We start from the raw sequence: 69967 nt of genomic DNA on the forward strand, positions 1-69967 counted from the left end.
TGACACTTCTCTGCCATAACAAATAGCTTCATCTCTCCCTCATGTTATGTACTTGATTTTATTTTTTGCATACAGTAGTTGTACTAACAAACACTTAATATTCTTATGAGCATGCACACAAAGACAGTCATACTTACATGGAACATGCATGTTGACAATATGCATAATCAACAATATGCATAATCATGTTTATTAATATATATATATATCATACAATTACACAGAAATTTATGAATACACTGCACCAAGTATGTTAGTCTCTGCTGACATATCAGGCAAATAGCTTTGATAAATTAGAATAAGTTACCACGAAATTTCCACATAAAACTGTTTGCTGGCTGGCTCAGCAAATCACTTTGGCTGCTGTAGACTTTGGAAAAATGAAAGACCCACTGGATTCAACAGGAGAAGGCGACTTCTCCACAGTATCTTGCCCTACAGTACCAGGGTTGGGGTCATCCCACTGAGTACGATTGTATTGACAAGTTGACCTAATGGAGATACAGCATGCTGGAGAAGAGACGGGGGGTACATCTTCTCAACAAATGTAAGAATACCTATACTGTAACAACTCCCTCACTCTTATTAAACAAAAACAACAAATTAAATCACTTGGACAAATATATCATAATTATGGAACACATTAGCATGAATTACTAGAGGAGCAGAGTAACCCGAGGAACAATGAATATAACTCAAAAGCAATTTGAGCACATATGACAGTGAATACATAAACAAGAAAATAGGAAAATAAATATCATAAGTCATTTGTGTTTGGGATCACTAATTGCTCACACAAATTGAGGTGTAAAATTATATACCCTGGTAATTTCTCTAATTATCACTGATGTTGAGCTCACTATGAACAGGATCTCAAATATTCATATTTGTCAAATAATTGAAAATAGGTAGTAATTGAAAGTAGGTTCCTTGACATGAATAGTTTCTGCATCTCCTACATGCAAGACCTTGGTAAATAGGCTGCTCCATTCACAGGAAGGTGTATTTTTCCTTTTTTTTCAGAGGATACAGTATGATTTCCATACTTTGTGCATTTCCACACTGAGCGAAGTTGTCCCTCTTTGCAAGATAAGTTTGGAATGCCCCTGATTAAAGGAGTCATTTGTGACAAAAAAAAATTGAGGCAATTTATCAAATGCATGATTATGTACTCAATATTACAACAGGCAAATTTACCATTGCATCCAAATTTTATACATGCACTTCCTCTGAAAACAAAGTGTCGAGCTGTTTTGTCCGTCTGTGCATACTCATTGGGTTTCACTAAATGAATCTATATACATTGTATGGATTAGTTGATGCTATGTTGGGCAGTCTTTCAGATAAGCTCTCTTGTTGTAAGGAACAACCTCATTGTACAGGAACGCGTAAATCTGTATTTGTTAGAAAACCAGTCTAATAAATGTCGATACATTCCCAAAATCAGAAGAAAAGCAAACGGTTCTAAATCATTCAATGGCATTTTCCTGCATCACACAAGGAGCTGATATACAAAAATGCTGTCAGAAAGCGAATGAAATAACAAAGGAAGACGTCAAAATGCGAGTTCCTCTAAAGAAAAAAAAATCATGAATACCGTGAGCAGTCTTAACACACCTACTCATATGCACATTCACAAACTGAACACATACCTCACACCACATACATGTAGAGTTGCATACAATCCATCGTGTCAACTTTGTTATAAATAATGGCACACTGAATACTATCCACCACAGTAGAATTCATCAAAATGTTCATGACACAGTTTGGAAGAGCATTTCATGGACATACAGTGTAGAAGCATTATGAGTGGCACAGAGTGAAAGCAAAATGAAGCATAGCACATTAATCTTGGCTGGACAATTATTTTAATGAAATATTTATTTTTATCAATACATCCCACAGGTTTATGTTTCCTCCCCGACCAAATATATCTCAAAAATTATGCACTAATGTAAAAATTCCCTTAAATAAAAAAAAGAAGAAAATGTTTGGTTTGAGGATTAACAAATTATCTGATTAGACCTTACTTCTGCAACTACTGACAAAAAAAAAAAATCTTTCCTTCCATTCCATGAGCCATCCTATCCTCAAGCTTGATAGAATGAGATCAGAAGTAGGGATTACTGTTATAAGCATTGCAGCCCTAGAATCGACTCTGACCTCAAACAAATCAAATCCTGACATCACCCCCACGGATTGTTGTGTTAAAGTTTGTGCAGAGACAAAGGTCACTGAAATTCTTCCCAAAATAGCCCAAGTTAGTCCTTACATCTACGAATGTATCCAGAACAGTTGACCCTGTAACCTTCTCCATAACCTTCTCACGTAGTAACCTAGTAAATCTGCCCTGTCAAGAAATGTATTTGAAGCAAGTGTTATGGCACTCACTGCTTAGTTCCTTGTAATCTCACTTGCACAGCTAGAACATAAACCCACTGCTTCAACTCATTCCGACTTACATATTAAGACCAATTTTTGTGGGTATTTATTGCATCATTCTCACATCATCTCTACAGATGGATTATGATGGATTTCCAATACAATCAAAGATATCCTGATAATCAGACACGGCAGCAGCAGTGTGTGAGGGAAATTTGATGGATGGCTTCATGACATAGCATAAATATAAAATGCCTTTCATAACTTAAGTAGCAGTGGTATGAATACTACTGTGAATACTAAATACACTTTTCACAATCAGGTTTACAACATGTGTAAAGATATAGATAGTCATTTCAATCAAAGGTCATATGTATTTAGTCTTCAATAAGTTAAGAAACTCTGTAATACATGTACTGGCAAAACTCACATCAACAATAAAACTCAAGAAAACTGCAGCACCAAGAGTGCAAAATTAGCAAATTACATTTATATTTCTGCTCTATTAGGAGACATGTACCTAGTCAACATGAAAGCATATATATAGTGTTACAAAAGAATTTGATCGTGGCTCTTCAAAATACTATTAAAAAAAAGAAGGCTTTCAGGAAATGTTAAACAAAGTTTCCATCGAAATCAAGGTGACAAAATTATGAAAAGCTGATATCAGGGGAAAAAACATGAAATATTAATTACAGAATTACAGAATGACAATAGTGGACAAGAAAATAAAAAATCCCCCAAATAAATGATTACAAGTCTTTCATTCTTACAGTAGAAAAGGAAGACAGTTTTCAATTGATTTAACAAATTACAGTGTAAATCCACAATCAGGTGAATTACATTAGTGTAAATACTGAAATCATGTAACCAAGGCTTATATTATAAGAAAATAGCGTATGTATTATCAATCATGTATACAAAAGGTCTCATCTGCATCTATTTCATATCCCCTCCTAACTGGGTTTCCTTTTAATGGAGACTCGGTTTGAGGAGGATTTTTTTTTCTTTTTTAACTGTCCATGCTGTTCCTGACATATCAACAAGACCAAGTCTTGGATGAGATATTCTTAACCCGTTGAGGATGGTCTGATTTTGCTACAACATGCATTTCCCATAGACGCTTGCCCGAGTATACTCGGGACCCGTCCTCAACTGGGTTAAAGGGGCAGTCTCCTCACCGCACATGCATGTGGATTCAGTGAATGCACAAAGATGAGTAAATAAAGATACTCAGTGAAAGTTTGAGGAAATCTTAATGGTTAATTCAAGTTATGGTATCGAGTCTTGGTTCAGTCCCATATCTAAGTGCCATCATTTCTGATGGGGACTCTTTAACAATTTGTGAGTCCCGAATAGTACAACAATACAAAAAAAAAAGAAGAACAAGATTTTCCCAATATGTTGTTTCTTATGACAAATGTGCATTCCCTAGACCCGCTCTTGTGAGGTACATTGTCATTTATCATCACACTGTAAACCACTTATCCTTCCAGCAAACATCCTTGTACAGGCTGTAAAATGCATTCATGTGATTGTAATCATAATTGTAAACATGATGGAGCTTATCCAGTTACTCTAGATGTGGACTATGAAGATTTACACAGGATTCCAACTGATGTTAGAGTAGATGAAATGACAATACAACTGATATGCCACTACTGCAAATCAAGAAGCACACTTAATGTATGCACTGGCATTATTGAAGCTGCATAATTGGTGTACAATAGAGTCATCTAATTTTGTTCTTATAGAGCACCATGATAGATAAGTACCTGGTAGGCAACACAGAAAGTTATGAAAAAAAAAATGTACATGGAGAGCATGTTACTGCTACAATTAACATTCCTACTTTAGCTACACATGTATATGATTTGAATGTACAGCTCGATAAAAATCAAAGTATGGCACTTTTTCCTATTAGTTTGCAATAAGAGACATCAGTCTCCACTCAAACACAAGAGACTTAACACAAGACTAGAAGTAAAAATGCATGATTAAGGCTTTGCCCCTCAGGAGATATGATACGTTTGCATTTATCAATCACAACCTTTCATTTTGACAATTGGAATAATTTCTCCTCGCTTGCACGGAGCAGCTAAGAGGCAGGTCATTCTTGTGTTCAAACGTACATCTGAACAGAGCAACGATAGGGAGTCCTTCAACCCACAAGCGCAAAGATGAGAATAGAGTAAATAAGCAATGCAATTGATGTACTGTACAAAGAAATATTTATAAATAAATAATAACATGATACAAGCCTTCATCTTTATCCAAGTCACTGCGAAGCTCTGCCGTAATCTGAACGCAATAGCACCTTGTTTAAGAAAATATGATCTTACATCTGTCATCTTCGTAACACAAGCAAAATGTGTTAATGAACCTAAACTCCCTCTGCATATAAATATTTTGATAATGATGGACATGTAGACTTCTCATTTTGCCAGATATTTGTCTTCATAGAACAAAACATACAAAACAATACAAAACATTGTCTGTAACAAATTACATGCATTTGCATGGTCTGTGAATTTTGTTATGAGATATATCATCGCTGGGGTGACAAGACCTCGTATCTGCAATTTTGGTGAAAATGACTTTTTTTGATTAATGGTCAAATAATGGGTTAAGCGATGTCCTGGCCAAATCCAAACTGTCTTACTCCAAAAATGGAGCCACCACGGCATGTCAAAGGAAAGGCTATCCCATTCGCTATAGTGCTTTGGCCACCATGTGTTTTGGCTCTCCTGAACATTTGACATTTTGTAGATACGAGGTCTTGTCGCCTCAGCGACAATATGTGATATGACTAGAGATACAATTCAGCTCCTTACCTGCACTCTTGAATTATTTCACTTATCTGACCAGTTAAACTATCTGACCGACCAGCTATCTGACCAGTTAAACTTGTGTTTGTTCGGTTGGTTGGTTTTTTTCTTTTCTTTTCTTTCTTTCTTTCTTTCTTTCTTTCTTTCTTTCTTTCTTTCTTTCTTTCTTTCTTTCTTTCTTTCTTTCTTTCTTTCTTTCTTTCTTTCTTTCTTTCTTTCTTTCTTTCTTTCTTTTTATGGGGGGGGGGGTGTCTGTTTTATGGATGACTTGCCCAATAGTAGTTGAGGCTGAAGCATTTCATTGCTTTAATAGATAAAACATTGCAACACCTAAACCCGACTTTTGTGACTAGTGGGTGTCAGAGCACACTGCCTCTAGCAACCCTGACTGAATAATGTGACATATTTCATGCACTGCCTCACAATGAGTGCTCATGCAATATTTAATGTTGACCTTTCACCTTCACCTTACAAGACATAAAATGAGTGAATTTCCTAGCCGCATATAGTTGAATCCATTGTACGAAAGGTGTCTATCCGCAGATCTAACACCTGCAAGCTACATGAATATCTGAACAATTTTCCTGTCATCCAGAATAATGTCAGAATTTGTCACAACTGATAAACACTGCCATCACAGATCACTGTTTCAAACAGTCAATAGTTTAGCTAGACTTGTTTGGCTGTGAAATACGTCTCTACTCTAAAACCACTTTGTAAAATGCCTCATTCAGACAATTCTCCCGATATGCCATTCTCTTGAACAAACAGAAACAAAACAGAAATACAGAGAACAGAGAAAAGAGTCCTGTGGTTTGTCCAACACATTTACTGCACCATGCCATCTAATCATCATCATCATCATCGTGAAATCTATAAATATATAGTATAAAAAATATGGATAGTCCAATACAACAAGCCATATGTGTACTTCAATTCTCTGTACACTGTTCCTTTCAATCAGTCTATGTGCACTATAATCTCTCCTCATTTGTCCTTTGCTCCTCCATTTCTTTAGCTGCTATTTCTTTGTGTCCCACTGCTCTTGGCTAATCATGCTCCTCCACTTTCACTCTTTTCAAAATATGTGTCCGCATTAGCACTGTCTTTTTTCCCCACTCTCTCTCTCTGCTATGTCTCTCTACACTGATATGTACACAATTTGAACATTGGGCAGAAGGCATCAACAAAACAGGGTGTAGTGTACGATGTTTAACATGAGATGATGAAAGCAATGAAAGAATACCATCGCGGAAGGTGAAGGGGGCTATGCTGAGTCCTTTGCAACCCAGAAGTGGTCCTTCATAACGATGTCTCGTTGTGAGGCGGTCTCGACGCATGGTTTTCTTCCTCTAGCAGAGCTATTCTTTGCTTCAGCATCCGCACCTGAAACAGCAAAACCAGTGTACACAGAGAGAGCCTGAATCATTGCCGTCGAGTGTAATTATACAAATGATGCACAGGATAGAGTGCGTTAGTGGAGGCGTATAGCGCACTCGAAGGAATTTACAATTGTGAAACATGCACGAGGCGAAGCCGAGTGCATGTTGCACTACATTGTAAATACCCGAGAGTGAGCTACGCCTCCACTAACGCCACGAAATAATCCTGTGCATCATTTGTTTTATAAAATGGGTCGAAAATTCGAAAACTAACAGCATTTTTCAGCATTTTTCACGTAACCTTGTGGGTCAAGACGTCCGAAGATGTTCGTCCCAAACATTTACGCACGTCGCACTCGGAAATCCCGCACATACAGTATAAGTATGATGGGGGGTTGGGTTTCCGGACACCTAAGTTCCCGCATGAAAACTTACTTATTTTACATAGAATATGCACCCTTTACCTTAAAGACTTGATATAGACTCCTCATATAGGCCTACTAGACAACATACTCTGAAAACGGCGTGAGAATTAACCTGCTAAATCGTTGGATTTGCCCTTCAAAGTGACTCCATGTACGCGTCCGGTCCCACAACGCTTGGTCTACTGTACTGTACAAAGTGTACGTATGAATAGAGTATACGTACGCCATACATGTTATGCACAAGGGAAAAAAGACCGGCCAGCCGGCAGCCCGAACTAGAAGTTGTTTACAGGATTGACAGCGCGTACTGTATGCATGCAATTCAAAGGAGCCGCCGCGCGCACAGACGATCAGCAAGAGGATTTAACACGCAGTGCGATGGGACTAGAATAACCAAAGCACACGTGACTCATTTCAGCACTTCCTATTGGCTACATTCTTGAACCCATTTTATAATCCACAATATCTTCAAGTGGACTTCAGTAAATAGGGCTATACCAGTCTCACAGAATGGCAAGTATTATATCAAAGTTGGACCTCATATACAAAGTTATGGAATCTTAAAATATTACATGATTTCACACAATGGAGACATAAGCATTCTCTTTTTTTTCTGAGCAGCAGCAAACCATTCGATTAGCTTATTTGGAACTCTCTTCGGCAGGGCCATCTGAATTAGCTATTGTTTGCTTTTGCACAATATATACAAAAACTAGATATATCGCTACGGCGACTGATATGCCTCCGCCATAATGCATGGTTCTCCTAATAGGTCTATAGTACAATGTCTTGACAATGTGTGATGACAGTTTCAAACAATTGGCAAAATATTAAAATGACAGGTTTGACACAAATGTGCTGAATGTTCACTTTCCTAGAACTAGGTTCAATTGGATGAATGATTAAAATGTCAGAGTGCAGGTATTTGGGGAACTGATGATTTTTACTTGACTTTTGACCCTTTTATAAGTTTATGCATTGAGTAAGTTTTCAAGGTATTGAGAAAAAGTATAATTTCAGTATCAAATGGGAAAATAGCATTATCTAAACCTGGCCTTTGACCTTTGACCTCACAGTTCCAAAGAGAATCACTGTTAGGTTGAACATGCATAAATATGTAAGTTTCATGATGATACCTATAAGTGAGTTACTTTTGAGATATGGAGGAAAAAGTGCAATTCAGCACTTTCACTTGACCTTTGACCTTTTGGCAAGAAACTTCCCACAGAATATATATTGGGTAATACATGTATACATCAAATTAAAAAAAAACAAAAAACCTTCATTCATTGCATAAATATAAGGAAAGTAGTGATATTTTGAGGAGTTGACCTTGACCTTTGACCCATGACCCCCAACTTCCCTAGATAATCACTGCCCATCGGTACAAGCATATATACTAAGTTCCATGAAGATACCTTGAACCATTTGCGAGATATGGAGAAAAACATGAAATTTCAAATTTTTTTTCACAAAATAACCTGTGACCTTTGACCTTTGACCTTTGACCCTGTGACCCTAAAATCCACACAAAGTATTATCCCCCAAGGATATACCCTCATACCAAGTTTGATGTAAAACCACCACACGGTTCTTGAGATATCGACAAAAACAAAACGGGACGGACGGACGTACGGACGTACGGACGTACGGACGGACGGACGGACGGACGGACGACCCGAAAACATAATGCCTCCGGCCACTTCGTTGCGGAGGCATAAAAAGAAGAAATCGCATATTATACAAATCAGAGGCATTGCATCTGATTTTATAACTTCACAAATTTCTCATTGAACTATACAAAAATCTTTACTACTACATTTAAAAAAAAAACCATAAAATCAGAAAGAAAGACTTGAATTCTTTACATGAAAATTTTCTAAGGTTGTACTATCCCTGCAATGACGTCTGCATTCCTGTGCACAAACCATTGGGAGAGTAACGAGTTGATGACATCCTCTTTCAGCTGATTTACATAGGTGATTGCCACCAATATCATTATTTAGGGAAAACAAATAAAACTTTTAAAAACCCAGAATTTTGCTTCTTTATGTCTGCTTTTTTTCATGGAACTCTCTTCATCCTGTTCGCAAAATTATTCTCTGTTTATAAACATCAACATCAATGAAAAGGGTATGGAAAAGCATTTTTCTCTTCTTCCTTATATTCTCTCTTTATTTCTAACCATTCTCATGAACGCCACATAATTGCTTTGAATTTCAAAAACACTGGAAATATGAACAGCAAAAAATGTTTGACTTTTTTGCTGGTAAGTATATGTACACAAAGCAAAATTGGACTAAAGCCAACAAGCAAATCTAAGTATCTAATCATACTTGACCTCATTAACACACTTCCATGAATGCTCACAGTCGTAAATACTCCGATAAAAAACAAAAATTGAATTTCTTTCCAGCAAACCAGTTAACCCGTTCCATACTCAATTCCGGATTTCCTATACACTTAATACATAGACCACCAGGTTCCCGTACGGAACAGGTTAAAAGTAGACACAGATCTAAACTATGTTCTTTATTTACCTGTGTGTCGTGTCTTTCTACCATCGCCATCATCTGTGCTTCCAACTTCTTCAGTCTGCTCTGGTGCTTTTTCTTGGCCTTCTCATAAGCTGTCACCAATGCACTGCAGAGAAATGGCAATACCATGACAACACAAACAAAACTTAAAGAACATGTTTACCTTTGGGAAAAGTGATTTAAAAAATGTTCAAGATATCACATTTGATGCATATGTGTAGGTCTGTTGTATCACAAGACTTCCTACCATATAAACTTTTCGCAATAAAGCCTAAAATATAAGGAGATATCAGTATTTTTTTTCATCAAACCATAACTGTAGATGGTTTAGTCTGGAAACGTTTCTACCATACACGTAACTTTTGTTCACATTTTGTGTATTTAACAATACTTAACATTGATTATATGATTTCAAATTCTTACAGTGGCTGTTTCTACCCCAAACTCACATTTTAGAACTATTTTAAAGCATCATCTGCAAATGGTAAACTAGACCTTTAATACATTTGTTTGTTTGTTTGTGCTGAAGCTCCAAATAAGAAAGAATGCAATTTCATCTGTTTCATAAAGGACAATGTGTAAAAGGGACTAGCTTGGAGTTTTGCATCATTCTTCTATCATGTAAAATGTCTCCCTTGATACTTGTGAATAATTGACAAGAACTAAGAGAAAGAAACAAAGTGAAGCACTTTGTTCCAAATTCATCATACACTATACCACTGTCATGCATTAGCTTGAGCTCAGTTTATAGTGCCACTGCCCAGTAAGGAGTAGATGATGGGTTCACATCAATGGAAGATCCTTCTTTTTCACCTAGTATAATTTCATACAGATTGCAAAAAGATCTTACTTACAGAGAGATAAAGCAAAACACAAAAAACACAAACACAAACAAAGCAAAAGAAAAAAAGAATGTACTCATTATTACCTACTCTCTCTCTCCCAAATATTTCTTTCTTTCAAAGCAAAATTTGAAAGGCATGTAAAATGAGCGGGTACATAATTCTGTAAATCTTGTAATCCTGTAAATTCTGCAAATTGTGTCTATGCAATCATAGATGACTACACTGGTTTGAAGCATTGCTGGAGTATGCTACACATAAAACAGCTGTAAAGGAGGTTGGGTCTTCTGTCCCTTCATCATTGGCATGTTCTGTCTACCTCTTGAAGTTACTTTTGTGTCACACAAGTGCAGTACTTAGCAGATATCAAGCTCTTGATTCTTTGAAGAAGTTTACCCGTTGAGGACAGGCTGATTTTGCTACAACACGCATTTCCCATAGACACATGCCCGAGTATACTCCGGACTCGTCTTCAACGGGTTAAAGAGAATTGCCAAGCTAGGAAGACTTTTCTCTATCTGTTATCACTTTGAAAACTCATGCCAATGAGATATATTTAGCATGGCTATGATTTCTGTGAAAACCACAAAATGATTTATAGTTCATATGGAATTCATCAAGTATTCAATCTCCGTGCATGACTTTAATCTGTTTGAGCATTTTAATAATACATGTATGTGTACATTCAATTCGTACTGCTAATATATTACGACAACTGTACCAACAAATGTACAGCAAAGGATGCACACAGGCATGTGTTTGTAGGTATAGACTAGCTATACTATGCTGCACACTCCCACGGTGGCTATGACTAGGTGCATACAGGGGCCAATGATATTTCACTTTACATTTCATCAATTGCATCAAGCGATGTGTCAGTACAGAAAATCAATATACAGAATTATGGCTTAACTATGAAATGCCAGTCTTAGGTCATTGACAGATAACACAAATTTTTCAGATTTTTTTTTTTTTTTTTTTTTTTTTTTTTTTGGGGGGGGGAATATTACATAGTGTATATTTTGTTGGAATCGAACATAACTTTCCCTACCTTAAAGAAAGAACACAAATGAACGTACACATTGTTGTACCCAATGCATATGCAGTGCTTCAAAACATTGCAATATGATTATTTTTTCTTCTCCTTGCCACTATTTTCCATCTTTTTCTAACAGTGAAGAAGGAATACACTTTGGAGCTCACACCCTGAGGTAAGATGAGGATTGTTATCTCAGATTACAAACAAGCAGCTGTGAAGCATGTTGACCAACCTGTTTGCTCTCTTGAGGTCGGCCACGAACTCAGCTGACTGCTGGTGCCGCATCTCCGAGTTCTTCTGTAGCTTCTCCAGGGTCATCACCAGCTCCTGGATGCGGGCTTTCAGCCGCTTCTCCCGCCGCAGCATCTCGGCTGCATTGACAGGGAAGGCTGGGTCCTCCAGCATGCTCAGCTCTGCCAGGGTGATGGCGGGTGTGGTCACAGGGCCGCCGCCCCCGCTGCTGCTGGTAGAGCCCTGGCGAGATTGGTGGTCAGCATCATGCTGAGGGGTGGGATGTAGATATGAGGCAGGGTGACACAGGTTTAAATCCCAGTTCTTTTTTTTCACTTGGTGTTCATAATAAGACAGAATGAGCATACAAGCTATTCACAGAGAGTAACATCCAAAAAGAAAAACCCCTGTTAGGAGTGAGTTTGGCGGCACTGACACCAAATTGACCAAGTCATTCGAGAATAAAGTGAGATAAATCATGATCTTGATAGGTAATTCCACATAAATACCTTCCACAGAGGTTTCCCCAAACCCCTCTACATATCTCATCTTCAGACAAAACACAAATCTTCGTCATGTGCATGCAGTACATTTCTGGGCAATCTGCACTATTAGAGTGACATCACCAATGACAAATGTTGCGTTACGACATCTCATAATGCTACAGGGAAAATGGTTAAAGTTTATCATATTGACAGTGTCTGAATAATCACAATCACATCAAATCTTTGGTCACGACATAATATTCATTATATATTCATTTAAGACAACATAAAATGATTTTCCCATTATTCTTTAAAGGTCCTGTTTACCTTTGGGAGCAGTGATTTTAAAAAATGTTCAAGATGTCACATTTCATGCATATGTGTAGGTCTGTTGTACCACAAAACATCCTACCATATAAAATTTTTGCAATAAAGCCTAAAATATAAGGAGATATCAGTATCTTTTGCAATAAACCGTAACTGTAGACGGTTTAGTCTGGAAACATTTTTGTTATAACTATTGTTCACATTTTGTATATTTAACAATACTTAACATTGATTTTACTGATTCAAATTTTTACAGTGGTTGTTTCTATCCCTAACTCACACTTTAGAACTATTTTGAAGCATTAATGCTGGGTTTTTGTTTCATCTGCAAATGGTAAATTATGCCTTTAACCAGAGAATAAATTTGCCAAGGGAATGTAAACACAATCTCCTTTGAGGGCTACTATGATGAAAGGAGGCCACTCAAGCCATAGAATCAAAAGTTGCTGTGACAGAGAGTCCTGGATGAAGTGTATCATACCTTCCCATTCTTCACCATGTTTTCCTTCCTGTTCTTGCTAGGAGATGACGACTGCTCCTCCCACGAGGAGCCAATGGAGTCCTTCACCTCCGACTTGAGGTGGTCAATCTGCACCCGGTAGGCCTGCTCCTGCGCCTCTCGAGAGCTCAGCTTCAGCTCAAGGGTCTTCTTCTCCTTCTCCAGCAGGTAGTACTGGGCCTTCAGCTCTGCTTTCTCCTCCTGCAGCACAGATGTGGGTGACAAAGGATGACATGCAGCAAAGCTCCACATGATGACTGGAAATGATTGCATGCATACCTCTCTGGCCATGGATCCTCATTAGGCCTTTATGTGCAATTGAAACAAGTTGGTATCTCCTGTCTCTCAGAAACACTGATGCCAAGTTTGATCCTACCGTGGGGCTTTTCACAGATGCACAAAAAGGCACTCTCAACAAGTTACAAGAAACTGAGAAAGGAATGACAAACACAAAGGCTCCAAGAAAAGACAGCTTTACAGAAATACTCTCGAGAATGATTGAGTCAACAAATGGCCTCTGTAAAAATGGAAAAGTCTATTTAAAGGTGCTGGGAATTTATAAAAAAGTGAATCATGAACACAATTTGTGGTTTTCAGAGAGCACCAAAAACATGTTAAATATTTTGTCTCTTGGTTACACTGATTGCAGACTGCTCCCTTTAACTGGCCCACCTTTAGTGCTGTCAGTTCCTGCATGAGCACAGCATTCTCCAGGTCCAGACGTTGGCTGTCACAGCTGGGCGTGGACTCCTGGCTCATGGGGTCCATGTGGACCGACTCCAGCTCCATGACTGTGAGGCGCACGGCGGCCCGGTCGTTCTTCAGCTGCTGGATGTAGTCACGCAAACGCTGCTCGTCCTCCCGAGAGAATTCTGTGTCGCAGCTGCTCGCTGTGGAACTAGTAGTGCTGCACACACACCGAGAAAGAGAAGCGTTAAGCTTCCATTACACAATAAAGCCAAGGAACAGACTTATCATTTTGCATCAATGTTGGCAAAATCCCATGAGATAAAACAGAATGAGTAAATTTTCTTTTCGTTGGAAGCAAGCTGCATTGGAGCTGTCTTTCCTACAATCTCTATAAGAATTGTACCCAACTAGTAGAAGAAATGCTTGGTTATGTGAAGCTGAAACAGGCATATAATTACCTCCGCCAAGGAGGTCATGCTTTTGCCGGCGTTCGTTTCTATGTCTGTCTGTCTGTTTGCAAAATAACTCAAAAAGTTCTGTACGGACTTGAATGAAACTAACAGGAAAAGTTGATTATGACACAAGGAACGGATGGTTAAATATTGGTAGTAATCTGGACTATCTTCGCGATCCAGGAATTTTTTTCTTTTTTGCCCTTTTGCAGGATTATCATTGGCAAATAAAGCAAACAATAATGGGAGTTCAAGCTGTGCGTATTTGAGGTGTGCATACGTGCACTGAGTGCGCATTCCAGGCACAGCATGCAGGAAGCTGATGAAGTAGACTCTGAGACACTAAAAAAAGGCTTCATTATCATTGGGAAATAGGGCTCTTTTCAGCATGTGTGTATGGGTGGAAATGAGCTGCTTGGCAGAGGTCTGCACTCTTAAAGTGCTTTTGTAGTTGAGCATGTTATTAAATTGCTATCAAGTCATCTCTTTTAATTGTCACAATTTCAGATAATGGCACTGTTGCATTATATCTCTTTTATTTACTTATTCAAATACTTTCACTTTTATATTAAAACTAAGATGTTCATAGTTCTGAAAGGTAGGGACATTATGTAAGATGGAATGACTGCAGTATTCCTTTCCCATAACTGCTCCAGAAATTAAAACTCTTGCTGGGAGGCAAAGCTTTGAAATGGACCTTGTTTTGAAGTCTTACTAGATGACAAACGACTCTTCTATTAACTGTCCCCACTAGAAATGGGATGTCTTAAAATTGATTGACAGGTTCTTGTATGGCAATGCAATGCAATGCAATTCATTTAATCACCCAATAAGAACACTATGTAAATTCACTGTGGGATGTTTACATACATGAATGATGGTGTTTTGATTAAATCATGATGAATAGGATTGATGCCAGATTTTGCAAAGTCTAAAGTACATCTGCCAAGGACAGCTAGAATAGACTGGCTAGAATGTAGGAGTACCAGGAAGGAAGAAAGCTGGGATGCACCAAGGCCCTCACCTTGTGTGACTGTGTGAAGAGACGTCTTCCCAGGGCTGCAGCGGCACGTGGCAGATCATTGTGCCACAACTCCTGTCTAACCTCTGCAGCAAAGCTTTGGCAATGTTCTCAGATGTCTTCCGGTTGTCGTGGACACGTTTCAGCATCGACGTTGTTTCCTCTGAATCTTCTCCTGACCCTTCTGAGCTCTCTGTACATAAAGGGGAAAAGAAAGTGAAGTGGAACATTGAACATAGCATAGTTCAAAGAGTTATACTGACCATGTTACCCCTAAAATATGCACTTGTACAAAGAAATATATTGGCATCAACCTGTACACAGTTCTAATTTACCTCGTCAAACATAAATCCTAGATCCTTAAAGGGCAGTCAAACTCCAGTGTCTACTCCAGTTGTAGATTCCAACCTCTGCATGTGTAATTTTCAAACAATATATGCAGTGGAAGATTTGACAGGTTAGCAATTACCTCTGGTAAAACATCATCTACTCCATACCAAATGTTAATAAAGTAGCCTGTACACACCATAAATAGATATGCCACTCTGCCAGATATGAGTGAGCACAACAAATGAATCCTTGAAATTCCTGCAAGACTATATGTTCAGCTTTATATTTGAAGGATCCCAGTTAAAGCTTGGACATTGCCATTATAGGATGCCAAAGATATTCATCTTTGGGATATGTCTTGTTGAGATCTGCAGCAACTGCTTGACCTACAAAATGAGGAATAACAGGCCCAGCACCTCACGGAGCACTCTAAACTGAATAAAGTGAGTAAAAGTTCTCTTTGCTTCAACACGTTGAAGCATGAGACAAGCTACTGATGCATAACATTTCTGCGAACTTGTTCAAAGCAAATTCGAAAAATTGACCTGGCTTTTCCAAGAACACCAGCAAAGCTAACTATTTGTACAAGACTCACCCATACCCATGCCGACCCCTGCTGCCTTGCAGTTGGCCAGGAGGACTGACTGCTCACTGTCTTTCAGGGCCATGAGCACCTCTAGTGCCTCAATGGTCTGCTCGCTGTAGTTCAAGGCCAGCTGGAGGGCAGTGTTGTTGGACTCGTATTTGCCCACCAGCATGGTGAGGCGGTCAGCATTGGCCTTGCTCTCCTCCAGCGAGAGCTGCAGCAGGTCGTTCTGGCACTGCAGGTGCTCGATCTTGCTGGCCAGCCGCTCCAACTCCACCTCGATCTCCCGCGCCTTGCTCTCGGGCACAGCCAGCCCGTAGCTGGACAGCGTCTGTAGGATCTCCTGGATGCTGGAGCAGGACTGTAGAGACTGTGCAAGGTGCTCCGCCACCTTGGGGTTGCTGATCTGAATTCGTATGATGCAATGTTATTAGTGTTTGAGAGAAACATATCTCCTCTCTGATCTACGATTATGGTCTGACTGAAACAAACATCGGAATATGAAGTTAACAGATACATCCAAAAATACACTGTATTTTTTATGTATCCTCATATACGAGGGGCGACTGAAAAGTTTTGAGCCTAACATAGAAAGGATTAAGATATGAAGGCCAAATTTGGTCCATGAAGTCTTCATTACATCTTAATCCTACCAACCAAATTTCTTGGTCATAACAATTTTTATCCTTATTTTACAGGTTCTTGAACTTTCTGTATCAGGTGATTCATAAAAAATTGACAAAATGATCACAAAAGGTGTCTTGTTTCACCAGGACAGTGATCTAGCGCATTCATCAGCGGTTGCAATGGCAACCATTCATGACTGTGGGTTCCAACTAGTTCCGCACCCACCGTATTCACCAGATCTAGCCCCATTGGACTTCCACCTCTTTCCGAACCTTAAAAAAGATTTGGCTGGACAACGCTTCACCACTGATGAGGAGGTCATTGAATGCTGTTGACTCCTACCTGGAGGATCAACCAAAGAACTTCTACTGCAGCGGCATAGAGGCACTACGTCACTGCTGGAGGAAGTGCGTGGACTCACAAGGGGACTATGTAGAAAAATAGAGCAATAAAGTACTTCTGCCTCATACCATCCCTTGAAGGCTCAAAACTTTTCAGTCGCCCCTCGTATAAGCCATGTACTTTGCCTTGATTGCACAGGATCTACGTAATATTCTGAAGTTGGTTTACAGTTACTGTAAAATGGGGCAAATCTGAATGCCCGTGTGGTCATTTTAAAGAACTCATACAGGAAGGCTACATCCACAGTGCATCAGTCACAAGTGGTAGTCATGCAATTAATCCAGTAAAAACGTGAGATTGATATCCCTCGATAACTAATGGTGTAGTCTGAAGAAAGCAAAGATTTTACTACCAAATGCTACCACATGTGCTTTGGGCTTATAAGCAACTTAAAAGATGCTAGTACATTGAACAACTGAAAGATAATCTGCACATGTTGCAAGTGGAAACTCACCCCAATGTTATTGATATCTGATCCCAACACACAGCGATCACGATTGTTCCTGATGCTGTTGGTGCTCATATTCCGTGCCGGCTTTAACCTCACCCTCTCCGCAACTTTCGCCACCGGCTGGTCGGTTCGCCGGTCGGTCCCCGTCAGGCTCATCTCCCCTGTGCTGGGGTTGACGTTGTGGGCCGAGGGGGAGGGGGATGGAGAAGGGGAGGGGGAAGGCGAGGGGCCAGGAGAGTGGCGAAGGTTGGGGGAGTTGAGTTGCTCTGCTGATGAGGAAGACGTGTAACCACCCAGTTTCTGGTTGTTTGCATGAAGGATGCTCTGGAGTTCTCGTACCTGGTCAGAGCAGAAGGAGAGTACAGAGAATTTCAGTCTCACCAGTGACAGAGACAAAGTGACCTCCTGGCTTTATTCATATACCCCAGGTGAGATTAAGTAGGTGGAAACTCAGGATTTTCAAGGCTTCATGAAACTAAATGTACCTGGCAACTTGTTGGAGTGGAAGACATCATCTTTCCATCTTTAAACTGATCAATAGCAATAGATGATTTTACTGGGTTTATTACTCCTACTCTTTGCAAAACACAGAGATCTTATCTCAACTAATCTTGTACTCATACAGTCCTGCCCTAGAGACAAGAGTGTTTAGCAATTGAGTCAGCCCACCCTGCCTGGAGAAGACACTACACAGGGTCATACACATATGACTGTCAAAGAAAAGTAAGGGATAGTTACGTTGTATCTGCATCTGACGTGCAATTCACCACCATGCTCAAGTATAATATGGTAAAATTGGACGAAGAAAATAGCAGAGGATGTTAATCAAACTAACTCACGCTTAAAATATGAAAGTTTTAAAGCTTTAAAGTTAAGTGATATCGGGGCAAGCACACACAGGAAATTGTCATAAGTGCTTTACTGAACTGTACACAATTCTTTGCTCATCTCCCTTTTGGACATTTAATCAGTAAAAATACAATGAATCCTTTGCATCAAATTATTGGTTTTCTAACAAATGTAGCAATGATGACAATTAGTAAGAAAGAGGTCGCGGTTGTGAAATCACTGACTAAAAGCATTCATGACTTTAATGTTTTGTTTATTTGTGCGAGTATAAATCACTGGGAGAGTTGTGATGTGATTGCCTCTTCCACTCTGAGGGTATTATGTGAAAATATGTAAAACTTCAAGAAATTTTCTATCTGATTTCAATGAAACTTCTGTCATTGTCTGATTTACTCTATTAAAGTCAAGTCGAGTACAGCGTGGAATCGTACATTAAAGCTTTCGAAATTTCAGCGAGGGCACAAGAGTGCTCAGTTTTGAATACACCCACCTTCTTTCTCAGCTTGTCCCTCTCATCTCTCATGCCCATGAAGCTGGCTTTGAGTTTGTGCATCTCCTCCTCCTTTAGGCTGAGAGACGAGTTCAGCGTCTCATTCTCCTCTCGCAGCAGGCTGACCTCCTGCTCCAGGCTGCTCCGTCTCCGCGTCTCCAGGTGCAGCTGCCGGTGGCTGTGGTGGCCGTTGGGCGTGGTGCGGTGGCTCTGCGGGGACTGCGCCTCCACACTGTCTAGGTCCAAGCTCTCTACCTCTTGTACTGCCTTTAAGGACATTTACAGCAAAAACTAATCATGTAAGCATCTACAAATGTGCAGTGAATGATATTATAGGCTGGCCATTGGTAAGTTGACATCCAGATGTTAGTTATCACCATACTGTATGTGCGCTATCATAGAACAGCATTTATATATAAAAAAGTACCTGTTTATATTCACAGAACATCTTGATTCATGCCACACTGTCATCTAAAGTTGTAGCAAGAAAGTAAGACTTAAATTGCAGTACAGCTAAATGGATTTACAAGCAAATGCATCATGTTTGTTGCAAAACAATGTCAAATAGACCACACACAAAAATCACAAAAATTTCACATTATAAATCAATTCAGCTCAGACAAATGTAAGTGAATATTTCAATACATGAACAAATTGAAAAAATACCTTAAAATTACAACCTTCACATGCATTAAATCAATATACCAATAATAACGACCTTCAAATGACCAATCACAAGCTGCATTTGACATCAATTAATCTCTCTGAAATCAATCCAGACATCCTGCACATCTGCCTCTGATGCCCTTACCACCACTGGGCCACCTTGATTTACTCATTCATTCTAGTCTAGATAAGTCATTTCCATTCTGATAGTGAGGATTCTTTTTCTATGACTTGACAAGTAAGTATATGAGCACAATATTAGAAGTGTTCATTGACCAACACTGCAGTCACTATACCTTATTGACTCTGACCTGAAATGCATTGATCAGTATACATGTATATGGCAAAGTGCATGCTGCATGGACTATGTGGTGTGTCCAAAAATACTGACACATTATGACAGATACATGTGAGCAGGTTTCCACAGATCTTGAGTGAAAAGCATACTGTAGTGTGCAGTATGGAACGCCATTAAGGAAACAATACAAAATTCATTTCACTCCAGCCAATATTCATTTCACTTTTAACAAATACATTTCACTCACAAACATTGATTTTACTTTTTATAAAAATACATTTCACTTTTCACAATAATACATTTCACTTTTGAATTAAAATTCATTTCACTTTTCACAAAAATACATTTCACTTTTGAATTAAACTCATCTCACTTTTCACAAAAATACATTTCACTTTTGAATTAAAATTCATTTCACTTTTCACAAAAATACATTTCACTTTTACATAAAGATTCATTTCACTTTTCACAAAAATACATTTCACTTTTACATAAAGATTCATTTCACTTTTCACAAAAATACATTTCACTTTTAAATACAAATTCATTTCACTCTTCACAAAAATACATTTCACTTTGGCATACCATATCACTCAGACGAAACCATTTCACTGCGCTAAAACCATTTCACTCTGATAAAACCATTTCACTCTGATAAAACCATTTCACTCTGATACAAAAAAAAATACGTTCCTCTTTTTTCCCGGCCAAAAGGTGGCGCCAGTCTGAGAGGAGTCACAGTGCCATGGCACTTTGTTAGCACTGAGCTGAGGTGAGTAGCCGGCCAGCTGGCCGGCTGGCTATTCATGCAGTACCTAGATTTACTGAGTAGCCAGTCAGTCGGCAAGCCCGAAAAAACCCGTCTAGAATATCCAAGTCCTCGCACGCGAGTTGACCCCGCAAGTCATAGAGAGCGCGATTGGAGAATCGTTTCGAAATGCTCATATCTTGGTCACTGAATTACGTTTTCACATGATTTTTCTTTTATTTGATAGGTAAAGGTTAAAACTTGGATGCTATCTTGTTGATTTTTCCAAGAACGACATGAAAGATTATCAACTTCGTGGCTAACTAATTGCAGATGTTCCGGAAATAATGGATACAGATATTCTTCTAAAATTCTCCTAAAAGTCTTCTTTTTCATCGTAAGGCACCAACAAAAGTTATATCATGTAAAAGGAAATTTATTCAGCTTTCAGATGATACCTAAAAGTGTAATGTGATGATTTGTAGATGGGTCAGCAGCCAGCTGATATCATAGGGATGTCATTCCTTTTTTTCTCGGCACGAAATCGCGAAGTACTGTACTGTCCCACATATAGAAATTGACGTGTGCCCTCGATGCCTTTGTACGTGTGTGTTACTGTATGAGCGACCCCAGCGTAAATACACGTGGTCAGTTTCGAGCGTCTAGCTGTGATATACTGTACTTGTGTCTGTCATTAGACATTACGTACTAATAGTCTACAGCCTCTTGCTGGGCCTCTCTCTCTCTCTCTCTCTTTGATTATCAATGTCTTGTTCTTGTTATTCATAATACAATGTATGTTTGTTTTGTTTGCTTTTGTCCACCCTTCTGATTTTGTCAACAGGAAGTGTCTGATTCTCAGTTTCATTCTGCCATCAATCATTCACATCACTCTCTCTCAATTCAAAGTATCCAAAGCATCCACTCAAATACATTATAACCACTACTTATACCGTTCACTCCGCTAAAGTGAACACAGTTACATTATATCGAAATTCCGCTTACATTATCCACTTTTTTTTTTACATGCTTGGTTATAGCAACATTTTGATATAACAAAAGAAAGCTGTTGATCCCAAGGACTTCACTACATTACTTCCCTCTATTACTATAGGCCTACCCAACTAGGCAGAGAAATTTACATACATTATTGCACGTGCCATTCTCATCAATTAATAAAATACCTTTTTTTTTCATTAATAACAACAGAGAAAGGAGCACAATCCACAAGTTTTTTTTTCTTTATAAATGTATATACATCTCCATATATATATATATATATATATATATATATATATATATTTATTTATTTATTACATGTAAGTGTTGAAAGAACTACATTGCAGTTAAGTTTCAAGGTATCCACCAATCTTCATGACAATGTATCACACACATAACAAAAAAAAATAATACCTAAAGTAAGAGCTGCATAAGCAGTCTACAGTTTTATCTACTTTTTAGCAGTATAGTCAAATGCAGTTTTAGATCATTTTATTTTTTTTATTTATAACTCTCATTTATTTATTCATCCATTTATTAATTATTTTTAATTTATTTTTTGGTGGTGGTATATTGGACTCAGTCTCTAGCCAAGAGGCATGTAAGAGACCTGCGAAAGGTACAACTGTCAGCGGTCTTGTGAGTACATGTAGGAACGCAAGTAGGATCAGTCTGTCTTTACTACAACAGTGATGTACAGTGAACATTTAAAAAAAAAAATTCTTCTGGTGAAGCTCAGTAATAAGACAAGAGCAAATGAATGTACCAGGTAGTTTGAACAATTGCAGAGCTACATTGTATGGAGCAGATCTGTACAAATAAAATGCCGGCAAATTTTGACACTGGCAATAAACAAACTATACTGATACCGATGTTGCACAAACATGAAACAGTTGTGAATATGGCTTGAATGTTATGTAAGTGAATGAAATCAAGCAAGAATACCACAAATGTTTTGAGGCAATACTCTGTAAATTACATGCCATCTACACTTTTGGCAAGGTTTCACTCAAATGATACATGTACAGAGATAACTTCATTAATAGTTCAAACTGCATGAATGTTTGAGGGTGTACAAATGCCCTTGAGTACTCTGAAGGCAGGTACACATACGTGTATCTACTATAGTATTCACATCGCCAAGGTTTCACACACATGAATAGAGGGTGACAGTAAACTGGCAGCTTCAAGAGCAATTTGAAGGTGTACATGTATACATATGAAGTGTACTTACTGGAAACAAAATGAAACATGTACAAAATATATAAACTTCATCGACAGTCCAAACAGCAGAGAATGTTTTGAAGGTGTACATATGCCCTTAAATACTTTGAAGGCAAGTACAATGTATCTATTGGTCACACTGCCAATGTTTCAAACACATGAACTGGCAGCTGCATCAACAATTCAGAAGTGTACATACTACATATGAAGCAGGGGCGGATCCAGGAATTCCGTAAAGAGGGGACGCGTTTACAAAATTAAAGGGGGGCGCATGCACCCCTCCCCCCCATTTTTTTCTTTTAATTTCTCTTGTTTAAACAAAAAATAAAGGGGGGGGCATGCGCCAGTTGCGGTCCTAACTGGATCCGCCAATGTATGAAGTACACTTACTGGAAACTAAACAGATAAAAAATTTAAAGTAACTTTAAAACATCAATATTACTGGAAATCGAAGCAGACAGATTAGATTTGGCCTTATAGCATCTTGCAAAACATCTATGTGAAGAAATCTTTCATTCCCAACTTTAGCATTGACTGTATATAATCTTATCTGAAATGTCAAAAGGCAAACTAATCATCCCAACATCTCTGTCAACTGAATACACATGTATCAGTACATGTACACAAGCAGTATCATACACATTTAAAATATCTGTGTGTCACTCTCTTCATGGTTATGACTGAGTGAATGATACATATGTGTATTCGAACCCCTTACCAGTAACAACACTCGACAACCCAGGGGTAGACTACAGGCCAACATGAAACCCCCCAGGTGTTATAAAAATCTGCTCATCTTACCTTTCACAAGGTCCACAATTTTTCTTTATAGGTATCTAATAAGAGCATGCCTGTTCAATGCGAACATGTTCAAAATTTTGGTTGATTTGGGGGAAGTACTAATGTAATGTATCATCTATCTAACTGTTGTGTCAAAATCTTCATCTTCCTTATCCCTTCTTGACTGTTCAATTCCTTTTGGTGACATACCTTGTGTATCTTCCTGATCGAACAGAATTCTTACATCTTTGAAACCTCTTCTGAAATGGGTCACAACCAAAATATTAGCAATAAAACATGCATACATGTACTAACTAAACCTCTTATAGTGCTTCAGTGATGATGTACAAATTAAATTCATACCTTCAGCAACAAGACATGCCCCTGTCGAGTAATGGCTGTACGTCCAGATACTACTTCATACTGTACAATGTACTTGCTTCCATAACATTTATCAAGAATATCATGAAGGATAATATTTAGTTTAATCAGGGCTCATAATTCTGCCATCTGTACAAACTCCAAAGTAATTTAAATGCACATAATTTAACATATACTATCTTGCATAGTTCCACACATTGATGTATCTGTAATGGTCGAACTTCACATTTACTACAACAACTGTGCTTTTCAAAGAATATACATGTACATCCTCTTTACTAAAAATGTTACCGTAAAGATGAATGAAGTTGATATACAGTAACATACAGTAATATGTTACAATTGTATATCAACTTCATTCTTCCTATTGTATCATATCACATATTTAGCACCTTTCTGAGGTAGGTTATCATGATCACATACTGCTTTAGGTTTTTCAATGAAATGAAAAAGTTGACAGGTGTATTAATCAGTTGTTTCTATTCTTGTGAGGAAGTCACTCAGCGCTTGCAAAACAGCAGTGCTCTCCTTGATAAAAATCTGTCAGAGATTGAATGGTACGTGTGCATCCAAGAAAACAAAATACACTATAGAACTGACAGTGTAGATCTTCTCGTTCATGTCATGCAGATTTTCCTGGAGGCCACAGAGAAGAGAATCACCTTAAATATGCATGTTCCATCGGTGTGATGTCAGGTACTGGGGATACCTACATATACAATGTGACACAAATAGAGAAAATTAATCATAGATGATATTATAAACCATTATTCACAATAACATGTCCGAAAACATTATGTTGGAGTAAACCCCAATTCAAGCAGAGAGAAACTACAGACATGCACTATACTATGGTAAACATATGAAGAGTCTGTTTGCAAAAACCGATAAGTCCATTTTTGAAGATTTTCAAGTACGGTCTCTGTCATAAAGTACAAAATAACACCTTTTAAATGAGATATTGGTCACTACATATGAAAGGGCATTTTTGAAGTTATGGTCAAAAGAAGCAAACATTTTCTTCGTATTCTCTTTATTTTTCCTGACCTTTAATCGCAAATATCTCCATTTGGCAAATATGGACTTATCGGTTTTTGCGAACAAACTCTTCATATTATTCTGAGAATAATTGCATTCATTCAGACATCCTCATAAACTTTATTGTTACAAATTGTAGATGCGGAAGACTAATAATACATCTCTATATTTACTGACAACCTGTATACCAACTTGAAAAATTCAAATAGCCTGGTACTCTATTAGTGTTAACATTGCAGCCGGCTCAACTCTTAAACATGTCATGAAAATTATGTTTACATCAAATACTAGAATCGCTCTTGTGCCTTCTTTCTCCATGCGAAAGAAAAAAACTAATAATAATAATAATATTGAATCTATACTGTTCTTGTTTGTATTAAGTGATGAGTAGGTGCCTAAATTATATAATAATTAACTACTAAGAGATGAAGACTAAGACCCTGTTTATTATAGACAGCATACACATTGTACACTGTACAATTTTTGTGAATAAGTTGTAAATTCAAATTTACAAACTGCCATCGCCACATACAATTGTAGGCCTACCGCCACCGGCCTACACTGACTCACTGTACACAACACACGATATCACGAAGTTCCAATTGAGCGAATGAACAACGCTAATTTCAATATATGGGACTGACCCTGCACCTCCGCAGAGATCGTTAACAACGGTGCATTTACGGTCCGAAAAAGTCCCCTTCCGCACTAGATGCGATCACGTGACCTTCCGGAGGACTAGAATACATTATTTGGCCTCTAAAAATGCAATCTTCAGGCCTAATTTTTAACAAGTTATGCTTCTAGGGCACCGTCGATCTTGGTATCTGCGTAAAGCACGAAGTATTGCCGACCTGATGAACAAGAAGTCACATCAATCCCCTTTTTAGATGGGTCAGCAGCCAGCTATAAACACGGGAATGTTTTGAAAGAGGAAAAATACTATGTCAACTTCGAGATACTACTTAAACGGAAAAAAAAAAAAAACTCATTTTGAACCGGAAAAAATAGCATGTCGATCACAAGAAGTCTCAGACATCAAACTTACCCCACAACATCGCTGTTGAAAAGCGTTGTAAAACACACGTTAATTATTCAGCAAGTCAGGCGTAGATTCAATTCTCGATGTAGAACATTACAACTGTATGCATGTAACGGCACGAGCGTGCATATTAGTGAGTGAGGCCGAGGCGAGGACCGTCGACTGCTAGCTCGCCTCGCGTCGCTTCTAAATCTAGGTACTGACATAGCCAGCCGGCCAGCTGGCCGGCCACTCACCTCAGCTCAGTGCTAAGTGCCATGGCACTGTGACTCCTCTCAGACTGGCGCCACCTTTTGGCCGGGAAAAAAGAGGAACGTATTTTTTTTTTGTATCAGAGTGAAATGGTTTTATCAGAGTGAAATGGTTTTATCAGAGTGAAATGGTTTTAGCGCAGTGAAATGGTTTCGTCTGAGTGATATGGTACGCCAAAGTGAAATGTATTTTTGTGAAGAGTGAAATGAATTTGTATTTAAAAGTGAAATGTATTTTTGTGAAAAGTGAAATGAATCTTTATGTAAAAGTGAAATGTATTTTTGTGAAAAGTGAAATGAATCTTTATGTAAAAGTGAAATGTATTTTTGTGAAAAGTGAGATGAAGTTTAATTCAAAAGTGAAATGTATTTTTGTGAAAAGTGAAATGAATTTTAATTCAAAAGTGAAATGTATTATTGTGAAAAGTGAAATGTATTTTTATAAAAAGTAAAATCAATGTTTGTGAGTGAAATGTATTTGTTAAAAGTGAAATGAATATTGGCTGGAGTGAAATGAATTTTGTATTGTTTCCTTAATGGCGTTCCATAGTGCAGTATGCTACAACTTTATCCCTCCAAGTATCATTACACCATAGCCGTGTATGTACACTCATGTACATGTGCGGTGTATGTATGTGAGCATCACCACAACAGCCATTAATGGAGTCACCAAACATCAATCTACTGATTTTGGAATGTCTCATTTCTTCAGACTATAAGCTACCCAATGATGTATAATATTTCCATATTTTCATTTCCAAACACCTACCACAGCAACGGAATGAAAGCTGGCCAGCAAATAAATAATTCTGAGCAAATAAGCTTTGAAAGAGTGCAGTCAAGCACGCAGACATTCAAATACAATAGGTCACTTACAAAAACACTTCTGCGACAAGCTTCCGAAAAACTGACAAATTTCAGATATCAAAATTAATCATAGACTTGATACATATAAAAAGAGGAGTTACCCTGTACATGTAGATAGGATTTTCATATAAGGGCAATTACCCCCCGGCTAAAAACTGGTTAGTGATAAAGTTGGAGTAAAGATTAGGGTTAGGGTTTGGTTTAGGGTGAGAGTTTGGGTTAGCGTTAGGTTTAGGTTCAAGATTTAGGATTAGGGTTAGGGTCAGGGGAAGTAGTCTGGGTGCCAAAGCCACTTTTTGAGCCTAACCTTGTTTTACCGTCCACCCAATGTGTTTTGATGGCTTTACCCTATTTCGGGGGTGCTGAATCCGAATCTGGATGATGCAACTCTTGCATCCTTGAGGGTTTTGAGATATTCAAGATGGCCACCAAAATGGCCGCCAAAACCGGAAATTCCCACTATTTCCTTCTAAATGGTGAGATATTAAAAACAATTGATGGATTTACCCTATTTCGAGGGTGCTGAATCCGAATCTGGATGATGCAACTCTTGCATCCTTGAGGATTTTGAGATATTCAAGATGGCCGCCAAAATGGCCGCCAAAAGCTGAAATTCCCACATATTTCCTTCTAAAAGGTGAGATATTGAAAACAATCGATGGTTTTACCCTATTTCGAGGGTGCTGAATCCAAATCTGGATGATGCAACTCTTGCATCCTTGAGGATTTTGAGATATTCAAGATGGCCGCCAAAATGGCCACCAAAACCGAAAATTCCCACGTATTTCCTTCTAAATGGTGTGAAATCGGAAATAATTGATGATTCTCCCTATTTGGAAGATGCTGAATCCGAATCTGGATGATGCAACTCATGCATCCACGAAGTTTTTGAGATATTCAAGATGGCCGCCAAAATGGCTGTCAAAATGGCCGCCAATTAAAACCGGAAATTCCCATGTATTTCCTTCTGAATGGTGAAAAATTGAAAACAATTGATGGATCTACCCTATTTCTATGGTGTTGAATCCGAGTCTGGATGATGCAAACCTTGCATCCTTGACGGTATTGAGATATTTAAGATGGCCGCCAAAATGGCCGCCAAAATGGCCGCCAAAATGGCCGCCAAAATGGCCGCCAATCAAAACCGGAAATTTCTATGTATTAGCTTTTAAATGGTGAGAAATAGAAAACAGTTGATGATTTTACCCTATTTCAAGGGTGCTGAATCCGAATCTGGATGATGCACCTCGAGATAGTCAAGATGGCCGCCAAAATGGCCGCCGAAACGGAAACTCCAATGTATTTCCTTCTTATAAATGGTGAGAAATTGATGGTTTTTGTCAATGGCACAGTTTGAACTTGCTGTATATACAGTGAACCAGCTCTACTGGATATCTTTGAGTTGGTACGATACAAGTGTGCCAGCAATTAACCTTTCAAGACTACAGATGCGGCTGAATAATTGCAAGATTACACTATTTCCTCTACATATAATGGATAAGTTTTGAACACTAACAATTAATGGACAAGACATGTTCATCTAAATCATATTGTGATAGTGATGTAGAGAAGTGTACTGAAATTACCCAACATTACCTGCCTTAATCCATGAGCAGTTTTAATCTCTTTATCCATGAACACTCAAATTGGTTATTTGGTTTATATTGGTGGTCTTGATGACATTGATGAAGACACGAGTGGGAAATTTTTATTGTTATGCTTCAATTTTTTCTTCAATATGATGTAACATTATGTATGTGTATATGTATATAATTATGTATATATAATCTATTACAAACACACACGAGGGGACGTACAAATCACCAGGTAACGCGCCGTGAAAAAAAACTAAATAAAAATCAAACGACAACATGGAAGGTAATAGTTGATAATCCAGTACTTATGAATATCATAATCGCGCAGAGTGCTTTTGAAATTACCCGTATTGATATCTGCTATATAGTGGTCATGGATGCAACCATTTCCAATGACCTAATCAGAATATGCGACAAGTTTCACAAGAATACGAGGCGAGACTCGTCAGAATACAAGACAAGTTTCAACACCAAATACCAACATGTCATAATTCAATTTTGCTCTATTGATAGCCGAAAAGGATTAACTTTACATCTATGGAGCCATATTATTGGCGACCACAAGCATTATTTCATAACAATTATGCATAAAGACATTTTCAGTCATATCTTTCTTTGCGTTTGTACGTTTCAGTATGATGTCAATATCACTTTTTTTTTCCAGTACGTGTTAAAGTTCCGTTTGAGACATATCGGAATATCTCAGTATATTACAATACCATTGTGACAGTCATTTTGACTGTCAATAAATGTTGGCTGATTTGACAAATTCGCTCAACTGAGTTGAATTCAAGAATACGAATTATTGGTTTTCACCCTGCATGGGTTTAATATCCCGCTTCGCGTTGGAGCACAATACTGCACCATTTCAGTATAAGAACATGTTAAGGAGTTTCCGTTCATACAGGACATTTATAGATGTCCGAAAACCTTCAAAGACCTTCAGCACCCTCGAAATAGGGTAAGACCATCAATTTATTTTAAAATTTTTACCATTAAGAAAAAATATATTAACATTGGAATTTCTGCCACTTATTTTGGCTGTCATCTTGGACGTCTAAAAACCCTAAAGACTGGACGAATTTCAACAACCAAGTTTCGAGGGTGCTGAATAGGGCCTAAAATTTACCAATTTTTGACAGTTATTTTGGCGGTCATCTTGGACATCTCAAAACCCTTAAAAAAGAACACGAAAGTTGCATCAACCAGGTTCGGATTCAGCACTCTCGAAATAGAGTAAAACCGCCAATTGTTTTCAATTTTACACCATACAGAAGGTAATATAGGGCTTACATGGAAATTTTCGTTTTTGACAGCCATTTAGGGGCCATTCTGGCGGCCATCTTTATTATCTCAAAACCCTCAAGGAAGTAAGAGCTTTATACTGGAGCTTCAAATTCAGCAAACTCAAAATAGTGTAAAACCACCAACTGTTTTATATCTTACACCATTTAGAAGGAAATAGGGGGTCATCATATGAATTTCCGTTTTTCGCGGTCATTTTTGGCGACCATCTTTATCATCTCAAAACCCTTAAGGATGCAAGAGTTGTATCCTGAGCTTCGGATTCAGCACACTCAAAATAAGATAAAAACTACCAATTGCTTTCAAATTGTCACCATTTAGAAGGAAATACATGGGAACTTCCGTTTTGGGCGGCCATTTTAACGGCCATATTGAATATCTCAAAATCTTCAACAATGCAGGAGTTGCACCATCTAGATTCTGATTCAGCACCCTCGAAATAGGGTAAAACCATCAATTGTTTTCAATTTCTCACCATTTAGAAGGAAATACGTGGGAATTTTCGGTTTTGGTGGCCATTTTGGCGGCCATATTGAATATCTCAAAATCTTCAAGGATGTAAGAGTTGCATCATCCAGATTCGGATTCAGCACCCTCGAAATAGGGTAAAACCATCAATTGTTTTCAACATCTCACCATTTAGAAGGAAATACGTAGGAATTTCCTTTTTTAATTGGCGGCCATTTTGGCGGCCATCTTGAATATCTCTAAAACTTCATGGATGCAAGAGTTGCATCATCCAGATTCGGATTCAGCACCCTCGAGATAGGGTAAAACCATCAATTATTTTTAATTTCTCAACATGTAGAAGGAAATACGTGAGAATTTCCGGTTTTAATTGGCGGCCATTTTGGCGGCCATCTTGAATATCTCTAAAACTTCATGGATGCAAGAGTTGCATCATCCAGATTCGGATTCAGCACCCTCGAAATAGGGTAAAACCATCAATTGTTTTTAATTTCTCAACAGTTAGAAGGAAATACATGGGAATTTCCGGTTTTGATTGGCGGCCATTTTGGCGGCCATCTTAAATATCTCAAAAACTTCATGGATGCAAGAGTTGCATCATCCAGATTCGGATTCAGCACCTTCCAAATAGGGAGAATCATCAATTCTTTTCAATTTCACACCACTTAGAAAGAAATACGTGGGAATTTTCGGTTTTGGCGGCCATTTTGGCGGCCATCTTGAATATCTCAAAACCCTCAAGGATGCAGGAGTTGCATCATCCGGATTCGGATTCAGCACCCTCGACATAGGGTAAAACCATCACTTGTTTTCAATATCTCACCATTTAGAAGGAAATACATGGGAATTTCTGGTTTTGGCGGCCATCTTGGCGGCCATCTTGAATATCTCAAAACCCTCAAGGATGCAAGAGTTGCATCATCCGGATTCGGATTCAGCACCCCCGAAATAGGGTAAAACCATCAAAAAACATTGGGTGGACGGTAAAACAAGGTTCAGCCTCTGGCACCCAGACTAAAGGGTCTGGGGTAATTGCCCAGGGCATAATTGCCCGAGACCCAAGATTTTAATTTCCAAGGAAAGATCTATCTTTTTAAAAATCATTCCTGACATTTTTGTCATTTACAAAGTTGAACTCTTTATGAGGGTAACATGGTTGTGAGTCATATATTCACAATGATGTCACTGGAACTTTTGAAGTAGGAGTTCTGAGTGGGATAAGCAGTATTGACAGCATTGATGCGTGAGATAAAATCTTTATATTACATCAAAACATGTATGACACACACCAAGCAAAACATACCTGTAGTAGTAGTACCTGTAAAACCTGTAGTATTTTACAATAGGGCGAACTAAGGTTTGCGCAGTTATGCATATCATTTGACCCCATTAAGGTGTACACAGACTTGGGAAGAAATACTGGGTTTCAAAGAACACAAAGCACAATATTGACTGTAAAGGGTCTTTCTTTGTTCACTGTAAAATTACAATGCCTCGTGTACCCCTAGCCCAGCATGTCAATTTTAGCTGTGTATCAATTTGACAACAACAATACCATCTGGTACCAAAACTTTTGACATTACAGCATTTAACATTATAATCACCCCTATTATTTGTATGCACACAACTTCCTAACAGAGTACGATAAAGCAGTATATCTCACGCCTTTGGCTATGCTTGGGGTAAGATTTCGTATGAACACCATAGGAAAATTTATGTTTGACTCACACTAGCAATCACTGAAGGAATTTATGCTCCATGTTTCAGAGGCATACTTAGAGTCCACTGATATGTCTTCTGTTCACAATTGTTTTCTCTTTATGGCATAATAGTCCTCATCTTTCAGCTTGACCTTTCTCATATTCAGCAGGAGTGGTTTAACCGCACACTTTAACATCTCTTTAATACTGTAAATATTACATTACGGAGAGTAATGAGTAATATCTTATTGATTGAATAGACAGGCCTTCAACTCTGGACCATATGACCTTTGACATTTGACATCATTCTTAAGTTATTGAGGTTACAAAAATATTCTTTAAGGCAAGAACAAGGATATATGGATGCTTACAGAGACAGGTGAAAGAGTGGGAGGAAAATTGCCTTCAGTGCTGATAACGTATGGAAGCATCACATACTGGTACACAAAAGTACATGCATCATACAGGTATGCAAAATGATATTATATTGCTGACGAACCCGGGCAACATTTCATGAAACTTGTCAGTCACTGACAACCAAATTTCTCAGTGAAAATCACTGACAAAACACTTGATAAAATGTCCCAGGAAAAGGGGAACTTCTTCTTATGATCCTACTTGATGCCAAATCTCACAGTTCTGGGCAATATCTACCTTCCTCCACATCACAAGCTTATATACTGTATACGCCAATATTTTCGCGTACAGATATTTTCGCGAATCATGGTATCAGTGGCATTTTCGCATGTTGTTAAATTCGCGATTGATACTATAGTACAGGTAGTAGTAGGGTCTACTGCCAAGCCCGAGAAACACGGTCAAACACTTGCCAACGTCGTACTCGTAACGTTTTTCCATTTGCATTGTGACTTCCCAAATGTGAAAATAGAAAAGACACAGTAGAAGATTTATAAAATGAAACAATTATGGGAACTTGCAGTGAGACACTCACACACGGCATTCACACGGTGGGCCCTGTTGCTGTACGTACACAAGTGTAGCGCTAGCGCACGGTGTCTGGTCGGGCTAACATGCATCCTAACCTGCGCACACGGCGTCTGGTCGGGCTACATGCATCCCTAGGCCTCACCCAACCACGTCGAGCCGGTGTTCGTTCGCGTAGGGTAACGTAACACAGAAATTGCACATTTTTAATGCATGTTTAGCATCGTACTGCACTTCCACAATCGGTCGCACCGTAGCGTAGGTACTAGTAACATACAGTATGTGTACATACTGTACTGGCCGGTGTAACAGTCGCGTTCTGGTCCAGCCAGCGTTGGATGCATTTTGTCATCAATTTGTACATAAGGTATGACGGGTTAATATTTTCGCGTGTCTTTAATTTCGCGATCAGCCCAAAGCTCGCAAAATTAGCGAAAATAAAACCCTTGCGAAAACTAACGGCGTATACAGTATATAACAGATTATCTTTCTGCCACTCCTCTTTGATATGTAGTAAACTTTATGGGGATGAGACTATAGTGTATAATCTAAACTCTAAATTTCTTGTCAGAGAAATAAACCTTGCAGCACTTTCTACATACACTGTAGTTTCATTTTGAAGTACAAATCGTTACACATACGGGAAGAGTAACTTGATTATCTCACCTGTAACGTTCTTTGTTTGATTTCTTCTGAGGCAGAAGTGAGCTTCTCAACTTCTTGCTCCGCCGACTCGATGTGCTTGCGGTACGTGTCGGCCACCTTGCGCCCCTCCATTGCACATTCTAACTCCCCTACCACGCGGGAGAGCTCTGCTCCAAGGTCATTGCACTGATCTGCAATGTAGGATGACCATGAGGAGGTGGGGTAAGAATGATAACATAGTTACAGTAAGGATGTCTCCATCTACCCCAATACACTCCCATCTCCTGTCTTCCTGTTTGCACCATGATTTCAGGCACAAACTTTCAATCCATGGGGAGCATCAAAAAAAGAAAACTCTGATGAATGTATATGACAGGCATATCACATGCTTTGTAATCATGAAGGAAACAGCTAGTGAGGGGGAGGTGGGCATTTCATACAGCATTTTGTCAGACATTTTTCCCTGACATATTTGCTCTCAGCCGATCAGATGCAAGGGTTTCACTAGCTTATAACACTATGTCAGAAAAAAAAAAGGTCTGACAAAACGCTTCATAAAATGCCCCCAGGTTGGCTGGAGAATCTAAAAAAACAAAAACAAAACAAAGAAAAAAAGGGCTCCAGAAAAGGCCTCAATGCCAAGTGACCAGAGAGAATATTTTTTCTCCTACAGAACCTTGCCTGACCATTAGTGACTTGTGATCTATGCCCTTGAATACCAGCACAAATGGGTCAATGCCAGAAAATCAACACTGGGTCTTTTATTTTGTCTGCTTTCAGCTGAATACTAAACCTTGCTGCTCTTTACAGCTTTCTAACAAGCACCAATGCTTCCATGTCAGCACTGAGCTGATATTGTATTTGATGTCTGTGCCCGTTTCAGAAACCATTTATAGCACAATATATGAAATACTTCAGAGACGTTGAATACACTGTATTTGTGATTGAAGATTTGTGTTTGAAAACAATCAGTAAACCATCTCACATGACTTTCATTCAATTAGAATCATGTCAAATGGAGTGGTGCTCTGCTATTATTTCATTATCATGTAAATGGTTCTCATTTTGTCATTAATCACTTCCTATTTCTTACTGGGAAATGTGAGCTGGTGCAATTGTGTGTCTGGTCCTTTAAATCTAATCAACAAACACATCATTATGGATGGCAAGTCTACACTCTATTATGGTCTCTCTGACCAGTGGGAAATTCTTGAGAAATCAGGCTTATTTTGCCAAACTTAATGCAATTTCCTGCACATACACTTGATGCTTGCTAGATTTGAGTGATTGACTGCAAAGTGTGGCTGAATTCCCCTCAGACTACCACTGTACCAAGAATACTGAGCAGACTCCATATATGTCCACAAATCTGGTACATGGACCTTCAACTTTCATGGACATATTGTCACGGATATATTGTCACTATAAAAATGATCAAGTTCTGAGTTTTCTTTTCCATTATGACTTATATATATTTTTACTTTGAAGTCAAAAGCTACTCAATATTGGATCCAGAGTAAACTTTAATGCATCTAGAAGAAATAGAGATTTGTCATGTGAGGCGCTTAGGCCATTATCAATGCCCCAAGTGACAGTGGTAGTACATGCCAAGTGCATAAGTGGAAATATAATTTGTGTAATTTTACACATAATTGGTTTTGAATGTACCTGTATAGAGCTTGGGCCAGTATAACAGATAAGAGGGAAATGGAAATATAATGCACTGATCGCATTAATATATCACTAAATCCACCAAGACCGAGTTGAGCAAGACATGATGTATTTGTAGTAAAAGAGAAATCACCCATTCATAAATTTCCATGATATACAATTGGAGGACTCACTATTTTCTCCATATCTTAAAGGGGTGATATAGTTTTGGGTGAGATGGGGCTTTTTTTTTTTTGTGAGATGATTAGAAACAACTTTTTACATATATTAAAGCGCATACAATTCCAGGAGGAATTCAAAGCTGATTTGATGAAAATCGGTTTTGAATTGGCCAAAATATCCAAAACAAAGTGATCCTGACAAAAGTCGGGACCCACCTTTTATTAGGATCCCTTTGTTTCACTATGTTTTCTGATGTCTCAGCCATTTCAAAATTGATTTTCAGGAAATAAGCTTTGAATTCCTCTAGAATTGTATGCTATTTAATTTTTCATGTGTGGTTTCTATCTTATCTCACAAAAATTTAAAAGCTGAATCCCATCTCAACCAAAACTGTACCATTCCTTGAATCATGGACTTCCTGTTTGTTTGTTTTTTCTTTGAAGCTATAATAATGCTGAAGAAACGAAATGACATCAACCCGTATCTACACCTGAGACTCATGAGGCAATTACCTCAAATGCCATCATGCAGTAGTACCCAGCTGAACGTCATGAATCTTGCGCTACTCACTAATGCATTGACTACATTATGTATGATATGCTAACTATGGACAGGCATATGTACCTGGGTAAATGTGTTAATACTAAAAGTCACACTGTGTGAGATTACACTGTACATTCATACATATCCTTGGCAATACTTGACAGAATTTTGTTTTTTCTTTCACAATGTACAATGTATTGAAAGCACTGAATTGATGACACATAACATTTTTGACTGTTGGACATGTCTCTGCAATTAATTCCAATATTCAGGCACAATGTTATATCATATTTACAACTGCAATGTACTACCAGGCATTTTTCTACAAACTAAACAGCAGACATTTATTATAGTTCACTATTTCACCTACTTCTGTAAAAATAATCTACAAATGCTTGTATGTTGGTCACATTCATTCGAAAACAGTGAATGCTGAAGCCAGTGTATTGTATGGTTGTTCACACGTTGCTTCAAACAGGAAAAAAAAAATTGATACATTCCATATTCTGAGTGTTCATCAAAAGGTCAAGAGAACAACATAAGAGGGGTCAAGTGAGGACTGGTGAGGGCCTGGTCTTACCTATGTTTGCTGCCGAATCAGTCTCAGGACAGCTGCTGTCATTACAGCTCCCTCCACTGTTACTCATATTACTGGGAGGACTGGAGGCAGATTGGGAGAATTCATCCTCCTCTCTGTAAGAAGGATGGAGAAAAGGAGTAGGGAAAAGATGAGAGAGGGGCCATATTGAAGATAGTCACCTCCAGTCTGAAGCAGCTGATACTAAATACAAAGCATTGCTCTGAAATCATTTCAAGAACAGAAGAAAGTAAATCAATGCTGACAATAAACATGCATACATACAATATTAAAAACAAAACAGAACATTATATGGATTAGGCATTTGTCTTTGTTAAAAACAATACCTGGTATGTTAATACATTGTAGCTTCAAATAAAAGCTTTTATATGCCTTCAAGATTATTGGCCTGAAACCAGACCATCGGGCTGTTTGAACTTACACAATACAAACGAACAGGACAAAAGTGGCTCTATGTCAACATAGCATTAAGCCTATCTTTTTATGGAGTAGGGTATACTGTAATAATACAATGTAGATCTTGTGTACTGATTGATATTGATATTTATAAAATAATTTCTTTATTATCTTCCATCTTCATATGGAGACAGTTGGCAGACAAGCATAAACAGTAAAGGTATCCATCAGCCAGTGCAATGCAAAATATAGAAAAATGTATAAAAATAGCAGAAGCAGGTCAATGCCATCAGCGTGACAACCTGTCATAGCAATCCCACATGTACACTTGATGGAAACCTATTGATTACCAGCTACAAAAATAGGGAGTGAAATTTTAGAGTTTTGACCTTTCCTTGTGACCTCAACCATTATTTGCCCTGAATCTCTCTACCCTGCCCTGAATCTCTCTAAGTTGCCCTAAATACTCCATTTTGACAGAGTATGGAGACATTCTTGAATTGATGCACACACTGAAAATGACAAATCAATGTTTAATTCTACCACTGCATACAGCACACTGCTATCTTGACATACTAATAACGAAGCTTTTGATGCTTGCTCCCTAAAAATGAAAAAAAAAAGAAGAAGTATGCAATAGCTGTGGATGTTAAAAATGGCAAGTGTTCATATATTGTGTTACAGTATACTATAAAACATATTTTCGCAGCACTAAATTTTCATGAATTGGAGCCGACGGCCTTTTCTGTGGCATGAAATTTTCACAAGTTGCCTCTAACATTCAATGCATATAGTGAAGACAAGAACTTTCGCGTGCGTTTCAATTTCGCGAATATTGCCTCTCGCAAAATTTGCATAATCAAATTGCATGTGAACATTCCTCGCTTTACAGTAACACAAATCCAGAACATTTTTAACTCACTTCAAAGTTACTATCTCCACTAAGTGTTTATGATTGGGGGTCTCAGATTTAACAACATTAATCTGAAATACACTAGAATTTTGACATACTGTAATTATGTTTAATTACCTGTCAATACAATGCAAGGCCAATATAATGCAATCATCATACCTGCACTCATAGGTCTCGTAAAAGCAAGAGGAAAAAAAAGACCTACATAAGCACACACAATTCAAACTTTGTCAATTTCGTTAATTCTTTCATGAAAACTGTCAAGGTTCTGTCTATCGTTTGTGCATCCATTTTTGATATAACAATGTTTTCATCCTTTCCCTTTCCTTGAAAGTGACGAATTCCCATTATGAAAATGAATTGCTAGGGCCCCATTTATGAGTATGAAATGCTTATTAAGCTTGATTGATTGAGGATATAACAGCGGTCCATAAAGGTTCATTATGCGAATTCGCATCAAGGAAGGTCCATTATCATTACAAACACTGAGAACTGGGCACACTGCATAGATGCCGTATATTGGGGTATTCTCCTTCACGCCTGCTCTACTTTCTTCCCCAGCTTAACCAATTTCATGGCCACATACACATGTACCTTGTGTTTCGAACCAAAAATTGCAGCAGCCTGACCTCTACCCTCATAAATCTAAAAATATCTGGGAAGAAAACCCTGTCCCCAACAACCTCCATTGTGGATGAGTGAGCATGGCTATATGATGTGTACCTACATGTAAGCCATATACAGTAGGACCTCGATTATCCGGCCAGCTCTGGACTGGCGGGCGTCCGGATAATCAATTTGGCTGGATATTAGAGAGATAGTATGCTCAAAAACAGCACTTTCTAGCATAGGCCAAACATGCTAGGGATATAGAAATTCTACACATGTTAGTGCATTTTGACCTTAAAGCTATCAAAAATTGATTCAAAATAAAGCATGCACCATTTGGAAGCTAAACAAACAGAAAAAATTCCAAAAGCTTCCTCCCTTCAAAAGCACTCCAGGGCAACATGGGCAGGAGGGCTGAGTTTTACCATGATTTTACGGAAGACAACTGGCTTCTATACAATGAAGCAATCCTTTTTGGCTAGCAGTACTTTTTTTTTAAGACGGTGTTACTGACTTCCTCCAGCCTGCCAAGTCATTTTTACTGTTACCCGCAGACAGGAACCAATCTTAAGCATGCAGTCCCCACAATCCCCTGACCCAATCCCTGTCTCCCTGGATGACCAGGAGGATAACATCTTAGACCAGGAGATGATTTAAAGGGGGACATTCCTCTTTCCACAAGCATTCCCAATTTAACACAAATTTGCCTCTATGGATGTTGCTGTCAAGAACGGCAGGGCTCATATTTCACATTCAATTACTGATGAATTGGGCAAATTGAAAAAAAAAAATCAGTATTAGTGTTTGTAGGTCCTCATTATCTCAAAATTGGAGAAATAGCTAAATGCTTGTTAAATCATATTTTGATAAATTGTTATTTTCCTACAGCATCCGTGTCTAGCCTTTTCAAGGAGCAATTTAATCAAATGATTTCATGCAGCTTTTGGAAGATGCCCACAGTGACATCATGTTATATTGATCCATTGACATTAAGCTGGTGTGGGCTTTCTTCATAATTGAATTCCAATTTCCATCAACTTTCCCAGCATCTGTTGCCTTTGTTTTATAATTTCCTTTGAGCTTGCATCTTTGTAACTGTAGTTCTGCTTTAAATAATAAAAAAAAAATATACATATATATATATACATATATACAGTATATATCACATTTGTAGCCTGTACGTATGATAGATACATTTTTTGAGTACTGCATCCTTAAACAGCTGTGTATATGAAGTGCAGTTCAACAAATATCATAATTATAGGCCATAAAATAAAATGTTCCTTTGACGTAACCGGAATCCACATGCTAAACGTGTATCTTGTAGAACACTATTCATCCTGTGTGACCATACAATGGTAATTAATGAAGTACTGTAAACACCATACATTTCGCAAATATAAATTTTCACGAATTGGGAATTGTGGACGATTTCGCAAGTGGTTAAATTTGGGATCGTAGAGTCCTGAACTGAACAGAGAAGAGTGCACGCGTACGTCATATTCACATTGGGATCAGAGTCAATATTTTCGCGTGTCTTTAATTTCGCGAATAGCACCTGACTCGCGAAATTCGCGAAAATAAAAACCTCGCGAAATATTCAGCGTATACAGTATTGGAAGATTTTGATCATGTCATTACTTTTCACTTTTCATTTTGGGAGGGTACATATGAGCAATGCGGTATGTTGTATCTGGAGGTATGCGATTACGTCTAGAATTTGATCTCATGCGAAAAATCTGGAGATAAGAATAAGTTGATGTGCGTGCTGTACACCTTGTAAGACACATCATCTACGAATAAATTAATGTGCATACTCACACCATGTAAGACACATCATCTACATTTGCCACAAAAGTAAACACCACTAATAGTGATTTCATGGTGAGACCCTCATATCTAATTGTTGTCTGTCTTCATAAGTCAATTCTGGTAATGACTAATAGATGCTCATTATTCATTCCTTGCTGTCCCTAATTATTATCTTTATTCTGATTAATGGTCTCTCATCACTTATAATCAGATTTGTCAATCTATAACTACACATCACTCTCAGTCTCAACCAATGTTCTATTTGTGTTAGTGCTGTAATGACTTGCACGAGGTGGATCTTGTCAAATAAACTGAATGAAGTTGAAGTGATGTTTGAAGCAGTTCCTTAAATTGTCATGATCTTACAGCTTTTTTTTAGATATTGGACAACAGACACTGCATTTTATAAATTGAAATATCATCATCATCACCTCCTATTTCTTCCTCAAGGGCGTGCATTGACTTTAGCCTACAGCTGTATGTATCTCGGTTCCATGAACTGTAGTAGCACCTCCAGATCTACCCATTACCTAATGTTATCAAGGCCTGTGTCACTCTTCATCGCCTAACTTCTCCCTCTTCTTGCAACCCTGTTCAGGCTCCCATAATTGATATGAGGGGATCACAATGCAGATAGTCAAATTTACTTGCACAAAGTCTGTACTGTGTATACATAGGATATATCAATTTATTGATTAGTCATAGGGGGAAAAAAAGTTCCATACTGATTTCATTTAGAAACATGAAGCTATAATATGCAACGTACAACTATGCAATCTGTGCATTGGGTCTGAACAATAAGACACCCATCTTAAACATCACAGACTCTTTGGCCCAAATTCGGTACAATTGAAACCATGGTTTAAACCATGGACAAAGACCATAGTTTTTTATGGGATGCCAAGTGTCACATGGCCGATTTCGTTACGAAATCAGTCATTTCGTCGACAAAATGGTCATTTCATCGGTGAAATGTTCATTTCGTTACAAAATGCAATATTTCATAATGAAATGGTAATTTCGTCAACGAAATGACTGATTTTGCAAAGAAATAGGCCATGCGACACTTGGCACCCCATAAAAAACTACGGTCTTTGTCCACGGTTTAAACCATGGTTTCAATTGTACCACCTTCGTGAATTCGGGCCTTTGGGTTTCACTTTTCTATGATAACAAAACTGATTAATTGACAAGGATTGAAAAGTCTGAAGTCATAAATACACGTAACTATGGTTACGTTGCTGTTCCTCATTCAAACTTCTGACAGCGAAAGAGAAACTATGCTGCAGATAAAGAAGACTGCCTCCACCATGCTCTCAGTTACATGGAATGAAGGGCCCAGATCAGAGTGGCCCTTTAACGACAAAGGCATATCTGGAGTCCAGGACAAACAGACAAGCATAGCGGACCAAATGGCAGAAGCTGTATGTGAGAAGATATGTCAGGCATGCAAAACGCCTCGTCTATTCTCTCACATACACTGGAGCGATCCCTGGTGTCTTTGGCTGCGATTGTACATCGAGTACTACTGTCATTAATCATTCATCTTGATGTCAAATACGTGAACCTCAAACTGGCAGGAAAATCTCCCCTTCTCTCCTTCCGTCCCTAGGCTTTGTTTTCATGCATCTTCATCTCTTTTCTTGTCGTGGCCACACACCAAAAAAAAAAAAAAGAATAGAAACAAACTAAATTGAAAACATGCTGTGTTCAATTATACATTAGAACAGTCATGTGTTCTTACTTCCAACTGTTTTGGTGCAATGCAATAAAGTAACTTACACAATCTTCCTTCTCAACTTTACCTGGCAAAGTGAATAAATGTATTGGTACTACAAGTTATTCAAGAAAACTTCACCATTTCATGATTACCCAAGCTATCCAGAACTCTGAAGTGGTGAATAAAATTTGCATTTAAACTTAAGTGCCCTGTGGAAGCCCAATTAATGTAATGTATGGATTTAAAATGGAAAATAGATTTAGTGTAACATAAATTTCAGATTGAAGGAAAAGCATTGCAAAACGTTTCTCAATGCCATATCATGATTTCACAGTTGTACATATGCACAATAAATAATAATTTCAGTATTTGAAAATGCTACATGTACAGTGTACTTCCTCTATCCCCATACAGTGTACATTCACAATTTTTCTCCCTAGTGCCCATTTGGGCCATTAAAATCTTCACATTTGACATATTGGTAGCCTGCAAAAGAAATAAAGTGGCCCGGAATAAAAGGAAATATGAAAATTCATATTTCATTTTTGTTGCCTGAAAGGGCCACCAAGAGACAGTCTTTTCAGAAATTTTGAAACCAGACATTGCGATATACATGTATCACCAAAAATAAGAAATGAAAAATATACAGAGCAAGTTTACCCGAGTCTCAATACAACTATCAATGCATCCACATATTAACATACTGTATAATCATGAGCACAAATTGTCTTCCCAGTCAAAATCCTTCCTACTTCTATTGTTTACAATCTGTATCCTGTGTTGCTCACTAAGTCATATACTGTGGAAATAGACATATGAAATTGGGTAGCTGTTTTTCAGAGATGAATAGCACTTACATATGGACTTTTCCCAGGATGGTCAACAGATTTATCATCATTGTTACCTTAGTGACAGAAATGAACATATTGTTTGGACTGCTTACAGGCGGCTGTTTGGAGTCTAGTCTCTCAGACTCATGGCTTGAATACTTTCCCATTTTCTTTACTCAACCTGTTTCCTACTTGAATCCCACCTTTCATAGCTTTCCTAGCTATTATCTACAAAATATACACATATTACGTATTTATATCATATAAATATTTTTCTTTTTCACAAAATCTGCCAACTGTACCTACTGCAGTAACAGCTAATCCTCGAAGCCCCTTGCTAACATTTGCAGATCACTCTACAGAAAAAAAAAAAAAAAAAACAGCTTTAGTGCTCCAAAATAGTTCTAGAATGTGAGTTAGGGACAAACTACGACCAACAAGAAAATGTTAATCAATATAATCAATGCAAAGTATTGTTAAGTATACAAAATGTGAACAATAAATTACAAACTGTTTCTAGAATAAGCCGTCACCACAGTTTATTGAGAAAATTAGTGATATCCCCCTATATCACAGGATATGACAAACAAACATACAGGAGAGTACACATGTCCAAATTCTATTTCAACTTTAACTGTAAGTGTCGTTTGAAACTGTTCATGAATTTATCAATCTCTTGTAACTGCAATTTATAATTAAACAGAACCCAGAGTAACTCGCAAGGGATAAAGGAAGGATGTTCACTGACACCAAACATACTTAATGATATCAAAAGAAATCAACCTCATCCAGTCATTCCTACAGATCAATGGGCGGGAAACATGTTACATTTTGCCTCTTTGGAAGATAACACTTCACAAAACATGCCCTCTTCCCATTTTTGTCATCCTCATAACAGAAGAAAGAGGGAACTGCTGCCACTAAGTCTGAACTAAAGTCAGGCTCAGTTCAAACGTGATGCCTCTATCTGGGTCAGAGCAACACTGTAAGCTCAGTCTCGGTTCTACGTGAGCTTGGACACAAAGAAGTCTACATTGAAACCACGTAAGACAACAAGCCTGGTTTGTTCAAATGAAGGGCAATTTGTCAATCAGAAGCCTAGGCTTGTTTGCAAATCTGCATTGTTTTGGCTAAACTCAAGCTGAAACTTGCATCCTCTGCCCCTGCTCTGCCAGTCCAATAAAGCTTGTGCTATTGGATTGGGCTGTAAACCTGCATGTAAATAGACATTCCCATTTGTCTAGTACTTAATACAAGCACATGAATTTGAATGGCATCTACATAGATCTGTATATCTCTAGATGATGTGGAAATGGTCAATTCTGATTCCTTGGAAACATGCATGTGGCAGTGTTAAATATTGCCTATAATTTTCTTTGCGTAGGGCCTACTACATTTAGATCCCTACAACTGCCACAGCTTGGAATACAGCAAACAGAATACTGGCTTGTAAATTCACGCTTCACCCTTTATGTGCATAGGTACTTGCCAAGCTCTTTATTAGCTTTCAGTGAATCCCCCAAACTTGACCTTGTTATTAGTGAGACAGCCCACTCAGGCATAACATTGCATCCAGTCCAATGGGCAAAGCCATTATGATACAAAAGGGATTTTCTAGGGGATTAGGACATCTCTACTCATTGGCACGTAAGTTTCAGGACATCTATGACAATAGGCCAGGAACAAGATCCAGAGGATGTGCCATCTATAGAATGTGCCCCAATAAAGCACAGTATGGGTTCAACAGCACCAAAGCCAATGCCAATGGGGTCTCTGATGTCTATAAACATATGGCATGAGCCTTGTCTTTCAATGCATACATGGATGCTACAAACCCTGAGAATTGCACCCTAAGCCATTTTATGAAAAAGTCCAGACTAGACCCAGACTCAACCCAGACCAGGAGGCAGAGTGAATGAGCTATTGCACTCTGCAGATGAATGCTCCTGAATAGCCAAACGGCCTAAGATCTATGCAGTTCACCTTTGTATGTTTATAAAAAAATGTGCTAACCTTTCTGCAAGTCATCCTTGCATCACCATGGAAACCAAACACAATTATGCACAGACATAAAATGGAGGAGTAGAAAATGTAATGCCCTAGCACCTTGTGGTAAAGTAAACTGATGAATAAAAGGTTGAGGTCACCACTGTCTGCCACAGTAGCTTCAGGATATGGAGTTGATGAATATACACACCAGAGCTGGGGAATACCAACAAAGACTGAAGATGAATCCTGCTTATTATTTGAATGTCTACGTCATTGCATTTCATCAGGTTACCCAATAAAGTTTATTTACTCCCTCTATGTGGTTTATCTATTTTTCTGGTCAGACATACTTTAGGCCCACTCACACAGTCACCAATATAAAATGTACTTATTTGGATCATTTGAATCACGACACAAAAGACCATTTTGTTGTATGTGGATATGATAATATGGTTGTTAGGAAGATTCAAATCATGATCTGCGCACCACTATAAGAATGACGTTTCTGAAATAGTCAGGCTTTTTTGTAAATAGTCACATTTATTTGCAGTATGAAGTGAAAAACTGTACTGTTTTTTTTAATATCCCGTAATGCAAGGTGCACTGGACAGTCAGGTCAAAGTTGGATAAAACTCTGAGACTCACCCACGTGCAGTTTTTGGCCTCGCTCAAACCAGTGCATTTTGAGTTATGATTTTTGTGTTGCTGTTAATGGGTAACCCTTTTTTACTTGCCTGTGCACACTGTGTAGGACATGTGAACCAGAGCACAAAAAAAAGAGCATGATCTGAATCGCGATTCAAATCATGCTTTTTCAATGTTCGTGAATGAGCCTTCTGTAAAAAAATTTGTAATGGGAAGATTAAAGATTTTTTTTAAAAAGCATGCAAGAAAAAGGACATACAGGGAACTATAATATCAATATCTGCCCATTGAGGGTACAGTATCACCAAAAAATGCCACAGGACTTACTTGATGGTGTTGCCATGTGTCCTGTCAATCTTCTTGTTGAGTTCGGCAATAACGCTGTGTAGTTCCGTAATCCGCTCCTCGTAACGCACCGCCTGCTGATCCAGACGGTCATCATTATCCTGCATCAACCGCGCCTTCTCCAACTAGACAGAACATTTGAAATCAGGAAATCAGTAAATTTGTCTGTATGTTAAAGATATTAGATTTTCTCTGAATGAAACATGTCAACCTGTATAATATGGATGTGTAACTATACTTTGTTTTGTTTTTATTAAAAAAAAAAAATCTTCCTTTCCACTCATTTCTCAATTACATGTAATACTTCACACTGCCAGCAGCTAATCTACAATGTACACAGTCAGGCCATAATCATACATTGCAGTGTGTGGGGACGACGATGTAAACACAATCCTGGGGGTCAAAAGATAGCATCTGCCACTCATCGCATATTTGCATGACTTCAGATCACCAGAGTGGAGATGTATCTGCATCCTTAGATGCTTGAAAATTCTCTTGCTTGTTTTTTCAAGTGATCAAGAGGCATATTGCCCTACCCCTACGGCACCCCAACCTGAAATGTACACTGACAAACACATGCACACACACACACACACACACACGTATATCTTGGAGTGCAAAATACTGGTAGTGCCATAAATTGAGGAGAGGTGCATTTCAGGAAAACTGACCGGTTTGCAATTACTGGAAATGTAATGAGGATGTATAGCGTACATGTATGGTGTACACAATGAAAATGGTAAGTCAATTACTGCATACATGTACACTTACATACAGCATGTATGTAACATACAGGCTTGTATGTGCACTAAAATGGTAAAAACTTACCATTACCACCCATTTTATGCAATTTCAAACTAATCCACTTTTACAGCATCAAAAACCTATTAAACACAAATGAAAATAAATACAGTTGACCCACCTCTCCTCAAAAATTGCTCTTCATCTGAAATTTACATCTTTTGACCTGATTTCTTCAACAAGTCAACTGCAGAAAGCTACTGATAATATGTGTAAACCCCACTAGAATGCTTTAAATTAACTTACTCTTCTTCCCATGATAAGATGTAATAATTGCATTCTGAAAAGTCACTCCCAAGAATGATTACTTTCACGTACACTTGTACATGAGGGACTGCAATACAATGCATGTATTGTAAATACCTTTGTCTTGGTTCAAATCACTACCAGGTACCTGTGTTTGTTTGAGTTTCAGAACCATAAATTTGTGAAATTTTATCCTGTCTGACAGTTGTGATACAGTGTATCTAACAAGATTTTTACTTCTGATATTAATGCAAGTGTGCTACTGTATGTACACTGTACAGTGTATGGAGGAAAAGAGAAACCAGACCTCCACCATTCCTTAAATGTTAAAAAAAAAAAAAAAACTCATTTTACAGAGTTACTATAAACTCAATCTACACAAATTGAGAAATCACTCCTAACAACCAACATAATATTCTCTTTTGACTTTGAAAATGTTCTCTTTTTAGTTTTAATAAATTTATCTGAGTCTGCTCACAAAAAGGAAGAATGAACTCAGCCAGTGCAAATCAGAGCATTTTGATATCTGAGAATTTCCAATTTACAGAAGATTTCCCCACAGAATTTCAACACAGGACATCTGTCTCTCCCTAAATTACCCTAGGTAGCAAGCCAAATGGGCTTTCCAACATCCGTAATTGAACATCATTAAATTAAGTACACCACATATTGGGAGGCAAATGGCAAATAAAGATGTTGAATATGCTTGACAGACTGTGGGAAAGCTTGATTGTTAAACTTTAGTCGTTTGCAAGGCAGCATTTCTGTCTAGACACTAAGCTACTTCACAGGTAATTGAGATAACCACTGCAATGCAAAAAGTATATCTTTCAGCCTTACATTCAAAGCTAGTTCTGCTTTTTCTTCTTAATTTTCTAGACTTTGAACAAACATTAAAGGCTGCAATGCAAGAGCTGTCTGTCGTCACCGACAAGCATTCCAAAATATGCCTACAATGTTGTCCCCTCTGCATTGAAATCCATCTGACTGTGCAAGTTCTGTATAAACACAAGTTTAAAGGAGTGGTGCACACATTGTGTTGTTAAGTAAAAAATCAGTAAAGGGTACAAATGTCCTTTTTGAGGGAGCTAACTGTATAAAAGAGAAGTGTACACAAGACATATTGTGTGCATCTTCCATAACCACTCGCACACATGTAAATCCCCAAATTCAAAGAAAATACATTGTAAGGATAAACACAGATCCATGCAAAGAAGAGTACTGTTACGATCATGTAATAATCATTGATGTAGGACCCATAGTTTACAATGTAAGTTTGTCAGAGCATGTAATGGTCATAAAAGAGACTGACTTTTTTTTTGCGCACCAAGACAAACTGCCATTCAAAGTTGTCATTGTACAAAACATTCTTTCAATTGTCCATCTCTTCATTCCAATTCCTATTTTGACCTCATTTCATTTAATAAAGGTAATGGAGTCAATTGTTCAATAGATATCCACCTCACTGTTCAGACATTGGCATTCCTCTTGAAACCCAAGTTCACATGAATGCCACACAAATTCTCTTCAAAAATTGTCTGAATATTAAAGCTATCGAGGGCTCAAAGAATTTGACACACACATGTACCCCCTGACCTCAACAAGACCAGAATTACTTCAACAAACCACTCTGTCAATATCTTATGTTTGTGGAAAAGTTGGCTGACTACTTTGGTCAAATACATTTCTTTTGGATATACATGTACATGTACTTAACAATATGACCCATGACTGACTTCAATTAAGGCCATCTTGCAAGATTGTTTATAAATACAAAATTTATAAATCCAGTTACCCCCCACCCCCTCCCCCCCCCCCCAAAAAAAAAAAAAAAAAAAAAATCAACACAGTACAGTTTTGTAAACAACCATTACACAGGTAATGGTACGATATTGCTAATGGACAGATTGACAAAATGAAAACATCAATGATTCAGGCATTATGTACAGAGCAGTAGAACAGAATTCCTAAAGTTACAGTACAACTTTCTATTCTTCTACAGAGGATTACAGACTATCAAGAAGGTCCCATTTGATAACAATGTATGAGTTACTGTACGTTGTACACGTAGGTTCATGAAAGATTTCCTTCATAAGTAGACCTTTATGTCATGTCTACAGATTTTAACTGGTAAATCATGGAGAAAATCACATCATACAAACAGCAATTCATTGCTACCACACTAACACTTCTCAACATTTACTCTAGTTTGCAGAGGTCCTCCTCCTGTAGTGATTGTATTTGGAGTGTAAATACACAAATATTCTACAAAGCAATAATTTGACATGAAAATGTTTTCTGGGAAACAAGCCTTGACAACAAATTTGCATTTCACAAACTCCACAATATATCAAATGAACCCACAGAAACTCACCTGGGCCTTAGTGACTCGCTTCTCAAAAGAATCTCTCTCTGTGGTCACCTTTTGGAGTCTGCCGCTGAGCTCGAGAATCTCCCCCTTTAATGATGCTAGTGCAGCCAGGTGGAGCTGCAGGGAAAGATTATGTGAAGCATGGGTGTGTCAAGACATTACAGTATCATTTGTAGGACCTTACTCTGATAAAAGGGGGACTGCATTGGAGAACACTATCCCTTTCCCAACCTAATCTACAAAATTTGAGATAACAGACAAAGGTACCTTTGTCCATGGAGTATTATGACAGTGACTGTTGAGTTGCATTTATTTTGTCTTGAGGGCCAGGGTAGGGTCCTACATATTGTACATGTTCATGCAATGGTATATGATGCATGTGCTGTAGTAGAAATTATTATTGTACATGTATACCATGTTTGACACATAAATGGCATTTTGATCTCCATCATCCAGTGGCAAGTTCAGGATGAGTGCATACCAATATTTTTTTTTCTTCACCATTGCCTTTCATTGATATATGTATAATGTTGCCAGAAGTTTGGCTTAAAATACAGTGTATGCTCAAAACTAATGCATTGCTAAGGTACCAGGTAGTCGAAGAATGATTTTTAAGAAACTGATCACTGATCACTGGAAGACATGGCCATCGTATTCTCCTTTTCAATCATTCTTCTTTTTGTTTATTCTGTACATGTACACGTGTATACTGCACTGTATTTACAATGTACATCATTGTTTTAGTCTAGTATTTGTGCCAATTTTGCCAGGCAACTGATATTCACAAAATTAGCAAAACACTAATATACTGCCACCCATGACAAAAATGCACTGCATTACTGTCTCCAAGTTTGGAATTTACTACCTTTGCTTATGGCAAAAGGATACTGAAATTAGATTTTATAATTTCTCATTCCGCCAATTGTTTTCTCGATTGCAACTTTAACCACTTGTGTTCATTGTCTCTCAGGTCCAATTTGCACCATACAAGTATTATGCTTGAGAAATGTAAAAAGTACAAATAAAAAATTTTGGTTGCGCACTGTACAATGCGCAGTACACTGTACATGCACTAGTACTGTACATTCATTGAGGCTGGCGGTGTCTGTTTTTACTCCAACAAACTATCTAAAAGTGCAATTCCACACCATGTTCAAGTTGGCTTTGATGAACAGAGTAAAATCAAAACTTGCCAGGTTTCATCACAGTCAAATAAATTTTCAACCACAAAAAACAAAAACAAAAAACATGGCAGTATGTACTGTGTTTCTTACTATTAACCAATGTGGGAGTTGCAAAATGATGAAATCATTATCTCTTCTAATTTGCAATGAATAGGTGTTTGCTCACGGACTGATAACACTGTTGTTTGCGGGGGGGGGGGGGGGGGGGGGATGTGACAGTGAATATTCCATGACTTTCTTATTCAAGGTCAGATTTTGATTAATCTCTTTCCGTATCATACATTTCAGAAAATACAGTACCTCAAAGACATTTGTAGGCCTATAAGAGCCCACTCGAGCATGGCATGAACTTCAAGTAAGCCAAGCATGTGAAACAATACAATGTATTTTTTTCTCAACAATCTCCTCAATACTACAGTATAAAAATCCTAGGATATTTTATTGACTGCAGCATTCACAAGCTTGTGAGCAATGGTATCCTTGTTGTCCCTTATTTCTATTCACTGAAAGGCAGAAACTGACACCATGGGACAGGCTTTTGTGTTTCTATTCAGAAGGCATCAATGACGATGGCCTGTAACAGTCGATCAATGTCATTAAATGACTGCCATACAATGTATTGTATGACTGATGACCTTTTACCCTGAAAGAATATAGCAAGCACCTTTCTCTTCATCATGACCCTGTAAGGAAAAAAAAATGGGATGGAAAGATCTCTTTTGACAAATGAAGACCTGGCTCATTTCAGTCATATTGCTGAACAACCTTCCATTCACAAGAGACCAACAATACCAAGTAAGTTCTATAATGCACAAAGTCAATATTACATTGTACCTGGTACAGTATTTGCTGGTGCACTATACAATGGTTACAATAATAAATCTGAATTGATTCTTTCACATTTTGATTAGCGATCTTAGCAGATTGATTGAAGTTGATGCTCCTGATAAAGCAGTGCATGCACACAAAAAGAAACTCTAACGAACCTTGATGTTCTTTTGCTATCCCACATTTCAACACACATACACTTTTGTACAGGTACATAAAAGTGATATCTCCTGAGCTACCATGGCTTGGTCATGCCACTACTCAATACATTCAGATGCAATGCAGACCAATGGTAAGAATAAACAGATATCATTGCATAATGTTTCAAAGCAATAATAAAAAAAAAAAAAATATGAACACACCTGAACTTAAAGGTCCCCCCATTACTTATTGACTTCTGCTGATGTGAATGCATTTTTAATCACAAATTCTGGAACTATTAGACCAAATGTGAAAAAAAGTCTTCCAACAATTTCATTTTTTTTTTTGCACCCAATAAGCTCTATCCCCATGAAAAACACATTAAAAAAAACTTTCATGCCTTTCATGATGACATCAACAGTAAAGTCAGCTGACATATTGACAAACATGACAATACCTAATATACAATGTAATGTCATGCACCTTACATTGTACCTTGACTGATGTACAAACTTCCAATAGCAAGACATACAATGTGTATACTATGTCTCATTAGAAATTTTACACCTCGGGTAGTACACTATGACAAGTTATTAGCAGGGAGGTGGAAGTTCTTTCTTCAACCTCCCTGACAAAAGTGTGTTGGTCACTGTGAGGTGGGAAATGTTCACAGATGCAGTATGGAGTATGGCAAGAAAAGGTGTGAAATTGTATATGAAATTACACAAAACATGTCTTATTATAAAACAGTACACTCGCACTATGGCAAGGTGCATACCGTTAGGCAGTGGTATGCTAAAATATTTCAGCTGACTTCACCTTTGATAACATGACAACTTACCGGTAGACAAGAAAGATTTTTGAGGGGTGGTGCTTATGATGAACAAACATACTGTAGGCCTAGTTGCTGCAGAAAAGTTGGTATTAGTGAAATAGTAATATGAGTATTTAAAATCTAATTGATATCATACATTTCAATCAAACTATCCCTGAATCTGTAATTTCTTAGTTTCTTTTGGGACAGCCACACACTGCCCTACCCTTGTTACAATTTTGTAGCTTTTAAAGCAAGGATGCACACACACACTGTATGTGGCAAGAGGCAGTATTTCAGATTTTTCCGTGGCTGTCCCAAAAGGAACTCAGATTGCCCTCTGGGAAAACAAGTTTTGTTTATGTAAATCATTGAATAGATTTCTTCAAAGTCAGTACACTACAGGGGTACATGTGTACTGTACAGTACCATTAGAATGTTATTACACAAAATAAGATTTTGGCAGCTAATAATCATGTTTTTCTTCTCTTTTCTTTAATAAGAAATATAGAATGATGTTCCCACTTTCTGAGATGCTGATGTGCATCTCCGTTTTCTGTAAGCTTGAACAAACTATCACAGCCTATCACAAATATGAATCTGGCTTGTGTGCTTGTTTTGAGAATTAGCATGGTCCTACAAAGAACTGAACCTGATGTGAGATGACATATAAAAAAGTATTAGAGTTGCTCAACTGAGTTAGAATTGACCAAGGACTGCAACTGTATGACATTACACTCAGGATATTTAGAAGTAAATGCCATCATGTCAATTACGCACATGCAATACATTGTATGAAAGACTCACATACTGAATACACTTGTTTGTGTGTATTTGATACTTGCTGTTACATTCTGCTAGGAAAAAATAAATAGATCAGGCACGATTGTAGAGGAAAAGTAAAGCTGAAATCTTCATAAAGAAACATTACCCTTGAATTTACCTTGAAGGCACACCCAGCGGCGTATCTAGGGAAAACGGCGCCCGGGGCAAGCGCGAAAATTGCGTCCCTAATTTCTGAAAAAGACTATTGTTCAACCCCAACCCGATCCCGGTAGGGACTTTAAGCAAAGTCCACATGATATGCTTTTCAAGCCCTTAAGAGGGGTCTTTTGAAAGTGATTTATAAATGTAATGAATTTTGATAAATTTTGGCGAGCGAGCGCAGCGAGCGAGCTGAAAATTTTTGTATTTCAGCTGACAAAACATGGAATTCTTGTCATTTTTTGCTTATCAAATCTTACAATTCTAATCAATAATAGTGACGGCCTTATAGATAACGATTTGTCTATACCAAGAAATTGAGTACTTTAAAAAAATATTCTAAATCGGGGGGGGGGGGGGGGGGGGGGGCATTTCATGAAGCATTTTGTCCGACAACTTGTCGGACAAATTTTGCTCTCTGCCAATCAGAAGCAAGGATTTCAGTTGCTTTTAACAGTTTGTCAGACGAGATATCTGACAAATTGCTTCATGAAATGCCCCCCATTATGTACGCGCGAGTGAGCCGAAATTTGTATATTTCCGCGTCATCATGACGTTTTGTTCTTATCTCCTTTTTGTTTTGATAAATTTTGGCGAGCGAGCGCAGCGAGCGAGCCGAAAATTTTTGTATTTCAGCTTACAAAACATGGAACTCTTGTCATTTTTTGCTTATCAAATCTTACAATTCTAATCAAGATATGGGCAATTCCGCGGTTAGTAACGTTACATTTGAACAAATTTAGATATTTCTTTTTACTACTAAATTTCCATTTATTCATTTCAAGTCAAAATTATGTCAAAAACAAGTTCATCCTTCCCAGGTTTATGATACAGAAAAGAATGAATACAATCCAAGAAATATTAGAATTGCTATGGCAACTTAAAGGGCTGGTTAGTAACGTTACGAAAAAAGGACATGACAAAAAAATCAATGTCTTGTAACAAAAAGTGTGCAAATATTCAAGTTACTTCAGAGAAAGTGTTGCATTAATTTCAATTATTGCATCATGGCACGTGTTCACGCAATTTTTTTTAGCAGTTCGACCGATAATTTCTTAGCTAGACCCCCAAAAGCATGGTTAGTAACGTTACAGTTAGTAACGTTACATTTGTCCGGAGTAATTCCGCAGGTCATTTCACCCTTTTGTGATTGACAAAAAGTCACATGACTTCTGGAATATTTAAATGTATTCATCTTTTACCCTTTAGCAAAACTTTGAGGAAAAAATTTCAAAGGAACCCACTGTAATTTGCATTTAAGTGAATTTCAGCATCCCCAGTCCCACATGTACATTTTAAATGATGGTTTTAGATCTCGCAAAATCAATGAATACGAAAAATAAAATCTACTGAATTTGAAAGACCTTAATGATTGGTGAACATCCATGGCATTAGTTGATACCTATATTAAAGAGTAAGATAAAGAGGCACATTTCTTTTATCCATGTCATGTCCACCTAACTGCGGAATTGCCCATATAGTGACGGCCTTATATATAACGATTTTTACCAACAAACTGAAGACTTGAAAAAATACTCTAAATTAGTACGAGTAAGTGAGCCTAAATTTGTTTATTTCCGCGTCATCATGACGTTTTGTTCTTATCTCCTTTTTGTTTTGATAAATTTTGGCGAGCGAGCGCAGCGAGCGAGCCGAAAATTTTTGTATTTCAGCTTACAAAACATGGAACCATTGTTATTTTTTTGCTTATCAAATCTTACAATTCTAATCAAGATATAGTGACGGCCTTATATATAACGATTTTTAAGGGGGTTTCACACCAAGCTTTGCGTAGAGTTGCGTAGTGTTGCGTAGCGACTACGCCGAAATCGGCTGCGTACTCATGAAAAATAATTGTATGATCCGCGCAGGATTTGCGTAGTCTCGGCGTAAGGTTACGTATGGCTGCGTAGGAAGCGCGTATCAACGTAGCGTATTCGGCGTGTAGCGGGCGTAGATTTGCGTACATAAACGTAGGTCGGGCGTACAGGCCGCGTAGACTTGCTTACAGTTGCGGGAAGTTGCGTACCGCGGGTGTATTCTCAAATTAATGTAACTGCAAAGCTACTTCAGCATATAGCCTTCTGCTTTTTATTCCACTAATTGCCTGCTGTTCAAACATGATGAGGTGGGGATGTTAAATCCACTGCTGGTACCTTCAGTTCTCCAGCATTTAGCTGTCCTAGAAACCGCATTACCATAAATACGAACGTTTTGCAAAAATGAGAAAGAAAAGAAATTAAGATGTTGCAAGAATCCGAATTAAGAAGTGTGTGGGCCAAATCTCGCATCCAGCGGCGACCAAGGGGCAATACGAACAACTGATGAAAATCACTGCATGCCGACAATGTTTCTTCATTTATTCAATTTCATGTGAATGAAGCCACAGGCGTTCAATAAACTCCTGACACGACATGCACCGAGAATTACACAGTAAGATACAAATTTCAGGAAATCTTTAGAACCTAGCTTCAAACTTGCAATAATCTTCACCTGATCGAGATGACCAGCAGCATTATCATGAATTAACTTCAGGTTCGTGGAGATACGTACAATACCCACCTGCCAGACATGGAACAACAGGCCACTGTACGTAGCGTGGCAACACAAGCAGAGCAGAAAATGAGCAAAGGAGTTACCTCATGGTGCCATGGGAAGATGAGATACCCATCATTTAGATCAGTGTGATTAAATGACACTTGCAATTGCAGTAACTTCCTCTACCTTATTGGGCATCCAACCACCAATAACATGAGGAGACAACATGCCTTTATACGGATTCTCACTGATGCTCCTCCAGAAATCTTTACTAGCTTGCCAACTTTGTCTCGTTGAGTTTTCACCCATGTCTGCGTGCGCTAGCCTGGTTGATCACTATACTGTAGCATACCTTCTACCCCAATCTCCATTTTTTGGTTTTTTGATGACTGATACAGCAGCTTCTTAGCCTCCTTTTTATAGTCTACACGGGCCTTATCATAGAGCATCGGGTGCTATTGAACCCATGCACTCCATTAGAACGTGTACCTTTTCTTGGTCAGTTAAAATAAGGCTGGAAGCACGTTCTGTTTCCTCTACTTGGGTGATTATATTAAAGGGAACTTCCCGCTGGAGCTTCATTGCCAGATTAGTTCAAACAGTGCTGGCAAATTGTCTGCATCTTGATTAGTGAGGTATGTAAAAATGAGCAGGAGAAGAACTCTCGCACCTACCACTGCAATTTGCTCTTCCTTTTCGGCCTTTTGCAGTCATTAGGCCTACAAAAGATATAATGAAGACTCGAAGAGCACTAGAAGATACATTCACCAGCCATTCAGAGTCCAGTGGGATGAATGATATCATGCACTTTTCAAACATGGATCACATTGGAATGCCAAATCTTCACCAATAATAATTGCCTACGCAGTTGTAAGCAACACTACGTAAATGTACGCCAGGTCTACGCAAGTCTACGCAAATGTCTACGTAACAGTACGCAACACTACGCCAAGTCATACGCGAGCCGAAAAAGTGCCTTCGTGTGAACACGGTTTGATCGCGTACTGTTGCGTATATATGGCGCATAGTTGCGTAGGGTTGCGTACACTTGCGTAAAACCTGCGTATCAGTTCTCTACGCGGAGGGTACGCGAAAAAATTAAACATGTTTAATTTTTTGCGTACATCTCGCGTACGTATTTTGCGTCCCTGGGCGTACTCTTCCGTAGAGTTGCGTACTCACAGCATACAGATGCGTAGTGTTGCGTAGTCACTACGCAACACTACGCAACTCTACGCAACAGTACGTAAAGCTCGGTGTGAAACCCCCTTTACCAACAAACTGAAGACTTGAAAAAATACTCTAAATTAGTACGAGTGAGTGAGCCGAAATTTGTATATTTCCGCGTCATCATGACGTTTTGTTCTTATCTCCTTTTTGTTTTGATAAATTTTGGCGAGCGAGCGCAGCGAGCGAGCCGAAAAATTTTGTATTTCAGCTTACAAAACATGGAACCATTGTTATATTTTGCTTATCAAATCTTACAATTCTAATCAAGATATAGTAACGGCCTTATAGATAACGATTTTTACCAACAAACTGAGGACTTGAAGAAATACTCTATATCAGTACGAGCGATTGAGACGAAATTTGTATATTTCCACGTCATCATTACGTTTTGTTCTTATCTTGCTTGATTTTTTTGGCGCCCCCCCCGTATTTTCGAAACCATTGGCGCCTTCTTTTGATCCAATTCAGAACGAAAGAAATTGCAGCCGCTGCTCCGTGAAACATTTTGCCTGCTAAACATAAAATGACATGTGTGAACACAATAGACATTGTCATTTTGTCCGCGCCATCATCCCATTTTGTTCTCACCTTCTTCTTCTATATAAACTTTAGAGAGTGAGCGCAGCGAGCGAGCCGAAAATTGTTGTATTTCAGCTTACATAACATGGAATTCTTGTGTGAACGCAATAAACATTGTCATTTTGTCCGAGTCATCATTATGTTTTGTTTCTATCTTTTTTTGATTTGGTTTTCTGCCCCCCCCCCCCCCCCCACACACACCATTCTTCCTCCCCCTTCCGATGAGTTGTTTCTTCTTCTTCTACTACTTCTTCTTTTCTCTTTTTTCCTTTTTTCTTCCTTTTTTCTTTTTTCTTTCTTCTTCTTTTTTTTGCGCCCCCAAGGAGTGGCGCCCGGGGCACATGCCCCCCTTGCCCCCCCCCCCCCCCCCCTAGATACGCCACTGGGCACACCTCGCAACTACAGTCGTGGTAGTACATTACTGTAACTGTTACAACATACAAACTGTATGACAAGTTGATATACAATTACAAAGATCTCCTGTACACCTTATACATGTATATTGTATCTGTTGGGTAAATGGAATTGTGGATCTCTACACATGGAAAAATCATGCAATATGAATCAATGTCACTATTTGAGCCAGAATGGCTGTTCTGGTGGGGTCCACATTATTCTGGGTCATTACCTCATTAGGATGAATCTGCCGTGAATCCATTCTGTTCACTCCTTGCATGCTCATGTTGATGACTGTGCAGCGGTTGTGTAAGAAGCGATGTGAATAAAAGCCCAGCTGAACTGCCGAGATGTATTGACAAGTTGTCAATAGTTTGGGCCCAGTTTTGTTGTTCCTTGCATGAATTTTTCAATTAATATCACCACACTAGATGTACACAGACGCTTGGCTGAACGTTTATCAACAGACATGCTGGAGCGTTTGAGCATGTGCAGTATGCCATGGTTCTCTGCTGATTTTCTGCTGCATGGTCGAAGCCAAGTACATGTACAGTGTACGTCGTGTGTATATTAAGTTTGCATGTCTTTTAACTACCGTGGTACTGACAATAATCCACAGTTATCATTTCATCACATTTCTAAATCATGCAAACTTAGAACCAACTACCGGCAGGGAAAATAGTCAGATGTTCAGTAGCACTCATCACTTGACATCAGGTCAGTTGGCCGACAAACAGGCTCACTGCTAAAGACATATGTAGTACCACTGACAGTGTCACATGTCAAAGTTCATCCACCACCGCACCAGCAACTAACAAAATCAACTTCAGTACAAAGTTACGGACATCCTCCATCCGTCTTTACAGGCACCAATACACTAATATTTCCTGGGTACAGAATTCTATTATCAGTATATACCATTTCTTCCCCCAAGGGCCCAAGGCCAGTTACAGCTTGTCAATGAATGCCGTTTAATATTCCCACATCACATTGCACCTGATTTAAGATAGGAGCGAGGTGCCACACTGGCTCTCCTCAGATCCCGATGGCGATGTAAGATGAAATGTTGTGGACAATACTTCCACTAAGTTTTGCTCATGTTATAAATATTAGTACGCTAAAAGGAAGCAGTAGCTGCCTATGGACAAAATGCTGAAAATAATCCTCATTACACATGGACAACCGTGGAAATGAATCCAAGTATCCAAAGAGAATATGCCTTTATTATAGAGGTTCTCTCCCTTCATGAGATGTGCATGCTTCTACACGTCACTGGACACTGGCAATGCGCCGCTGGCCGCTGCTGCGCTGCGGCAGCACAGCGTCGCGTCGTGTAATAACGTAGACGGTCCAACTAACATTGAAACAGCTGTACGTTCTGGAACGATGTCACCAACATTACCAATAGTCAATACCAGTAGAATGTCCACAATGGGTCATCATAGTTACTGAAGGCCTGTCGGCAGGCAAAGAGCTGTAAACCTCTGGGTACTTTTCCTGGCTCTCTTGAGATACACATACATCCCAAAAAAGTCTTCAGAAAGTGAAAATCTGAAGATAGCTTTACTACTGAATAGAGTCGTGATAAATACAAACACGATCACTGCACCACACACACACACGGAATCAGCAGGGCGCCGCGCAGGATCAAGGACGGTACCACGGCTGGCTGGCTACATACATGCTGCATGTACCATGTGTACACACTACTAGTGCAGTGCTATTGCTGGCCGCCGTTATGTTGAACCATAGCCATCCATGCCTAGCCAGCGAGCTCACAGTCGAGTCACGCATAAACAATACACACATACCTTCCGTTGATCGAGCACTGCTCTGGTACGTAGCAAAGTGATGGCGCTAGACTGGGTTTTATGAGCATAATGTTTATTCAGACGTGCTGCTTGCAAGCCGTACCCTTGGCCCAATGCCTCAGGCTGTGGTGCCACGACTGAGGCGGCGGCAGGCAAAAGTCCTAACCTCACGGGGTCTGTCTGTCACAATTCAGCTTGCTCGAGTTTCTTTGTTCAGAATTAACTTTTTTTGCTTCTATTCCACAGCCTTCTAGCTGTTACAGGGTGTCGGTGAAAGCCACATGATGACTTTTCCCCCTCGCTAGAGCTGTCCTAGGATCCTTAGAGAATGCCTCTCATGTGCACAGATTAATACTAGTAATAGAAGAGTATCTATAATCATTATAATGAGAGATAGAGGCTTGGGGTATATATAAGATAAATATTGGTGACGCGATGATTCCGATATATATAAGTTTTCATTTTTAATGGAAGGAGGAGAATTGATAATATGGTGATCAACAAAATTTGGTGATAATTCACATGATGTGTCTCATAATTCAATGGTTGAATAAGACTGCATTTCAGATCACGAAGATGCCAACTGTCACGACGCACATTGCATACATATTCCAAATAATACTTTCTTTACAGTCAGATGTCTATACCAGTGGCGTATCTAGGGAAAACGGCGCCCGGGGCGCGTGTTTTTTTTAGACGGCACAGATTGGGGAAACTAAAAATCTATCGGGGACCCTATCCCTAAACCTAACCCTAATCCTAATCCTAACCCTAACCATCAAACCCTAACCCTAACCCTAACCCTAACCCTAACCCCAACCCTAACCCTAACCCTAACCCTAACCATAACCAAAAACCCTAACCCAACGTTTTTCCCATAGGTTTAACACGCGCCATGCCCCAATCTGTGCCGTCTTAAAAAAAAACGCGCCCGGGGCAAGCGCGCAAATTGCGCCCCTAATTTCTGAAAAGGACTAGTGTTCAACCCCAACCCGATCCCGGTAGGGACTTTAAGCAAAGTCCACATGATATGCTTTTCAAGCCCTTAAAAGGGGTCTTTTGAGGGTGATTTAAATGAAATGAATTTTGATAAATTTTGGCGAGCGAGCGCAGCGAGCGAGCCGAAAATTTTTGTATTTCAGCTGACAAAACATGGAATTCTTGTCATTTTTTGCTTATCAAATCTTACAATAACTAATCAAGATAGTGACGGCATTATAGATAACGATTTATCTATACCAAGAAACTGAGTACTTTAAAAAATATTCTAAATCAGGGGGGCATTTCATGAAGCATTTTGTCCGACAACTTGTCGGACAAAATTTGCTTTCAGCCAATCAGAAGCAAGGATTTCAGTAGCTTTTAACAGTTTGTCAGACGAGATATCTGACAAATTGCTTCATGAAATGCCCCCCATTATGTACGCGCGAGTGAGCCGAAATTTGTACATTTCTGCGTCATCATCACGTTTTGTTCTTATCTCCTTTTTGTTTTGATAAATTTTGGCGAGCGAGCGCAGCGAGCGAGCCGAAAATTTTTGTTTTTCAGCTTATAAAACATGGAACTCTTGTCAGTTTTTGCTTATCAAATCTTACAATTCTAATCAAGATATAGTGACGGCCTTATAGATAACGTTTTTTTACCAACAAACTGAAGACTTGAAAAAATACTCTAAATTAGTACGAGCGAGTGAGCCGAAATTTGTATATTTCCGCGTCATCATCACGTTTTGTTCTTATCTCCTTTTTGTGTTGATAAATTTTGGCGAGCGAGCGCAGCGAGCGAGCCGAAAATTTTTGTATTTCAGCTTACAAAACATGGAACTCTTGTCAGTTTTTTGCTTATCAAATCTTACAATTCTAATCAAGATATACAGTAGTGACGGCCTTATAGATAACGATTTTTACCAACAAACTGAAGACTTGAAAAAATACTCTAAATTAGTACGAGCGAGTGAGCCGAAATTTGTATATTTCCGCGTCATCATCACGTTTTGTTCTTATCTCCTTTTTGTTTTGATAAATTTTGGCGAGCGAGCGCAGCGAGCGAGTCGAAAACTTTTGTATTTCAGCTTACAAAACATGGAACTCTTGTCATTTTTTGCTTATCAAATCTTACAATTCTAATCAAGATATAGTGACGGGATTGTAGATAACGATTTTTGCCAACAAACTGAGGACTTGAAGAAATACTCTAAATTAGTACGAGCGATTGAGCCGAAATTTGTTATTTCCACGTCATCATTACGTTTTGTTCTTACCTGTTTGATTTTTTTTGGCGCCTCCCCCCCCCCCCGTATTTTCGAAACCGTTGGCGCCTTCTTTTGAATCAATTGGCGATCGCTTCAGAACGAAAGAAATTGCAGCCGCTGCTCCGTGAAACATTTTGCCTGCTAAACATAAAATGACATGTGTGAACACAATAGACATTGTCATTTTGTCCGCGCCATCATCACATTTTGTTCTCACCTTCTTCTATGTAAAATTTAGAGAGCGAGCGCAGCGAGCGAGCCGAAAATTGTTGTATTTCAGCTTACATAACATGGAATTCTTGTGTGAACACAATAAACATTGTCATTTTGTCCGAGTCATCATTATGTTTTGTTTTTATCTTTTTTTGATTTGGTTTTCTGCCCCCCCCTCCCACCATTCTTCCTCCCCCCCCCCCCCTTTCCGGTGAGTTGTTTCTTCTTCTTCTTCTTCTTCTTCTTCTTTTTTTCTTTTTTTCCCCTTTTTTCTTCCTTTTTTCTTTTTTTTTCTTCTTCTTTTTCTTCTTCTTTTTTTTTGCGCCCCCAAGGAGTGGCGCCCGGGGCACGTGCCCCCCTTGCCCCCCCCCCCCTAGATACGCCACTGGTCTATACTGTGCTTCTTCATATTTTGTCTTAATCCAGTTACAGATTATGGAGAAAACATACATACATCAGATGCATACAGACATACAGTCATACATACAGTACATACATACAGTAAAATCATACATTGATACGTCAGATGCATTGTTACTCCAAACACCCTTGAGTAAAACATGGATGGGGTGATCGTGCTTTCTCCGTTCTGTTTAATAGACCAAAATTGTGGAATCGGTTACCTATTCAAGTTAAGGCAACTGTCATCGACAGAAGCTAGATTCAAATCCAAACTTAAAAACGATCTGTTCCTCTCACACTGAGTACTAGTCCATAATGTTCGGAACAATTGTATTCTTTATCTGGTATGTGTTTGTTTATTGTTGCCATTTTCTTCTCTGTTGTCATGTTTGAATATGAGTATAGGCCTATACGTATATATCTATCTTTCCATCTTTTTTTTGAAGCGCCATGAGCACCGAAAGGTGGACCTGTGCGCTATACAAGCAGCCACTATGATGATGATGATGATGATGATGATGATGATGATGATTATCATTATCATTATTATTATTACAACGTTCTATTCAAATGCTTTGTTGATGGAATTCTTTGCTTCCTCATCATGGGGTTAAAAAGCTTGTATAATCACATCAGGGGCGGATCCAGGGAGGACCGCAACCGGCGCACGCCCCCCTTTATTTTTTGTTGAAACAAAAGAAAAAAAAAATGGGGGAGGGGTGCATGCGCCCCCCCCCCTTTAATTTTGTAAACGCGCCCCCTCTTTACAGAATTCCTGGATCCGCCCCTGGTGTCGTGTAGCTTCAACAAAAATCTCATCTCAGCCTGAAGTAGAGATAGGATCCTCTATAAGTTTGCGATAACAGTCTTGCAAAGTTTAACAAGTATTATGGACTCGTGTGGGAGCATCGATTTTTGACATTTTCCCCTTCGTTCTTATAAGAATCAATTAGTTCTGGTTCATCCAGGTAAATCCGAATAATTCCTCGAAGACTGATTCCGAACAATTACGATTTAAATAAAAAATCACATTTTCTTTGTTATTTAGCAGGTTCAATCGCAAATATCTCAAATTTACAAGAATGGAGATGACTCGCTTTGCAATCGAACCCCGGGATCAACGCTAAAGATACCCAAAAGTAAAATAGAAAATGATTGACCTTAGCTTTCATCTCATCATTAATCTGTTGTAAATATGGATGAGTATTCGCAGCAGTTGCTCAGTGCTACGTACACACTCTACATATTTTTGTTGTTGTTGTAAAAATCAAATTTGTATCATGAATCACACATAATGATGCTAACTGATAGGACTGTGGCACTTTGTTTATTACCGAAACACTATAATGAAGTGATGTATGGGCCCTATTTGATATAAATGCGAAACAATGTCATATTCTTTATAGATACTCATCTGACATGCAATAAGATTATGTTATCATTGATTATTCTTGACTGTTTTCTCCCTTTACTCAGAACATGGGAATTGGTTCGCTGAATCTTGAAAGTTGAGAACTGTTTTACAGGCAGTTGATTACTGGTCAGAAAATCTTTTTATTGTTATGATAGCATTATACCCCGTTTACATAAGGCGAATGAATAAGTGAATTAGACAAACAAACAAATCAAAATCTAATAAATACATGGAAAAATCGATCAATCAATCAATCAATGAATAAATGCAAAGTTAACCGGCTAATGAAAAATGAATGAATGAATGAATGAATGAATAAATGAATAAATAAATAGATGAATAAATGAATAAATAAATAAATAAATAAATAAATAAATAAATAAATAAATAAATAAATGAAACAAGGTACTTCAATGGAAGCCAGTGGCGTAACGGGGGGGGGGGGGGGCACGTGCGCCCCCCCCCCCCATCCGCTGGTTTAAAAAACAAAACTTACGAAAATGGTAATTCAAGGGGACAGCTCGTTATTCCGAAGGTTCGTTATTCCGAAGGCTCTTTATTCCTAAGATTCGTTATACCGAAGATTCATTATTCCGAATTTCATTTTCGGATTAACCAATCTTCGGAATAACGAACCTTCGGAATAACTTCACACATTTTCGGATTAACGAACCTCTATAGTATAGGGAATTTGCGTGTTTCGGATTAACGACCCTTCGGAATAACGAACCTTCGGAATGACGAACCTTCGGAATAACGAACAGCACCCATTCAAGGGTTAGTAAACTGCTTTTGAAATCGACATGAAAGGGTGATCAAGAAATAAGATATTTTTCTATGATTTATTTAACCATAATTAAAGAGGTTTATATAGTGTGAAACATTGTTCAAAAAGCCCGGAGCCGACAAAAGATTGTGATTCAGCGTGATTCCTGATTGGCAATTATAAGAAGGATGTGCGCAGTGTACTCAGAACTCAGAGAGAGTCGCTGCAAATGTTGGGCAATGTGATGTAGAATGTACACCTTTGTACCTTTTATACGCTTCGTTATATCAAAGCTAGATCATTGATTTTACAGATAGTCTATATTAAAATGCCTTGCATTGCCAATAATAAGACTTGACCTGGGCTATTTCCTAACTTTTCCATGTATATAAAACACACACACACAAACACAAACAATCATTAGGGGATGCTCTGAAGTGTAGATTTGGACATCTTTCGCCCGCTTGGTCACTTCGACACCCCCTCGCTGGTCATACCTCCCCAAATCATGGTAATGAACCGACATCCTTGACTACGGAGTAAAACAGCTGGCGGATAAGAGGGGGGATCGTGCAGGGCGCACCGGGTACGGGCCCCCTCCCCTTAAAGGGATCGTACAGTTTTGGTTGAAACCTAATTTCAGGTTTCTAACATTTTTTGATGAGATAATGAGAAACCTCTTATGAAATATGAAAGAGCATGTAATCATAAGGAATTCAACGTCTATTTGATGAAAATTGGTTTTGAAATGGCTGAGATATCTAAAAAAGAGCGATTCAAATAAAGTGTGGTACCCACACTTTATTACGCTCGCTTTGTTTTACTTTGTTTTTGGATGTTTCAGTCATTCCAAACCCGAATTTTATCAAATAAACTTTGAATTCCTCTTAAAATGGTATGCTCCGTACTATATCATAAGTGTTTTCTTGGTATCTCGCAAAAAGTTAAAAGCCCAATTCTCATCTCCACCAATACTGTACCATCCCTTTAATTTCCAAAGCGAAAAAAATATACACACAAAAAAAAATCTGAGTCAAATGACTCATTTGCGTGAGTCTTCAGTTTGTCCGTGTGGTGACACACTTTTTCCAATTATTGAGTCTTTTCACTCACGCTTACTGAGTCACTTTGACTCATAGTCAAACAGCTGAGTCAAATGACTCATTTGCGTGAGTCTTCAGTTTGTCCGTGTGGTGACACACTTGCTTGCCAAATATTGAGTCTTTTTACTCAGTAAAGTCACTAAATGAGTCAAGTGACTCAGTATGCCGAGTCAAGCGACTCACTGTGCGAGAATCGAAACGCAAAATGATTGAAACGTCTCTTGTTCAGCATGCTGATCCAGTCACTGACCCTACGCATGCAGCTGCACGACCGTAGACGGAGTATATAGGGCTTTTTACACTTGTGTTTCTTAACCCCGGACTTTCTCTGACCCAGGACTATCGTTAGTCCCGTACCAATTTTTTCAGCTTTTTACACTGGCCAATTAGTCCCGTACTATCTCTTGTCCGGGGCTAAGGAGAAAACTGACCTTTTTACACTCGTATTTCTTAGCCCCGGACTTTCCAAACCACATGAATATTCATAATTACGCTGTGTACTGTACACGTACACGCACGCACCGGCAGCACTTGATTGCCTCGTTTCTGATTGGTCAGTGAGGGTCGGACTTCGTCTCCGTCGCTTAGCCCAGGATTATTTTTTCGTTCTGTTTACACTCACTTGCTTGGCACCGCAATTGCGGTGCTAGCACCGCAATTGCGGTGCCAATTTTGCAGGTGCCAATTTTGCAGGGCCAGATAGTACCGTACTATCGGTGGGGCTAGCCCACTTTGGCAAAAACGAGTGTAAACAGAAAGTGGGCTAAGGATAGTCCCGTACCAACGGTGGGGCTAAGGCCCCCCCTTAGCCCCACCGATAGTCCGGGGCTAAGCAAAAATTTACAAGTGTAAAAAGCCCTTAGGAATCAGATCCTATATCTTGTGGTAGCCTATAATCCTACTCGTAACTAGCTATTCCTAACCTACTCTTAACTTATTCCTAACACCTAACTACACATCACGAGACAATGCTTCTAATATATACCCATGTCGTAAAATCGTATTTATGTATGTGGTTACTGTTTTGAAATAAATTACATTTTCTATCCATTTATTCAACACTTCTCTTCTGATAACAGAGCTGAATATTTCATAAATCATATGAAATTATAAATATTTAAAAATTATGCAATTTACCATCCGCAACAAAATCAGAAATTTCAGAAAATATTTTCTGAAAAATAGTTAATTCTTTTGCTTGAAGTTATGATCGATTATAATCGTCTCACTGGACTCACATGTCACATAAAATGAGTCCGTTGACTCATTTATAACAGTTACTGAGTCAAATAGAGATGATGCAATATGAGTCATCGATTTCGTGGCTCATTATTGTAATTCGGTGTGCGTCATTTTACTCGTTAGATTCGGTAAAACGAGTCTTTTTACTCAGAAGAACTTAAAAGGTGTGTCACAACAGCAATGACTCATTAGATTTGACCTATTAGTCAACCGACTCGGGTAATTTTTTGTGTGTAGCTACAAACGGCAGTTTTTGGACTGTTAGTGTCAAAGTTTTCAAGCTCGCTCACTTGCATTTAATCGTCATGCCGTTCTCCTGATGTTGCTGCCAGTAATTACCAGCAGTTGCGCCCGGTGGGCCCCCCTCCCCCTTAATTTCCAAAGCGAAAAAATATAGCTACAAACGGCAGTTTTTGGACAGTAAAATGTCAAAATTTTCAAGCTCGCTCGCTCCGCTCTCTCGCATTTAATCGTTATGCCATTCTCCTGAGGTTACTGCCAGTAATTGCCAGCAGTTGGGCCCGGTGCACACCCCCCCCCCCTAATTTCCAAAGCGAAAAAATAAAGCTACATTAAAACGGCAGTTTGATGGCCTGTAGTCAATATTTTCAAGCTCGCTCGCTTCGCTCGTTCGCATTTAATAGTTATGCCATTCTCCTGATGTTGCTGCCAGTAATTGGCAGCAGTTGCTTGCTTGTTTGTTTGTTTGTTAATTTCCATCTGAGAAGATGGCTGGATAGCCTATATTCAGCTACTCTCAGCTGGTCTTCCATGCAATGGGGGCCAGTTGGATGTGAGGTGGGACCACTTCACCGGGTTTAACCGACCCTACTCTTTGCGATGAATGAATGAAGCGGGATCTTTTACGTGCATGAGTTGTTAATCTCATATACACGGGACCTCCATTTTATGTCCTATTCGAGGGACAGAGTGTTTTGCCTCTTGCATTATAGAGGGGGCGGTATGCTTACACACAACATTGCTCAGTCCAGACTCGGGTTCGAACCTTCTGTGGTTCGAACCCGGGCCGCGTGAGGCGTAAGGCTGCGTTCATATAGAAGTATTCGGTATTCGGTATTCGGTATTCGCTATTCGCTATTCGGTATTCGCTATTCGCTATTCGGGCACCGAGTACACCACCACCCGCACCGTCAACTAACCATCCCATGCAGTGAGGATTTCTTCCTCCTACATCCCAGCAAATCTTATTAACAATTTCTAAACTGCATTAAAATGTCAGTCTACATGCTTATTTTTGCTAAAGGGCAAATCCAGACCAAAATTGTTATTGTTTCATAAACGAGAGACGGTTATACGCTGCGAGAAAATCGAACAAGCTCGATTCCCACTTTGCTATACTTTTCGCAGCTATTCGTACTTTCGAATAGTGCCCTCTTATGTGAACCGGTGTGAGGAAAGCCTATCGTTCGATTCAAGCTATTCGCGTGCCCTCGAAAAACGAGCCCGAATACCCGAATAATATACTTCTATGTGAACGCAGCCTGAGGCAGACGCGCTACCGACTGGGCCAACTCACCGGAAGCGGAATTCATCATCAATCAATCAATCAATCAATCAATCAATCAATCAATCAATCAATCAATCAATCAATCAATCATTTATTTAATGAGCGCAGAAACTATGTTTATATAATTCTATACTGCATTCCTATTTCACATTCCTCGAGTAAAACAATATTTCCATTCCATTTTCCAGAATTATTCAGGGTTACAGAATCTACCAAAAGTATGCATGAAATCGTACGATGACCAACATAAATAAAACAAAATTCCCTACCGTGGGAGGGGGAACACCCCCTCCCCCCACCCCCCCCCCCCCCCCCCCCCCCGCTCGCTACGCTCCATCGCTTTGCGCCCCCCTTTACGGAAATCCTGGATCCGCCCCGGACTATTTATACGTACAGTATACAGGGTAAAAGGAAGAGTCCTATAATCATTCGTGGCAATGTTGCTCAATGATCGACTGCGCTGTGGAATGTATCACATTCCGTCATGGAGTAGTCCCCAATAAGTTTGCAGACTGACAGCGCACGCGCACACACACATACACACGCACGCACGCACAAGCATACACTGACCTTCAAAATTACTTTTCAGCGAGGTGCCCCCCCCCCCCCCCAATGTCTTGACCCACGGTATGCGCCACAGATGGAAGCTCATGATGACTTGGTTTGGGGGACCAGGGGGAATTTCATGAAGCATTTTGTCCAACAAAGTTGTCAGACGAATTTGCTCTCAGCCAGTCAGATGCAAGGATTTCAGTAGCTTGTAACAGTTTGTCAGAAAATATCCGAGCAAACTGCTTCATGAAATGCCCCCCCCCCCCCGAATCTTTGTCTGCCATAAAGTAGTTTATTACGTCAGTAGTCTGTGAACAAGGCAATTAAGGCAAAGCAAGGAAATGACTTCACTGGAACTGGAAAGTAATTTGCTGTGTCAGATACCAGATGTCTTTATTCAAAATTTCCATCATATTCTGTTTTTATATTCTTCTTTAAAAAGTAGGGTGTTTTTATTGTTAGAATTGTAATTTCCTCGCACTCCGAAATTGGTCGAAAGAATAATTCGCA

The 69967-nt window shown here is 38.7% G+C and overlaps 1 protein-coding gene across 1 annotated transcript; it reads right to left on the minus strand.

The window, feature by feature from the left end:
* Positions 1–5468: 5468 nt before the first annotated feature.
* On the minus strand, positions 5469–58601 carry LOC139709324 (colorectal mutant cancer protein-like). The gene is made up of 14 exons (XM_071621279.1): positions 58408–58601; positions 49485–49598; positions 46046–46188; positions 36787–36899; positions 33852–34021; positions 18879–19145; positions 17543–17878; positions 16075–16465; positions 15147–15336; positions 13653–13887; positions 12963–13181; positions 11671–11939; positions 9561–9663; positions 5469–6599 (listed from the first exon to the last, which is right to left on the minus strand). The coding sequence occupies exons 1-14, from the start codon at positions 58459–58461 to the stop codon at positions 6516–6518; spliced, it is 2688 nt and encodes an 895-aa protein (XP_071477380.1). The 5' UTR covers positions 58462–58601; the 3' UTR covers positions 5469–6515.
* Between the last annotated feature and the right edge of the window lie 11366 nt (positions 58602–69967).

The sequence above is a fragment of the Diadema antillarum genome, unplaced genomic scaffold (assembly GCF_040938485.1).
Source record: "Diadema antillarum isolate AM-2024a unplaced genomic scaffold, OU_Dant_1.0 seq00001426_RagTag, whole genome shotgun sequence".
NCBI classification, from domain to species: Eukaryota; Metazoa; Echinodermata; class Echinoidea; order Diadematoida; family Diadematidae; genus Diadema; species Diadema antillarum.

Coding starts and splice junctions, on each gene's coding strand:
- LOC139709324 (XM_071621279.1), bottom strand. CDS start 58,461: ATGAGCATGCAAGGAGTGAACAGAATGGATTCACGGCAGATTCATCCT. Junction 49,599..58,407: donor GGCAGATTCATCCTAATGAG/GTAATGACCCAG, acceptor CTTTCCCTGCAG/CTCCACCTGGCTGCACTAGC. Junction 9,664..11,670: donor GACCTCAAGAGAGCAAACAG/GTTGGTCAACAT, acceptor ATTTCTCTGCAG/TGCATTGGTGACAGCTTATG.